At 42.9% G+C, this 72,089-nt stretch overlaps 1 pseudogene; it reads left to right on the top strand.

Annotated features, from left to right (window-relative positions):
• Positions 1-45,478: 45,478 nt before the first annotated feature.
• On the top strand, positions 45,479-69,300 carry LOC130882276 (B box and SPRY domain-containing protein-like; annotated as a pseudogene).
• Positions 69,301-72,089: the final 2,789 nt, after the last annotated feature.

Raw genomic sequence — 72,089 nt, 5'->3', positions numbered from 1 at the left:
GCAATCCCAACTCCTGGGAAGCTAGGGAGGGGAGATTAAGATGAGCTCAAAGCAATCCTGGGCTACACAGTCAATCCCAGGCCAGCCTGAGCTGTAGACTTTGTCTCAACAAACCCATAAATAAATAGATAACCTGAGTCGAAGCAGAGTCGTTAATGTTTTCACTAATTAGGTGAGGGCCCACTTCATTATGAGCCACAATCATTAGCAGGCTTTAACTGAAATCTCCAAAGTTTAATGAATTTATCTCTGCATCCACTGAAGTATAAGCTACTTTGCCGGGACACACCCTCTTCTGCTGTGTATTGTCTAGGTCTCACTGGAGAGTCACTCTCTAAGGACCTCCCTGAACAGTGAAGCTCTCCCTCTACTTGGTACTAGTTCCTCCTTGCTATTCCCTCTGTCCCTGGGCTGGTCTCCCACATACCTACTCAAGGTCATCTTCAGGCTTCATTTTCTCTACCACCACCAGGCTATGAGCCCCTCCCTTAAGCGCAGGGATTGTGCCTAACTTAGTAAGAGTATGTTAAGGCTCTTCTAAAGCCTCCTTGTGTCACTTTAAGAACACACAAAGTTCCTAAAGGGGAAAATTATGAGTCCTGGAAGTATCAGAGATGTGAAGTGGGCTGGGGAGTGGACACAATCATCTTTTCACTAAAGACTGAGCCTAGGTAAGGGTGACAACCATGCAATTCCCTGGAAGAAACCCAAAGCCCACAAAGAGAACCAACAAACTGGATTCAAAACTCAAAAACTGGATTAATGTCCTCACACAAATCTCCTAAAAGAGGGTGAAGTTGAGCGCCTAAAAAATCCACAAGCCTTTCACGGAGTAAGCAAACCTTGATCGCTCACCATACCCCAGGAAACAACTGCGTGGGTGCAGCAAACAGACCACACCAGCAGCTCATGACCTCAGCGGTCTGGGGTGGAGAGCTGTGCTGGCAGGCATAGTGGCCACGAGCAAAACATGGACATTACACACAGAAGTCCACGTGTGAAACACAAGCCTGATTTGGAAGATGATACAACCGATATAGGGCATCTCATTAATGACTTTATTGATTGGATGTTGATAGCATTCTTGATAGATTTAATTAACTAAAACATACTGTCAACTTTATGGGCCTGGGGTTGTAGTTCAGTGGAAGAGTTCTTGTCTGGTATACACAAAGCCAAGTTCAATCCTAAGCATTGTGTAGATTGGGCATGATGGAACACATTGGTAATCCCAGCAGTGGGAGGTGGGGACAGGAGGATCAGAAGCTCAAGGTCATCCTTAGCTACTAGTGAGTTTGAGGTCAGACTGGAATACATGAGAAAATAATAGATAGACAGACAGACAGACAGACAAATAGATAAGATTTTGCTTGTTTCTTTTTATCAATGTGGCTATAGGAATTTGACATATGTATGCATATATGTAATTATATATGTAACCTATGCTACATTTTTGTCACACAGCTTTCACTAATACTAAGCAGTCCTCACAGAAAGGCCACATAACTTCACAAAGCCTCGTTTGGTCAGCTCTAGACCCAGGTATCAGTTTCCAAAGACGACACCCCAAGCCACTGGCTGCAGGAGTCTATACACACTCAGAGCACTTAACCCATGGGCAGGCACCTGGGAGACATTTCAGACGTGTAGGCTACATCAACTTTACTTTCTCTACTCCTGTGCTTTTATTACTCTGTCATCAGGAGTCTTCCCCTGATCCTGGCTACTTTTAAAGAACACTGTGCTCGAGGGGTGTGTAATTTTGTATTCCTCTTGCTAAATCCCATGGCATCAGTTTTTATGATGTAAAGTTAAGCCCTAAAGAAATATTTTCATTCCGTTAGCATCAGTTAAGAGTTTACTTCCTTTACCACTGTAAATTAAGTGAGGATTTAACGTCCTCTCTCACCCTATTCACAATTAAACGAATCTCATAAAAGCCGGGCCATTCCTGGAATGCTCACAATTTACACCTTTAGGTGTCTCCACTTTCATAAGGACCATTTCCCCAGCAATTTATGGAGAGGAAGGCGATGCTTATTCCGGTCAGGTGTCACCCACCCACTTAAAGCTTTCTTCTCGCTCCTTGGTAATTGTTCCCCCACCCCCATCCCGTATCTCCTGAAACTCTGCTTTATCTGATTCACAGTGTGTTCTCTTCCTTGCCGTGTCAAACAGAAAACATTTTTGAATTATAATTGGAAGTCCTGACTGGATTCCCGTTTGATGGCAAATAATTTAATCCTGGCTAATAAGGCACTTGGAACCCCCAATTCCCCAGGTTTATTCTGCCTCTGGAATACGGCTAATTGTCTGAAGCCATGTGTAGCGATAATGGGTACATGGCTGCCTCTTTTGCCCTCGCGAGGGAAACTGCAGATTTCTAATGTGGTATTAGATGAGCCACGGTGGTTTGACAGTGTTCTACATTATACCACAGACCATGCTGGAAGCAGCTGACCTTCCGCTCTTACTTGGAGCTCAGTTCAAAAGGAAGGTAGCTACCAGAGACCTTGACTGTAGATTTCCCAGGAAACAGAAAAATAGCCTAAGTCACTTTGTATTTCTTTTATTGAAGAAAAATAGACAGGTACGTTATGCTGTAGACTTCCCAGGCTTGAGCTTATTCTTCTAAAGATTTAACAGAGAGAGTCACACAGTGGGGACCAGTGTCTGTGCTAATTAGCGGTCCCACTCTGGCTCAGGTGTGTAATCTATAAAAAGACAACAGAGAAAGTGGGACCAGAATGCTCTGGAATCTTTGTGGGAGTGCTTCTTTGACAAACACAGATCTCTGGACCAAGGGTTCACATCTGCTCTCCTGGGTATGGAACCTGACCTAGGACATGCTAGACACATCTGCTACCCCTGGGCACCTCCCCAGCTGCTGGTCCTTCTACCTACCCCGGTTTTTCTGAATGTTGACTTCCTGTCACCATTTTTGTTTTGGTTTTGGTTTTGAAAGATTCACCTCCCCTAAATGAAAAAAGAACACAGTCAACATAATTTTAATTCTTTTCCTGACTGTCTTAGTTAAGGTTTCTATTGCTATGAAGAGACACCATGACCAGGGCAACTCTTGTAAAGGAAAATAATTCATTGTGGTTGGCTTACAGTTCAGAGGCTTAATCCATTATTGTTGGGGCCCGTGAATGTGAATTCGTTCCACCTTGACCAAAGGTCGGAGAATTCAGGCCTATTCTTGTTCCTTCAAGGATATGATTGGAGGTTTGAACCAGGGTATGGCTGCCTACAGGATGCTTGGCCTAAGGTATGATCGCTGCATGTCCTGCCTAAAAAGCAGAATACTTAACTCAGGATATAGATTCTTGATGTTTTGGGTATTGAAGAAGTAAATGGTCTGCTTGTTCTTTGAATCATGGTAAAGCAGTCTTTTGCCTTCTTCCTCTCTTTTGAATTGGGGTATATAAAGCATATGAAAAATAAACACAGGAGGATTCAGTATTCACTGGGTTGCCCTCCCAACTCTACTCTGTATCTCTGTCCATTTTGGGGTCTCTGATTTTTCTGCCTAACATTTTTAATTCACACGCCCCTACTCTCGAACATACAAATCCATCAAGGTTAGACACCAACAGATGGCTCTCAATGTGGGGATCATGACACATTATCATCACGGAAGGAAGCATGACAACATGCAAGCAGACATGATGCTGGAGGAGCCGAGGGTTCTGTATCTGGATCTGCAGGCAGCAGGAGAAGAGAGGGACACTGGCCCTGACTTGAGTGCCTAAAACCTCAAAATGACACACTTCCTCCAACAAGTAGGCCACACCTACTCCAATAAGACCACGCCTCCTAATAATGCTACTCCTGGAGACCAAACATCCAAATCTATGAGTCTACGGGGGCCATTCTTTTTCAAATTACCACACCGACACACTTCATTGTTTTTATATTTATGTTATTTTCTTTTTCGCCTTGGTTCACTGGTTACATGAAAGAGTATATTTCAGGAATCATGTTCTTGTCAAAGCATTTATTTTATGTGTACGGGTACTCAGCCTGCATGAATGCCCATGCACAGGCCTTCGGAAGGCTCTGCCCTGGGCACCAACTACCCAATCCTACAACCTCACTCCTCTACACTAACTTTATGCCTCTTGCACTCAGTCAGGTTTGACCAAAAGTTTCATTTCTTATCAGACAGCACTGGAGTTCAAAGAGACCAATGGTCTGCATCTGACCCATTTCTGGTCTGTGGCAGTATCAAAAGATAGAGGCAAAGTCTCAATGAGACTTCATTCTCCCCACCATGAATGTCCTTAGCCCTATTTAGGAGGCTTTGAGTGTCACTGCATCTTTCCTGTGCATTTCAGCCCGGTTTCCATGACTTCCGCCCCGTATGAGGAAAGAGCAGGTAACTGATAGTTGATGAAAATGAGGAAGTTTAGAGGCCGTCAAAGGCCAACATTACTTTCATATAAACTCAGTCATGGAGGCTCTTGTGCTAAAATTCTGCTCAGTCCGATCCAAAGGAGGAGCAGAAGGAGAGAGAGCACAAGCAAGGAACTCAGGACCGCGAGGGGTGCACCCACACACTGAGGCAATGGGGATGTTCTATCGGGAACTCACCAAGGCCAGCTGGCCGGGGTCTGAAAAAGCATGGGACAAAACCGGTCTCGCTGAACATAACGGACAATGAGGACTACTGAGAACTGAAGAACAATGGCAATGAGTTCTTGATCCTATTGCACGTAATGGCTTTGTGGGAGCCCAGGTAGTTTGGATGCTCACCTTAATAGACCTGGATGGAGGTGGGTGGTCCTTGGACCTCCCACAGGGCAGGGAAACCTGCTTGCTCTTTGGGCTGAGGAGGGAGGAAGACTTGATTGGGGGAGGGGGAGGGAATGGGAGGTGGTGGTGGGGAAGAGGCAGAAATCTTTAATAATTAAATAAATTAATTAATAAAAAAATAAAAAAAATAAATTCTGCTCAGTCTTTGGCTAGTAACTCTCACATATGGAGCGATGAATATGTGCCTTCATTTCATATGTGTAAAGAACCAAAGTCTCCTATGGTTGCTCAATCAGTAGCAGAACCAGGAAAAACTTATCTGAAAACAGAGTCCATTGTGTGGCTACCGCCAGCAAGGAAGTGTTTCTCCGTAGAGACAAATGAAGAAGAATATATATTGAAAATAAGTTTCATGTTATTTGTCTGTTTTCCTAGCCTAATCTTGATCAAAGAAAGCATATTATTACCATTTTCTCAAAGTTTAAATATTTTTATCATAAATCCAGCTAACAATTTTCACTACCGCCCCCGTAAAAGAAAGGATCTGATGGTACGTCTCAATGAACATTTTAGGATTCTGTCCTAAATTCATTACCCTGATTCTTATTATCTTGTCAATAGAATGGAGTAATTACTCACCACCCTATCTTTATTTGTGCTGTTCTTTCTCTTTTCTCGCAAATAACTGGAAAACGTTAAGATTTTATTCAAAGACCCTGATCCGTACAGTGTAATCATATCACTCATCCTGTTCTAAATGAATGGTTTTCTAAGTAGGATGTAAATGAAGACTTCCTCCTTGGCTCCCTGACAGTCCTAGGAGATTCGATTTCTGGGGCCTCAGATGTCATCTCTTCTTCATAAAATGATCCCCCTTGAGAACAAATGCACTCAGGCCAATGTGCTGGGTCTCTCTGTCCCCTCCTCCCCATTCACACCCCTCTGGGCAACACGGGATGCTTCAAACTTGGCTGCTGAGAAAGCGTTTGACTAGCCACACAGCACCTCTAAGTCAGCCGCTTTCCAGTTCATTGCTTTATTCCAGTTGAGGAAAAACAGAGTCCATCCACTGGTTAGAAAAACAAACAAACAAAAGAGAGAAACAGAGAGTGACTCTTTGTCCCTGCGCTGATGAAGAACTGCTGGGTGGCCTGTGAGTGTCTGACTTCCAGTAACCACTGACTCGACTGGGGACAGGTGGTTTGCACATATACAAACAATAAGGACAAGAAGCTGGCACTGGGATTCCAGAGCAGGCATGAGACTTTGTGACCCAGTGTTTGTGGAGCGTGTATGAAACCCTGGCTTCAGTCCACAGCACTGTGAAGGAACGTGTGCAGTAGCACTACAAATAGGTAATAATATATATTCATCTGGAAGGCAAGGCAAAAATTTTCCAGCCAATCCTATTTTTAATACCTAATAAATTGGTCCAACCTGCAATAATAATCTATATAGATTTCTAATAAGGAAAATGTCTTAAGAAAACTGAGCTTCAGTGTAAGTTACAGTGATATTTAGACTCCTAAATATGCTAGGTATGCTTAAAGGGTATGCAATAAAATAATCTGAAAATGGGAATGTAGTAGTTTAATTTCAGAATTTTCATACTTATATGTGTTGTAAGTGATAATGCTCTAGACTGAAAGTCTGTGTCCTTGACTCTTAAAGATGAGCCTTTGGGAAGTAATTAGACTTACAAATTTTTCAAACTCTTAACCTGATGTCACTTGTTTAAACTACCCAGTCTATGTATGGTATTTTGTTATAGCAGCCCAAACTGACCAACATACACGTTATTGAAGTTATTTGAATCTATGGTTTAATGTTTGGAAGTTAGGGCTAAGGGCACAGCAGCGCCATCATTGAAGTTACCCACTGTGCAAAGATGAGTACCTGAGTGCAGATACTCAGCACCATGTAGTGTGGGATGCTGTGCCACACAGCTGGAACCCCAGTGCCAGGGTGTGGAGGACAGAGGTCAGGAGATCCCTGGAGCTCAGCAGTCAAGGTCAGTGGAGAACATTTGAGGAAGATACCAATTACCAATCTCTGGCCTCTACATAAACACACACATGTACATGTCCCCACAAACAGTACAAACACGACACACATGAAAATGTTTTCATAACTTTAAATATAAGAAGGAATACTTTTAATGTTTTTGAAATGCAAGAGGAAAATTCTTGAAGACATCTCTGAGCCAATTCCAATGCTTTTCTTCCTTTTCAGTATAATCCCTTGAGCCTATATTGAATGTCTTTAATAGAAATAGCCTGAAAGTTTAATGTCTTGATTAAATCTCATCCCCGTGCTGCATCTAGAATTACTTTATGATTCCTATGTCTTTATTTTAAATTTTTTATTCATTTTATATACTAACCACAGTTCCTCCTCCCACCCCTCCTTTTGTTCCCTCTCCCCCCAACCCACTCCCCTATCCACCCCTCTGAAAGGGTAAGACCTCCCATGAGAAGTCAACAACGCATTTCAGTAGAGGCAGGACCAAGCTCCTTTCCTATATCAAGGCAGAGCAAGACATCCCACTATAAGGCTCATGCACCAGGGATAAATACTAGTCCCACTGCCAGGGGCCCCTCAAACAGACCACGCTACACAACTGTCACCCACAGGAAAATGCAAATCAAAACGACTTTGAGATACCATCTTACACCTGTCAAAGTGGCTAAGATCAAAAACACTAAGGACAGCTTATATGGAAGAGGATGAGGAGTAAGGGGAACACTCCTTTGTCTTTTTCAGTCCTACTTTTAAATATCTCAGACTCACATTTTAAAGTGGTGATTCTAATTCCTCAGTGGCCCATATATCCTTTTCTATCTTAGATCTTAGCCAACATGGAGGTATATTATTATTTGCCATAGTAAGATAAAATTAACCAAAAACCTAGAGCCCCCAACTCACTCTGCTTCTCTCCCACATGGAGTGCTGAAACACACAATGAAAATGGCTGGAGTAGGGCTGGAGAGATGGCTCAGCGGTTAAGAGTATTGCCTGCTCTTCCAAAGGTCCTGAGTTCAATTCCCAGCAACCACATGGTGGCTCACAACCATCTGTAATGAGGTCTGGTGCCCTCTTCTGGCCTTCAGGCATACACGCAGAAAGATTATTATATACATAAAAATAAATAAATATTACAAAAAAAAGAAAGAAAGAAAAGAAAATTGCTGACTGAAGTAGCCAGAAACCCTCAGACCAGTTACATTCCTTTGTCAGTAAGGAGGAGGGGCAACTGAAAAGTAATATTCATTGCCCACCCCTGCCGGCTACATAGGCAATGGGAATTGAAGAAGTCTAGTCATGGTTTGGGACTGCTCACAATATTAAAACTTACAGACCAAAGATCAAGGTCAATATGCATCTATGCTGTCACAACAATATTGACAGTTTTTGAAGAATTAGCTTATAGTTGGTTAGAAAGGACTTGGGAAAATAGTATACATCAGGAGAGCTGTAACTCACTGAACTGCCCCCAGCCTTGAGAGTTGGTTGACTTTCATGTTCAACAGAATCTCCTGATATTCTGCCTGACAAACGCTGCTTCTTTGGGCTCACCCAGCTTACAGCATGGGCCTAAACCCTCATATCCAGTCCTGTTTCCAAGCCTTCTACTCTACACTCAAATATCAAATAGGAGAGCTGTTGAAAGTCAAGTTCCCCCTAAGATACTGAAAGAAGGCAAGGAAAGAAAGAAAGAGAATGGAAGAGGAGGAAAAGGGGGGAAAATCCCAACCTCAAAGAGCAGAGCATCTAACAGGGGAAGCAAGAGAATAGTAGAGAGAGAACGTGTTCAAAAACAGCATACTGTTCAAATGCTTAGTCATGACTTAGAAATCAGATACAATCTATAGACACAGCAGGGAATAACAATTAGCTAACCTCTTAATTAGGGTACTTCCTTAACCTTCTAGAATCAATTCTGATTTTTTTTTCCCTGTACAACCAAGAGTTCTTGCTGCTTGCTAAATACAGAAATGCCCCTGGACGGATGCAAATGAATTTCCACTAATATGTTTGCACTTTGCTGTCTCACACTCCACCGCAGGGACCCAGGCTCAGTCAAAGTCACGCTGAGGTTCCTGCAAACAAGGTAGAGGACAGAAGTGAAGCCAGCGTTTTCCTTTCAGATAAATGTATAATTAAAACCCTGATTCATGGATTTGCTAATTGAACTTCCTGCTGTGGACTTAGGACACACTCGGCAGGAAGAATGGGGAACTGTTCCAGAGAGCTCAAGTTGTCTTTTTTTTTCCTAAAATACTTCAATGCGCCTGTCTTTGAAGAGTGATTAAAAATAAAAGGATGTGACTGAGAGTTAGTTCCATGTGGTAAAGGGGGAAAATGGTTGCAGGAAAGAGATAGGTGCAGGGGCTGGAGAGATGGCTCAGCGGTTAAGAGCACTGACTGCTCTTCCAGAGGTCCTGAGTTCAATTCCCAGCAGCCACATGGTGGCTCACAACCATCTGTAATGAGATCTGGTGCCCTCTTCTGGCCTGCAGGCATACATGGAGACTGAACACTGTATATATAATAAATAAATAAATAAATCTTAAAAAAAAAAAAAGAAAGAAAGAGATAGGTGCAGCATGAGGCCTACATGGGGCTCTGTGCTCTTACTGGGTTTGCAAACTGTAGAGGATGTTCTTGGCTAGAGAGAAGGAATCCCAGGCTGCCTCTGGCAGGTCACCCCCATGTACCCTTCTCAGAGTTGCACAAATGCCCTGCGCATACCAGGTTCTGAACTTGAGCTCGCTGACTAGACACTGCTGGGCGACCTCATTCTGTAAACTCTGTCTTCATCATATAATAAAAGTACGATATGTATGGTGAAAGCTATGAATAAGTTGACCTATTTCCATACCTCTTTTCTTGGTTTTATGAAAATTCCACACAGCACTTTCCAGCCCATACACCCTGGAACCATTGTCCTATGTATGAGTGAGCAGCAGACTCGGCTCCACCTTGAAACTTAGTCAGCCTTGCTGCCTATCGTGGTCTTGATCTCCAGGGGATGGTGATTCGTGGACATGATACCTTACTGACTTCTCACTAGTGCTTAGATTCTCCACCTCTAAACAGGAAATCCTCTCCACTTCCAGACTTTGCACAACTGGCATCGTCTACATACCAAGTCCAACTTGGCCTTCTCCAAGTTGGTGAGATGTCAATAGAAGTCACAAAAACACATAAGGGTATGTCAAGTTACCTTCCCATCTTTGAGATCCTCCACATCACTGAGAGGAGGAGGGGGCAGTGACAGGTTAAAAGGTGGGGCCAAGTTTGAGATAGAGTCCTATGATGTACCTTGGGCTAGCCATGAACTCGCTCTGAAACCCAGACTAGTCTCAAACTCATTATCCTCGTGCCTCAGATTGCCAAGTGGTAGGATTCCAGGCATGTGCCACCATGCTTAGCTTCTACACAAGATTTCTAAACATTTGAACAAGAGCTTCTTAATACCCCAGAGAGCCATACTACACAACTAAAACACACTGAAGTCTACCATTGTAACCACATTTTAGAAGCAAATTCTGAAGATAAGTGGAGACACTCATAAGATACTCATCAGAGGGATGATTAGGGTTCAGGGGAAGAGGAATTCATGAACAAAGGAAACCTGGAGCTTCCTCTCCTGGAAGCAGTACAGGAAACAGAGAAAGAAAACAGGAAGTGATGTCAGTGTAGAGAGACTTGGGAATTCCAGAATGTCTGCATGTTGTCAGTGAGAATTGAGAAGGGGACTCATATAGGACATATTATTTCCACTAAGACCTTGGGGAATTAAGGATTCCCAGAGTAGGACCCCCTCTGAGAGTGATAATGACCACAAGGAAAGGAACCAGTAGGTCATCGAATGTTAGCACAACACTCCTAGGCAGAGCCCTTAAGGAGGAAAAAAAAAAAACCTTTCTTAGGTAAAAAAGTTATCTCTTCAAGGGTCAGCAGTCATAAGGGTTCCCTCTGAGTCTAATTTTTCACATTCTGATTAAACATTGCTCTGTCTGTTTTTGCCCTTAAGAAATCCTCACACAACTAAAATACCACTTAAAAGAAAATGGTATCCAGATTTGCTATTTACCTTTCTGATTTTTACCTATAATATAAGCACATTTATCTCTCCAGGGATTTGTAGTGTACACTGCATAAATCTCAGACTTTAATAATACAGCCCCATGGCAATTTAAATCTCAGCTATTTCTGAAACATCATATTGGTAAAGTAATCCTACTACATAGGGTTTTCCTTTTCACACATATGCCAAAATGAGATGTACCTGCTAAATTGTACCCCAGGCACGGAACAGCAGCCTGTTGTTATTAAGAAAGGTTGCAGAGATACCTGTTCTGCCAAGTGCTTGCATATTTAAATTTCTAAAAGCCTGAGATGACAGGCTATCTGTTGTGTGCCTGAAGATAAAAGCCTCTCCCTTCACTTTAACCAGACAATGAACAGCGTGGAGCAGTAGCAATGCTAATCCCCTTCTAGCCTGTCTGCGTTCATAATTGGGCTGCCATTGTATCCGAGAGGTAGGATTAGCTTCCTATAAGACATAAATAGTAATACGGCTAGAAATTCCTCCCCTAATTCTAGCATGCACACATACAGGAGTCACACATATATATATATAATCTCTTCCCTTGCCTAATGTGGAATCTTCACCCCTGCTAAAGCAGGTGGTGAAGAAGCCCTTATCTTTCGCAGGAAAAGCCCCTTTCATTATAGAAAGGTCTTCCAAGGCACTAGGTGCATGACTGCATCTGTGGCTTTATAATCATCGAGGTATCTCAACTGCCTCTTCATCCTTTTCCATTCATGTTAATAACTCAAGCACTGAACTCAAGAAGTATGACGAGGGGAAAGTGCTATAGTTGACTCATGACCTCCCAGGATTTAGTTCCTGGCATATAAATCATTATTGGGTTGTTGTGGTTTTTTTCATAAATGTTCTGTGTCGGCTAACTTTGTGTTAAGCTCCACAAAGTTGAGTGACTGGGATCAGAATTTTATTAGGATTCCTCCGTTGCAGTAGCTAGCTTGAACACTCACCCCTATGCACTGTGCACCTACAGAAAGGCAGACAACATGTTCAAGAAAAGCACATGTGTTTTCTTTCTTTCCCCTTTCAAGATGAGCAGCAGCTCCAGGTGGCATATAAATAGAGTCCACTAATTGAACTCCTTCGATCAGAAAATATTTACTAGGGATCCACCATGTGTTAAATGCTCTGCTCAATCGTAGAGAAAACAAAGATTATAGGGAAGGGTATTCTTTTAATCCGTCCCTCTCAACTGAGTGTGGTTCCACTCCTTTTCCTACAGACTTTCAGCAACATCTGGGGACATTTCTATCGTCACGGAGAAGGGAAAGAGTGCTCCTGGCACCAGGCAAGTAGAAGCCAGGGCTGCTGCTAAGCAACCTGTACAACAAGGACAGCTGCCCACAACAAAGATTTACCCAGCTCTAAAGTCGATACTGCTGAGGTGGAGAAATACTGCCTTAAGATAGAGATGTGATTAAGTGGCAAGCTGAAATACTAACTTATTTTTCTGTTCTCTGATTTTTTTTTTCCTCTCCTGTTCACTGCAATTAAGTAAGAACAATCCACTCTGTTCCTTGCCCCAGGGTAAACCAAGTGTAAAACAGAAAATCAGAAATATATGAGTCTTTGTGTATTTTTTTTGGAAGAGAATTTGAGATCAAAGATTGAATTTCTTGTAGAAACTTGAACTGGGAAGGGATTCCCCAAGGGAAAAAAATGTATTCCCAAATTAGGGACATTGGCAAGAGGAGCCTATATGTCTCTTACACAGAGGAACATGGCTTTTGCTTCCTGACCATATCCTTCCAGAAGAGAAAGTCTCTGTGGCAACTTCTAGATCATAGCAGCCTGAAGAGCATGGCCACAGAGATTCAAAGCCAGAAGGGGTGTGTCCAAAGAGATACTAGCCACCTGAGTACTCGCCACTGTCCCAGGGCCATCAGGGGCCTTGATAGCCATAGTACAGACTTGAGGCTGCCAGCCGCTTTCCATCGCTGTGACCAACACCTAAGTTATTTGGTTCACTGTTGCAAAGGTCTCAGTCCATGTCCAGCTGATTTCACGGCTGTTAGGTCAGTGTTGAGACAGAACAGACACAGAAGGACTTGACAGAAGAAAGCTATTGCCCTCGTGGCCATCAGTGGGCAAGGCAGGGGAGGACAAGTTAGACCCTTTCAGGACACCCTAGTGTCTTAGTTAGAGTTACCATTACAATAACAAAAATAAAACACCATTACCAAAAGTAAATAGAGGAGGAAAGGGTTTGTTTGACTTATATTTCCACATCATAGGGCATCACTGAAAGATGTCAGGGCAGGAATTCAAGCAGGGCAGGGACCTGGAAGCAGGATATGGTGCAGAGGCCCTGGAAGGGTGTAGTTTACTAGCTTGTTCCCCATAGCTTGTTCATTCTGCTTTCTCGTAGAACCCAGGACCATCAGCCCAGGGATGGCATCACCCAATGGATTATCGCTTCCCCCATCAATCACTAATTAAGGAAATGCTTAAAGTCAGATATTATAGAGGCATTTTCTCAATCAAGCATCCTTCGGATAACTATAGCCTGTGTCAAGTTGACATAAAACAAGCCAACACGCACAGTGACCTATTTTCTTCAGGTAGCTTTGGAGCCTGTTCTGGAACTAGCTCTTTTTTTTTTAAATGTTTATTTATTTATTATGTATACAACATTCTGCCTCCATGTATGCCTGCACACCAGAAGAGGGTGCCAGATCTCATTATAGATGGTTGTGAGCCACCATGTGGTTGCTGGGAATTGAACTCAGGTCCTCTGGAAGAACAGTCAATGCTCTTAACCACTGAGCCATCTCTCCAGCCCCTGGAACTAGCTCTTGTAGACCAGGCTGGCCTTGAACTCACAAAGATCTGCCTGCCTCTGCCTCCTGAGTGCTGGGATTAGAGGCGTGTGCCACCACTGCCTGGCTTAGAATCCTTCTTGAACACCTAAATCTACAAACTAAAGCAAGCTGGGCTGTCAATATGGCTCCTTAGGTAAAAGGTCTTTCCACAGAGGCCTAATGATCTGAGTTCAATCCCCAGAACCCAGGGTGGAAGGAGAGAAGCAACTACTAAAACTTGTGTTCTGACCCCCACAAGTACACTGTGACACTCAGATGCCTAAGCTCATATATACATCACACATATACACACTAGCAATAATAATGAAGGAAATAAAATTGAAAAAACCCTAAAGAAGGACTGTACTAATCAAACCTCAGAGGGGGTGACTTCCACAATTTCTGATGGGCTCACAACAAACGTCTACTTTGGACTCATGTCACGGGTCAACCAATGCAGCAATGTGTGTTTCCTTGCCTATGACCCAAGAAAAAGCAGCAGCCCCTGTTTGCAACAAGAGGTTCTTGTTACAAAAAGGAAAAAAAGAATGAGCCAACAGAAGCTCATAATTTCTTTAAGAACAGAGTGTATGTCACATTTGTTCACATTCTGTTGTCCAAAACAAGTCATACGATCAAGGTGAATCTCAATGTCTATGCTCTGTTACAGAGGTAATGCCCCGAAATCTAATGGATGTGAAGACAGGGAGATGGCTCAGCATGTGGAAGTCCTTGCAGACCTGACAACCAAGCCTGGAACACATGTAAAAAGTTAGATCCAGAAATACACACCTATAATCTCCCAGCGCTCCTGCAGAGAGAGACAGGAAGCGAACGGAGAAAACAACCATAAGTTATCAGGGTAGCTGGTCTTGAGTACTCAGTGCAGTGGCAGAAAGAAGAGAGACCATGCTTCCAAAAACAAGGTGAAAGGAGAGAGCTGACTTTCAAAAGTTGTCCTCTGCATGTCATTGCACACATGCATGGATGTTCATACACATACACCTGCATTCATACACACACACACACACACACACCACCACCACCACCACCACCACCGCCGCCGCCACCACATGCAAAGAGAAGAAGGTAATAGATGTTAAGAAAAGATCACTAACTCAACACTTCAAGGTCTCTTGCTTTATTAAAGTTCCTTTCCAGTTCCTGGGTTTCCCAGCTCCAGGCTACAAGAAACTAAGCTCACCTCAGTCACAGGCACATGACTCCAAGGCTAGAGAGAGATGCCAATCCTTCCTCTCCCTATTCTTCCAGACGAACACCCCTGATCTTCTGCAGGAAGCCATCATCTCTAAGAGAGATGCCAATCCTTCCTCTCCCTATTCTTCCAGACGAACACCCCTGATCTTCTGCGGGAAGCCATCATCTCTGATGTGATGAATGGAGTGGAAGCCATGATGTGACAGAAATGTGCTGGACAGAATGGAAGGTGCCGGGTGACAGTAAGAAAGACAGCCAAAGCGTTTCCATGGCCGTTTGGGTAAGGGAGCTCCTGAGGAGGAAGGCAGTGCAGACAACGAGGAAGCCACGTTTAAGAGGGATCTCCAGAGTGGACGGAAAAGTACAAGACTCTGAGTGTTTAGTGTGAAACCTCTTCTGCCTTCCCTTTGAAAACAGATTTTTAAAATAATTCGAGTGACTCAAATCCTGGCCCCTTTGCCTCCTATGGAGAAAAATGGCCCAGAACTTTGTTTTTTTAACAAATCAGAACTTTGGCCCTCTTAAAATCTTCTAATGCCACATAGATGTGAGTTATCAAGCTACTGAATTAGATATGTTAGATATATTTCAGGACAGTTCTAAGAGGTCCATTTGTGGTGCTGTGCGCCTGCGGTTGTGCACTGAGCAGAAAATGATTGTGAGTGCCTATTAAAATTTTTACATGAATTTGCCTTCTGTCTCAAAGGGAAAAATAAGACAAGACTTTTCTATAGTGAAATATATAAAAAATACACTCTCCATAGCCATGCAACCAAAATACAACACATTTCCAAAATCTTAAGTGGCTTTTGATACCATGAAGTCAAAGGTAAGAATGAGAATGGGTAGCATCCTAGTCTGGTTGCCCATTGGGTCACTTCTTCACACTGGGAGGCAGACAACAAGCCAGATTCAACTAGCTTGGAAGAGAGAAATGAGTGATCAAGTCTTCTCGGTGGGTATACTTGGAGATTGTTTACAGAAATCAAAATGTTGGTGAAGGAGCCTGCGCATCTGGACAGGGACAAACCCGTCCTGGGGATGCAAGCTCCTGGTGACGTGAAGGCTGGTTTTGTAGGTGCCATCCCTCTTTGGCACATCTCTCATTTGAGAATCGTTTATGAATCATAAAATGTCTTATCTCAGCGAAAGGACAAACTGTTCCATTTTTAAACTGCTCTTGTATTTAAATTAACCTTCATGCTGGCCATTTGCAGCCCGTTTGTACCCTTGCTGGAGCTAATTGTAGGTACTGTGCAAGGTCAGCCTTGCCTAGAGAGTTCAATTATGATCCGTACTCTGCTTCTTAAATCCCAGCCCTGTGCTATACAAAGACAGACAGAGACTTAAAGAGTAGCAACTGCAAAGCTTTCACCCCAAAGAACAATTCATTTGTCCCAACTAGGTGACCCAATTATCACAGTGAGGCCCCTGGAAGGAGAAACCAGGTGACAGGAGATGCAAGCAAATTGTCTAAGCGCTCTGACTCAGGAAATGGGAAGTACAATGAGAAGAAAGGGATCTTTTCACAGTAAAGATCCAAAAGACATCCCCAGTCACAGATGGGAACGTAACAGCAGGGAGACAGACAGTAATGGAGGGGAAACCCAGAGGCTTGAGTTGTCCTTAGCAATAACTATTGAATGCCAGCATTTTCCTGAGTCTTTGAGAAGAATTAAGTTATAAAGCAAACATGAGTCAGGTAAGCTCCTTTGGGATATGAGATGGGATGTGAAAACTTTTGAACCTCGGGCTTTGGGAGAAGTAATAAAAGTAGATATCGATTTGTTAAACCTATGTCGTGTGGTTCTACAAGACAAAGAGTAAGAGGTACAGTCAAACTCTTACAATACTACTTGATGGGCTCCTCTTAAAGGGATAAAATATTAGCTGCATTGACTTCATCTCTTAATTACTTTTTCAGGAATATTTGAGGTCCTCTGTGAGATTTGCATAAACATCCAATAGCTACTTGAAACCAATCAAAAAGCAGTAGAGTGCCACTAAATTTGAGGGAAATTAAACATTTATTCTCAATTCCTTCTGAGAGTAGACTCCCTACTTTAAAGACACCTTCTAAGTCTGTCTTTGATATATCCGCACCTGTCTCATCACAGACAACTCAAATCAGACATCCTCAGCAGAAAGCTCAGTCTCCCCAGCACCCCAATATCCTCTTGAAGCCACCACCCTCTCTGTTTCTCAGCTTGCATGAGCTTTCACGTCTGAAAAGTCCACAACCTTATGATTAGAATATTAAGAAATCATTGGAGATGCCAAGATTATCTAGCAACCATTTTTTTTTCTTAAGACAAGGTTTCACCATGTTGCCCAGGCTATCCCCAACCTTACATCTTCACCTTATGCATGCTGGGATTACAGGCATGCACTTCCATGCCAGACCAGCAGGCATTGGTTTTCTTCAGGAGAAAAGAAACAAAGAAGTGGAACTCAAGAGACACAGGACGTTCACAAAGCATCTTTGACTTTCAATGACACAGAGCGCCACCAGGTTATGTACCGCATTCTGGAAGATGATAATTAAGAAAGGAAGCCCTTCCAGGTCAAGGAGCTTGCCCGCTGGAGTTTGTGATGTTTTAGATCTGAAGTGTCCCCCAAATGCTCATGTGTTGAGGGCATGATTCCCAGTTGATGGCACCGTTGAGAGGTAATGGGATTTTTATGGTAGGGTCCAGGGGAGAGAAGTTAGTCAAGCCACCACTGACTGAAACTTCTGTACCCATGAACCAAAATAAGCATCCCCTCTTTTTAAGATAATTGTCTTGGGCATTTTATCACAGCAACTGAAAGCTGACTCACAAAAAGCCAAATCTACTCGACCCTTCCCCTTACAATGCTGAGACTCTGATTGGGTTCCACTGGTCTCCAAAGAAAACCAAATTGTTTGAATCATCTAAAATTATAACGTAGCTAACTCTCAAACTTGAATACTCATCTCAAGAGTTCTATAGGATCACTCTCATTCCACCTGTCAGGAAATTCATGTGGGGATTCATGCTCAATGGTTTAACAATAATGACGAGATTTTGTTTTCTTATTTTTCCAATGGCTTTGCAAATTTCAGCAAAACCAGCATCTCTCCAAAATCTTAGAAACACGGATTTTTAAAACAGAAGCATAGATTCAAGTTTACTCAAATCCAATCGTATCCCATTGAGACCCAAATGAAGATGGCATCCTCTCCCTTTTCCCAGCATTCAACCTAGAGCTGTGATCTGCAGGGCTGGGCGGCGGTTACAGAAAAGGTACCCATCCTCCCCTCCACTTTCACTGCAGAGTATCAGAGTTCTGGCTGGGTATACAGCAACCCCACATAAATAGCATACTTCCCTGCTGGTCATATGGGTGGTTTCTGACCAATAAGATAGAAGCAAAGTGTGCACCGGCAACTTCTTGTAGACTCCAGGGGAGTGTGCTCCCACGTGGTATCTTAAATGTGGCAGCCGCCTGAGCAGTGCATTCAATCCATCACTTCCCATTGAGACCCAAACGGGGATCTTGTCTCCACATCACCAGTGGAATAATTACAAGCAAGCCCCGGCATCGTCAGCCATTTTTAACATGGATTCTAGGTATCAAACACACAGGTCCTCAGGTTTATACGGAGAGAACTCACCAACTCAACTATCTCTCCAACCCAACCCCAAAGTCATCTTTAACACCATCTTTGGTGACAGAAAATTTCTCTTTTAAGAACAGTTTAGTTTCTTAAAAATGCCCCCAAATCATCTAAAGCTAAGTCTGATGAATGAAAGTAATGGTGTCGCTAGGCAACACTGTGTTCACGATGAGTTCCAGACGAGCTGTAACTCTAAAGCCGTTAGATATGTTTCCTTGCTTGATTTTTAAATGATTCTGAAGTCAGCTCCCAAAGTTTGTCCAGACATATTTCAGCAGCAGTAGCATTGTTCAATACAGCAGGGGTACAACTGAAGAACACCTCCAGGCAAGGTAAGATCTTTAGCAACTTCCTTCCAACATAGAATCCATTTAGTAAACACTTGTAATCAGCCAGGTGTGGTTGTACACAACTTCAGACCCAGCACTGGAGAGACAGAGGTGAGTTACCATGAGCTTGGGACCAGCCTGGTCTACATAGCAAGATGCAGGCCAGCCAAGGATACATACTGAGACATCTCTTGAAATAAATAAATAAATAAATCTAAGCTTTATTAAATAATTGTTTTTTATTTATATGTGTGTCCATGTGTATGAGTGCCACCTGTGTGCAGGTGCTCACGGAAGACAGGGGAAGGCCTTCTAGAGCTGGCATGACGGGTGATTGTGAGCCACCAGACATGGGTCCTGGGAACTAAACTCAGGTCTTCTGAAAGAGGAGAAAGTGCTCTTAATCTCGAAGGCATCTCTCCAGCCCTAATTAAATAATTCTTATTTACAGCATAATTTCATAGTTCCACTATATGAGGCGCAAAGATGAAATGGAGCTTCTTGCTACCCAGGTATGCCAACCAGCATCATTACTTGAGTGCCAGTCTTTTCTCTTTCTTCCTATGAATCCTCACAACTTCCCTAGACAGATGGGAGCAACTGTATTTCTCCTCTACTGGGCACAAAATGCTATCGACTCTCAGAACTTTGGACAGAACTGCACAGAACACCGTGTGACATCTGGGACCACTCAAGAAGCAGTCAGTTTGCCCCTTCACTGACCTCAGCAAACCCTTAGCTCCCATTAAATGTTCCAAGGTTCTAAGTGGAATGATGGAGCATAATTCTGAAAATTATGCATATCATAATGGCAGTCAATTAAAACCGCTCCGAGCAGAGGAAAGAGGCAAGCAAGCCAAAGCAGACAGGCGACTACAAGTGTCCCAGTGATGCTTAACAACCAGATCTGAAGAAATTTGCCAATATTTCTGCACATTCGCTGGTTTCCATGTCACTAATGCTCCTGCAACTTCTCTTCCAACCCAACTGATATCAACCTGTTCGCAAAGTTTCTGTATGACCAGACTCTAGAACACTTCTGTGTGACAACCACAGCCCTTTCCCAAGGTGCTATGACATGAAGGTTTGCCTTAAGGAAAAAGTAAAACTCTCCTAGGTGTTGATATACTATGCCTTTCACTTTTGTACTACTGTGTATTATTGTGTTCTTATTTCATATATTTCTGAACTCAAACTTTGCTTTAAGCTTCATTATCCTCAATGTAATGTGCTTCAAAGGATATAACCTCAATTTTCATAAAAATCTATTTCTTGCATAGGTTGATATGTGAGTCTATTAATGTTCACCCACTCAGCACTTCCTTTCTAACTTATCCTCTGTCTCGTAAATATGAAATGGAAGGAGAGCAGGAAGCATGCACGAGACCATTTTTCTATATTTAAATAATGAAAAACTTGGAAGTAATGTGAACAAAAAGTTGAAAGGAAATTCAATACACAGCAATCCAGAGTGTTGTGATAGATGGGTATCTCGCAAAGAGACTGCTTTGAGTAACTGCTAGAAGAACAGATTGTTCTTGAAATGGTTGTGTCTTCTTTTGTTATTTGAGATATGGTTTCCTGTAGCCCAAGCTGGCCTTACGTTTGAATGTAGCTGATGATGGCCTTGAACTCCTGATGCTCCCACCTCTGTCTCCTGAGTGCTCAGACTACAGGCCTGCGACACCATGGTCAGCAAAGAGATTTTTAAAGAAGAATGTTTAAACATGATTAGAGATAGTTTAATGTGCTCATCAGCACAATCCACATTTGTGGAATATGTGAGTACCAGAAATTAGACCTTCCATGGATGTCCTCTTCCATACAATCACATCAGAAGGGTGCACATAATCAGTCATTCTTCCGTTGTGCAAAATGTCCCTGAGCTGCCACCAGAGCCTCTCAGTCACATGGAGAAATCAAGTTCATGCATTCCTTCATAATCATTCCAAGTTAGAACTCTCCAACTTGATGACCTACCTTGTTCACCAAACTTGACTCCAAGTGACTTTAGACATTGTCAAAGACCAAATCTAACCTCAAATTCCCAGACTGAACATGGTAGTGCTTGCTTGTGATCCCAGCACAAAGAAGGCTGAGGTGAAGGATTGTGTGTCCTTGTGGTCAGTCTAACTACAGTCAGGACAAATGGGATTGGGGAGAAGAGGGAGAAAACTCAAAGATTATCTTGAGCAGCTGAAACATGGAACCCTCCATGGTGATTTGGAAGAACACAGCTCTATGTGTGTGCGTGTATTTGTGTGTGTGTGTGTGCTTCTGTCTCTGTGTGTGTTTCTGTCTATCTGTGTGTCTGTGTGTGTGTCTGTTTGTGTGTGTCTATCTGTATGTGTGTCTATCTGTGTGTCTGTCTGTGTCTGTCTGTGTATGTGTGTGTGTCTGTGTGTCTGTGTCTATCTGTGTGTGTAGATGTGATGTGTGTATGTGTGTGTGTGTCTGTCTGTGTGTCTATCTGTGTGTCTGTGTCTGTCTGTGTGTTTGTCTGTGTGTGTATGTGTGTGTGTCTATCTGTGTGTCTGTGTCTGTCTGTGTGTTTGTCTGTGTGTGTATGTGTGTGTGTCTATCTGTGTGTCTGTGTCTGTCTGTGTGTTTGTCTGTGTGTGTATGTGTGTGTGTCTATCTGTGTGTCTGTGTCTGTCTGTGTGTGGATGAATGTGTGTATGTGTATACACTCTGACAGATTTGTCCTGAAACTCTATTACATCACATTATGTAGTAGTCAAAAAGATACATGAGAGTTATTCAGGAGTTTAAAACCTTTCTCCAAAGTCAGGTGTAGTGTTACACACGTATAAACCCAGCACTTGGGAAGCCAAGCCAAGAGGATCCTGAATACAAGAGTGGCATGGACTATATAGTAAGACCTTGCTGGAAGGAAGGAAAGAAGAAAGGGAGGGAGGGAGGAAGAAAGGGCTCCAACATTTCCAGGACACATGACCGGCCGGTATAAGCAAGTCAGTTTCCTAATCTCCCAGTTGTGGTGTTTTGAGTTTAAATAATAGAAAATATATATAAAACATAGAATAGGTAGGTCTGTGCTTACAGTGTGACAATACAACTACTCAATAAATCCTGAAAAATAAAAGTAAAATGGTGGGCTAGGGAGGTGACACAATTGGTAAAGTCCTCGCTGTGCAGGCATGAGGACTTGAGTTCAGATCCCACTGTTCATGTAAAAACGAGACAAGATGGCACATTTGTAGAACCGCAGATCTGGGGACTGGGTAGAACAGGAGGTTCCTAGGGGCTTGATGGACAGCCTGCGTAGCCAAACAGAAAGTTCTGGGTTTGCTGAGAGACCCCCATATCAAATAATAATAATAATGATAATAATAATAATAATGATGAAAGTGATAGAGAAAGACACCTGAAATTGACCTTTGACCTCCACATACACATTCACTTGGCTGAGCATGCCCGTGCATGCACACACATGCTCACCCATGCATAATATACATACAAAATTAATAAATAAATAAATTGTATTTCTATCTTAATTATTAATCACACCTCACAATGTTTTGAATTCGATTTTTTTTTAGATGAAATGTTTTGTTCTTTTATCTCACAACCCAGAACTCTCCCAGAATTCCTACAGCTTTGCTTGGTGGCAAGGGTTAAACTGGCCACAATCAAGTCCAGGCTGGAAAGCAGAGATGTGCCAGTAATAATTATAATGTGCACGTAATCAAGCAGAAAGAAGTGACTTCTAGACAGAAAAATCATATTCTGGGGGAGAACTCCCCATTCGAATGCATGACTAACGGGAACGTAACCAGTCTCTTCTCAGCTGAAAAGATAGCAGTTGCATCCATTAAACAGAAGCTTCACCTAGAAAAAATAACCAGTCTCAGTGTTTAATTTAATCTCTGCATCCTCACTTAGCAAGCAGCGCAAGCAACAGTATCTTTGTTCTGCTCATGGTTCACTATGCATCCGATTGGCAACACCATGGCCCTGTGATGGGGACAGCCCTGGGAGAGTGAGTAGAGAGGGAACACAAGGAATAAAATACAGCCAGGTATACCCCAAGAACAAGCTTGCTAGGTCCGCCTTCCCAAGAGATGGGGACTGCACCTGCATCGTCCTCTGGGACCCTCCAGAACACCCCCAGACAGGAACCTGGAGAGACACGGCTCAAGCAATCATGGAGAGCGAGTCAGCTCTCCTCACACTGCTTTCCCCCTGATGTGCCCACTTCCATAGAGCAGACTTCTTAGTGGACTTTAACATTTGCCAAGAGTGCTAGACACAGCCCAGAACCTGTAAGGAGCATCCTCGGCATAAGCTTCTGGGAAATGATGAAGTGCGTACATTGCAAATATAAGGGTTATATAAATACTTAACAATTGAAGCATCTCTACTGCTCTGGCCACAGAAAGCCATTACCTCTGTCTTTATGACAGAAGGTTTAATGTCGCTGAATCCTGCTCAGCTGGAATATTCACTCGAACACTAAGGTCCAATTTTATAGTGGCAATTTTTTATCCCCAATCACAGTCACAACCCAATCCAGTCCTAGTATTCCGATACCACGTCTTCCATGAAATAGCTTTCCTTCTGCCTTACCTACTTTCCAGCTCACTGCCTTCTTAAATCCCCAGAGCCTGGCCCGGTGCTCAACTCATGGGATGCACTCAATAAATTATGAAAGGATGGATGAACACTTCAAAATTATAGTCCCTGTCTCCTCCAAGAGAAGCTCTAAACAAAAGAGATAATAATGACAGCCACCAGATGAGGCAGGCGTTTCAAGCACACCATCGCCAATACTAACCAAAACCTTACGAGGCAGATAAACTTAGTACCTACTCTCCATGCAGAGAGCTGAGGCTTACATTCAATGAATAACAACTTTACTCAACTCGAAATTATTAGTTACCAGGACTGAGATAGAAACACAGTCTGTCGGTCTCTGGCATCAGAATTCTTGACTAACTTTTGGAAAGAACAGGTGTAGTTCCCCTAAGGTACTTATTACTGTCGTGATGTAGGAAATTTGCTTAAAGAGACCCTCGCCTATCATGTAACACCCATCAAATTTTCTTTTTTTTTTTCTTTTCTTTTTCTTTTTTTTTTTGGTTTTTCGAGGCAGGTTTTCTCTGTAGCTTTGGTGCCTGTCCCGGAACTAGCTCTTGTAGACCAGGCTGGCCTCGAACTCAGAGATCCGCCTGCCTCTGCCTCCCGAGTGCTGGGATTAAAGGCGTGCACCACCACCGCCCGGCTACCCATCAATTTTTCAATGCTAGCTATGAATTCTGTCCAATCATAACATTGGCTTCCCATCCCTTCATTTGCAGAGGCGAGTGGTGGAGGTTCAACCCTTGACCTTCGTATCCATTTGGGATTCCCATCAACTCAAAGAGGAAAACCAAGTAAGAAAAACTGGGCTGTAGAGATGACTCGGGGGCAAAGTTCTTGCCTTGCAAGCATGAGAGCCTGCATTCAGTTCCCAGGGTCAGACTTGGTGCTGCACAATTGTAATCCCAGCACTAGGGAAGCAGATTCCTGGAGCTTGCTGGTCACTTAACCTAGACTACTTGGTAGACAGACTTCAGGCAGTGAGAGCTATTGTCTTGCAAAACAAGAAAGGCATCTTCTGGGGAATGACACCTGATTATCTTCTGGCCTCTAAACACGCGCACACACACACTCACACACACATGCACCTACCTCCAGTTCCCTTCATTCTCTTCCTTTAAATGCTCTATGGTCAAGCCCAACAACTGGAAACTGTGTGAAGAACACCTTACTGTATTCAAAATCACCCCCTTTCTTCTTGGTCCACATTCTCTCTCCATAGGACAGTCTTTAATCCGCATACAAATAGCCCCTGGAAGACTTGAGAGTTGACAGAGGAATCACATTTTATGAAGCTTGAGTTACATGAATTAGGAGGAAGGAGAGAAATGATCACATAAAATTGCCTTCTGGCCTTTACACGTGTATTATGGTGTGCGCATGCACGCGCACACACACATACACTAATAATCAATAAATCTTAACAAAATAAATGATGTATTGGAAAGTCTACACAGATTCAGGTATTGGCACATCTCACTCTGCCTAGGAGACTGTCAGGGTGGCTGTCAGGATTTGCGCCATTCTTTTCTGGTGCACATATTTTTCTGGTGTATGATAGACACCTTTGCACCATACTAAAAACTGTGTCTTTGTTGTTGTGACATCTTACTCCAGGGTAGACTCTGAAATCAGAGATGAGCCTCAGTCCTTAAGGAGTGGCCGTGTCACCCAATTACCTGCCCAGACAGAGTCAATAAATCCAGGGATAAACACAGCTCAGTTTCTCAAACTGAGGTCTCTGCTACATTAGGAAAGAAAGTGACTCATCAGAAACCAGCCTGAACTACTCGCCCCCTGACACTCACAGCCATGTCGAATTCTTACTCTTTGTTATTTTCCTCCCTTTCTCCATGTATCCCCTGCTCTTGTCACGGCCCCTTCCTAAACATCTGACAAAGTCACTAATGCCAGGCATGGACGTTAATGGCATCTTCAAATGTCCCCAGAGGCATTTTCTACCCATCCTCCTCCATCTCCTCATAAGCACACAGTGCTTTGAGGGGAAAACAGCACATTTTACACATCAATATTGTGCCTCGTTTTCAGATTCCTACCTTCCATCTCTTATTTTTTTTTTTTTTTTTTTTTTTTTTTTTTTGGTTTTTCGAGACAGGGTTTCTCTGTGGTTTTGGAGCCTGTCCTGGAACTAGCTCTTGTAGACCAGGCTGGTCTCGAACTCACAGAGATCCGCCTGCCTCTGCCTCCCGAGTACTGGGATTAAAGGCGTGCGCCACCACCGCCCGGCCTTCCATCTCTTATTGACCGAAGTTTAGGTGTCTCCGAGACTCTGCCTGGTTGTGTGCTGGATTCTACATTGTAAGCAGAAAGGCTACGGCGTGTCTGAAGATAGCCCAGCCCAGTAAGCAAACTGGGAAAACACGCTAATGCTGGAAGCCCTGCCTCACCGGAACCAGGCAGCATCACATGAACAAGATGGTTTCAAAACTCCAGACCAGAATTGAACTTGGTCAGGAAGTCAGTCTTGGAAAAGGAAAAGCTATAAAGGGCTGATTGGAACGCCCGTTGCTGGTTCTATTTATAAGCCTATCCGGGTGCTCGTAAAGGAAGGGCATTTTGATTAAGAACACTGTAGATCACTTTGAATACATTTCCCTGTGCTTTGCATTGCTCCTTCCTCCATTTTTCTATAATAATAGAAATGAAAGGGTAGAGACATCAGGTAGCAATGATGGATTTTCACGGCCATTTGGTTCAGGCAGCCACAAACCTTAATATTATTTTAGCGGTGTCAGTTGTTTGACCTAGAAGGATCAACCTGTTCAATACATGCAGTGGTAGTGCCGAGGAATTAGCGTTCTTAGCCTGGGACAATCAATAGATTGACAAACTAGCCTTTTTTTAAGTCCAAGGCCTATTTTAGGGGAATATTAAGCTTTCGGTATTCCTACAACAAAGGGACCCCAAGTCTGCACAAAAGATTTCACAGCCGAAAGCCCTCACCGAGGCCTTTTATGTCTTGAAAAGAGTTCTCATATACACAGAACCAACCAAAGGTGTGGGGGGGGAGCTAATAGGCACAGCCATTCACGTGAAATAACTGGACAGGTTTAAAAATACATAAACACAACCTTGAACATCTGAGCCGGGGAGAGGGACTCTGAATTATCCTGTGGCTGCTGCAACTTCAAACAATGCTCCTCCAGCTATTTTGAAAACATTATGTGAGAAGCAAAATCCGAAGTGAGTAAAAGATGAAAAGCTGTGATAATGGGTAAAAAGTGTCCCTCCGCCATTTCCCCAGTCTCACACCTAGCTGCCGTGACCCAACCATAGTCCCCCTGTGACCAGAGGTGGAAAACTACTTAAAGTTCCCAGGAAGTTTGCCTGGGACTGTGGAGAGCCTCCCGGCAAAGCATTCCTCTGTGCAGTTGGAAGGGAGGAAGAAGAAGAAAGCATCTGGGATTCAGATGCCCAAGTCTTCTCAGAGAGGTAGTCAGTCATTGCTTAAATGAATCCCCCATAGAAAGCTAACGCAGAACACAAGGATCTCCTGCCATTAAAGGCAACAGGGTTAGGGGTGAAGGGTGTCTTGCATTGGAAAAGGGACTGCTATCTCAAGGGAAAAAAAATATTCCTCCCCTGGACTCTGCATATTATCTGAGATTTGCCAGTTCCGGGGATATGTACCACTGGCCCCTCTCTCCCAGGTTTTTAAATATCCCCTATTGAAAAGAAGGAGCCCATGTGGTGAATTTTGATTAGAAACTCATATCATGGCTCTCCTAATATCAAGCTGGGGTTTTCAAAGGGTACTGTAATTCCTAGATGGAGAACTATAATATTTCAAACAAAGGATATGATAAATTATAAAGCAGGCAAGAAATTATTCGATTAAAAAAGACAGTGTGAGTTATTTCCCTCTGGAACATATTAATAGCCCCCAACTGATCCCTCTGGTGTCCAGGCAGGGGGAAATCGAGCTTTTCCAAGCAGTCCACAGCAACACCAATGCCAGAGAACAGAGCTGAGGAGGCCAGTCGGAGCCCAGGAGGAGCAGGCACAGCAGTAACGAGGAGCATTGATTACACTCCAAATCAATGCAAGATGCTGACAGGGCGCGGCGGTAGGAGAAGCCGTCAACCAAATTGCATCTCCTGAGTCCTGCCCGTCAGTAGGTGTTACTATTCATACATGCAAATCAACAAGAACCGAGCACAGAACAGAGATTAGAGCAAGAAAGGTGGCTGTGAGAAAAAGACTCCAGCTCTGCCTACAGATCAGAGTGGCGAGCATTATCATAAACATAAAAACTCTCAAATCCCCCATCCTTTCAAGTTCACAGGTGCTTCGCTTTAGAAAAAAAATAAAAAGGAAACCTCAGGTTCCTGCGCATTAAAACTGCCTAGACTCTGTTTTATTGTTGAACAGCTGTTCTTTCAAGTTCTGGATAAGCCTCCTAAATCTCTCTCTTGATTAGACTAATTATGCAATGGGGGAATCTACTTAAAATCTAAGACCAACCTTGCATTTAGCTCTGAGTTCTGTCCCCACACACATCATTATGCTGTTCTATGGGTCGCATCGCGGGCAAGCCTGGGAGGCATACGTGCAAGAGCAGGTGAATCTAAGAGTATAATGATACATGGGATTGTTACTCCATGTCCCGGTGACACACAGCAGAGGAAACCCCACAAGGAGATTCCTGCTGGCATGAGGTTTTCCACCATGGTGTCCACGCTTGCTTTTCCTCACTGCCTTTTGGAGATGTGAAAACTGACTTTTCAGTAGGTTTGTACACAATCAGGACCACTGCAAATGATTCATCAGCTCATGGAGACAATGTGGAGCTCTGTGGCCAATGTCAATAAAATTCTCCTCAGAGGGAAAATCCATAGTAGGGCAAGACATGAATGCCCCAGGAACCACTGGAAATGCCCATAGGAAAAGCAAGGCCAGTCAGGCGACTATAGGGCCAGTTATTCATTCTCTGCCATAGAGCTCAATCAGAGACACATCAACTAGCCAGAAGTCACTCCCATACAGCTAAGCCTGTTTTCACCTAAAATTAGAAAAGAAACCTAAGATAGATGAAGGATGACCGCCATCCTCCTATTTGAGGGGAAATCTCTTCTTTCCAATTCTATCAGTGGACTCTGCTTGCTGAAAAGTCTGCCGGCTGAGAGGGGTTTTGCAGTGGTAACCGCCCTTCAGTTGCGCATGCTTTCATACACGCTGATTCGTTTACTCTCAATCTTCCAGGAGAACTTCTCCCAACCAGAAGCCCACTGCCGTACTGAATAAAAAAAGAAAACCAAATAAACCTCTGGGGTCCTCAAGATGTAGAAGGAGAGAACTGATTCTTTTTTGTTTTGGTTTGGTTTTGGTTTTGGTTTTGGTTTGTTTCTTTGTTAATTTTTCCAGACAAGATTTCTCTTGGTAGTCCTGGCTGTCCTGGAACTCAATCTGTAGACCAGGTTGGCCTCAAACTTACAGAGATTCACCTGCCTCTGCCTCCCACATGCTGGGATTAAAGGCGTGTGCCACCAGTGCCACGCAAGAACTGGCTCTTAGAGATTGTCCTCTTATCTGCACGGTAGCACTGGTGTCCACATACTTACATGCACAAATAAACAAACATAACCATTGCTATCTGCTGCTCAGCCACAAAATACACTAGCGATTGTTGCCCAGGCTGCCAAATGTCCCAAACCTAAGGACTGCAGGACTCTCGTCTCGAGCTGAAAACGCTGTCCTAAGAAACTGAAAGAAAACTCTCACCGTCCCAAAGTTCAGAATTAGTCCTGGATCTAAACCAGGTTTGGCATTTCAGGAAATAGGGTAGAGTCTACCAGCCATCTGCCGCCCATCTTTCCTCATCTCATCTTCAATCACGTTTATATCCTAGCACCAGTAGTAAAGATTAGGTCATCTTCCATAGTGTAAAATTATACGTATTTATTTCCTTATTTTGTGTGTTTGTGGGAGAGCATCCCAGGCTACACCCTTCAGCTGGGTCTCAGCGATCCAACTCATCTTGTCGGGGTGTGGCAGCAAGTACCTTAATCCACAAAACCATCTTGCCTGCCCAAGCACAAACCTTTTTAAAAACAAAGTTTGAAATGAGCCAAGGAAAGTAAATTATTTAAATTGGGATTCTGGTAGTAAAGTGGGGAGCAAACAGACCAATATTCCACCCCAGACATCTATGCAAATGAAGCATCTAGTTGTATCTACCACTCAGCTCAAAATAAAATTCCCCACGGAAATAGCACCTCTGGTCTCGCTCAAATCCAACTTAGATGATATTTAGCTGGGGTTTGACACTTTAGACTTTGAAGTTGAAACTGGAGTCAATTAAGACTTTGGGGGCTGCTGGGACTGACTTAATGCCTGTCCATATACATGAGAGACCAGTTCTGGGACCTCCAGGGATAAGAAAAGTCTGCAACTACCTAAGACTTTTATATAAAATGACATCATAATATTTGCATATAATCGCATCATCCTATATACTTTAAGACATATCTAGGTTACTTATAATACCTAATGTAATCTATATAGTATGTAAATTGATGTTATATTGTGTTTTTCAGAAAATAATGATGAGAGACAAAGTCCGCAGTGTGTTCTGTACCTCTGCAGTGATGATAGGCCTAACTGAATTTTCAAACTGTAGTTGATTAACTCTGTGGGTATGGAGGCCGTGGATACAGAAGAATATATTCTACATGAGAGAAACATTTTCATGAGTGGGGGCTGGAATCCAAGAATGGTATTCCAGGGTCTGAACATTTATGTGTCCCCAAAATTCATATATTTAAGTCATAACCCCTAGTGTGATAGTAATAAAGCATGAGGTCTTTGGGGCAATCATGTCCAAAGGCCAATGCCCTTAACATTGGCATCAAGGCCCATACCAAAGATATTCTGTAAGGCTAACATCCCTTCCTTCACGGAAAAACACAACTAGAAATGTCTTACATGGTTGACAATATTTTAATTGGCTATTTCAAAACAGCTAATCTAAATAATGTGTAGGTGATAGGCAGATCACCCTGATTCGACCCTGTGTTTATATGTATTTAGGCTCTGGTTGTAGCCTATAGAGAGAGATAATTGCTGTGTCAGCCAAGTTTACAAATTCTTTGGAAGGAAATTTCTCTTCTAATCTGTTTCCATGAAAAGATCATTCCCTCAGCCTTCTATTGATTTGCTCTATGACCCTGGCATCAGTCTCAGAGCTACCTTCAGCCTCAAATGAGAGCAGTTGCTTTTAAAGTAAAGAACTTACTTCAAATTATTTCTTTCACACAATTAAAGTCCACTGTGGTTGTTTGTTTTCAAATTTGTCCACAAATTATCTGATAGGCTTGTCTCTGTTACAGCTCGATTTCTCTCCCTGGAGTATGTAACTATAGTTAGTGACTTGTGCGTAGCCAGTGAAGTCCCGAGTGAATGTGAATACTGTTGACATAACAAGGGTCCCAATGCCTCAGACCCAAGGGAATGGCAAAGCCTTCCCTTCCCTTGGCCAGTGCACAGATGTTGACAGTATGTGCAGACAGTATCCCCCAGAGCTCCCTTCTCCCTCCAATTTACAACCTAAGATTGTTCCCCTATACAGAGAACCCCCCCCCACCGAGACTAGCTAAACCAGCCTCCTTGCTCAGCTCTAAATAGCAAATCCACCTCCTTGATTCCGATGTGCCCAGTGTTGGAGCTGCTGCTGTTGGCCTCCTTCAGGGCATGAGGCCCACATAACCCCAGCTTGTCTATCCATGTGTTTGGGTGACAGTCCTTTCTTCATTCCATTGTCACCCTGGCCAAGGCAATCTCAAAGTCAGACAGGTTGAGGTAGTTAGTTTTTTCACAACTGTGACAGAATTTGGAGAGCACAACTCCAGCCGTAACAACAGGAGCATCAGGCAGCCAGTCACACTGTGTTCGCAATCAGGAAGCAGAGACAGATGCATGCTAGCATGCAGCTGGATTCCTCCTTTTTCTCTTATTCTGCAACCCTAGTTCCTGGGAGCCTACAGCCCACATTCAGGGTGGGTCTTCTCTTCCCAGTTAAATCTCTCTCACAGTGTGCCCAGCAGTAGCTCCCTTAGGTCATTCTGAACCCCACGAAGGTGACAGTGAAGATTAGCTGTCACAGTGCTGTCTTGTAAACAGATGCCCCGTGGCAGAGAGGATGGGACTTAACCTACAAATGCAGTCGGAACACACACCGCGGCTGCCATCTCTCTCTGGGGGAAGGAGCTGCCCATTTCTAAGGATACCCACCTGTTTAAAGACATGGTCTTTCAGCTGTGTGAATTTTCTGGACATGGGTGGGATGCCCTATGGGTAGATCTTCCTGCTCTATTTGGGCCTTCAGAAGATAGCTGTCCTGGTCAGTGGGACCTCAGGACAGTCCCTGAGATAATACCAAGCACTAAAGGCTCACCTCAATTCCCGGCCCGCAGAAACTCTTAAAGATAATAAAGGCTACTTTTAAGCCACGGGGCTTGGGGGTGGTTTGTTATACAGTGATAGATAGTTCACAAATTCACCATTAGGAGAAAAGAAAAGCATGTGTTTGACAGCTGTCCTGTGTAAGATGTGTGTGCATGCCCCACATATACAGATAGCGCCTTCTAATGTGTTTTTCTTTAATGGACCCACAGGACCGCTTGGAAAACAGAACTTTCATTCAGACTAACAACTAAGCTTGTTTAGGAAAACAGAATCCCCTGCCTCACTCTTTTCATCATTCTGCAAAAGCTTTGTCACCCCGTAACAAAGGGAGCCATTCCCACGGGTGTCTTTGCAATCCGACGCTGTGCCACATTCAGGCTTTTGTCCCGCTTGTTGCCTGCTAAGTGAGACTAAACCGGAAACGTAACAACGTTTTCAAACAGGCAAAGAACAAATTCTTGGGAGAAAGCTGTCACCTAATTTTACTGGCAGCACAAGACTAAGTTTTCTCTGACGGAATACACGGAAACGTTCCTGGCACTTGCTTATCCCAAATGCTGTGTCTCCCTGGCTCATGGTTAACAACACAGATCAACATCCGAGACCGCGTAGGAAGGGACTAAAAATTCCAATGACATGCCTGAGCCTGGAGGTGGCAGGGCCGTCCTACAACCAGTTAGAAAATCTCACCCTGGCTCTGAACTCTCAGACACTGAGCTGACAGCTGTGTAGTTTGCCTGACTGTTTCCCTCTGAAGCCAACCTGAGAGCGTCAGCCTGCCTCCCTGCTCTCCCGCACTTTTCTCTAAGGACTCCATAAGCCAGTGCCCTTCTTTCCTCTGCCAATGCATGTGGGACCCAACCAGAACCACTCTCCAGGTCATCAGTCCCTGCAGCCCAATTGGCAAAAGTAGAGGAGCTATGGTTCCAGCTTGAGTACCACACCTGAAAAGCGAATGGTAGGGGGAGGGGACAGCGGATCTCTGTGTCTGGAAAGCTGCCCACCTTTTTCTAGTTTGTTTTCTTTTTTTATCTTTAGTGTCAGAATGGGCAGCCATCAGAACTTGTCTATGATACCCACAAAACCCAGAAGGACACACCAGTCCAAAAAGCCTTCCTCAGTCCTTAGTGATGGTCTCTGGCTCTTGGCTTGGCTTCCCACAAAGGGTAGTGTGTAATCTCAAACAGCAAAGGTTTCACGAGAAGAATCCCTGCCCCTCTTTCCTCCCCTCTCCTTTAGAAACAACAAACAGAGGAGGAGAACACGATTCAGAGGATGTGGTGCCAGAGACATGAAGACCAGAGCAGGGTACCAGAGATGGGTGAGAGAGATAAGCTAGGAAAGCTGGAAACCTCTTTTTCTTTTCCTTTTCTTTTTCTTTTTTTATCCCCCCCCCCGTTTGCAATATCTGTCTAGATCTGTGGGAGACAATGATTGTACCCATTATAGTGACCTTCACTGAGATTGTATGTTCTGAAAAGAGCTGACTCTTGAGTTTCTTCTGGTCCTCAGCCCTTCAAAGAACAAGGAAAGAGAGTCTGTGTCCCCTTGACATGAAGGCTTGTTTTCTACTAAAAAAGAAAAAAACAAAAGGTGGAGGGGCTCAAGATTCCTCTGACCTCATTGTAAGAAAGCTATTTACTGGAGAATAATTATTTTCGGCTCCCTTGCTGAGGTTCCTCATGAGATTTCGCAGACTCCTGGGAAGAACTACATATGGCTCAAGAGGGTCCTTAACAGAATCAAAAAAGGGGGATTAAAAAAAAGTTGGCCTACTGCCCACAAAGAACATCTCTGCTGTTTTATTTGACTTAAAACACCCTGGAGAAGTTTGTCGCTGTGGGTTATATCATTCCCAAATTACAGCAGGATCATATAGAACGTTCTTAGAGTCGATGTTTGGACATTCAAAAATGGAGTAAGTATTCTACCTCTGGAATAAAATGAATCAGTGCTTGTAGAGGAGTAGGGTCATTAATGAATCAGTCAATAAAATGTCTCCCATGCATACATGATGACTAGAAATCAGTCCTCATCACCTAGGTAGAATCCAAGTGTGGAGGTGCTCTTCTGTAACCCCAGTGCTGGAGGTGAGGATGGCAACGGAAGGATCCCTGGAACTCATTGGCCAACCAACCTGGCCAAAATCGATGAGCTCTGGGTTCAGGGAGAGATCATATAATGAGACAGCTGACATCCTCTTTCACATGTATGCACATGTACATATACATACACCCCAATGCACATGTGTGCACACCCATATGAACACACACTTTAAAAAGGAAATGAACAGTATTAGAACAGAGGAAAGTTAGACTTACATGGTTGTGCTACTTCAATAATGTGGGTTTTTTCCTTGTACAGATAAGGTTGCATATGTAGGTAAACAGCACCAAGCATTGTATATAAATAGAGTAATTTCTTCTTCAAGCAGCCATAGGATTATCTAGGCTATATTTTTCCATACCCAGTAAGGCCGTGCTTGCTTCCCATTTATTCCTGGGACCCAAGAGATGTGCAACACTTAAAGCAGGAATTATTTATCCAGTGTATTTGGTGGGTTTGAATATTCATCTGTTCTTGAATAGCAGACTGATTGTGACATTGAAATCTTGCATATTTTTTTTTCAAGTAACTTAGCCAACTCGTGTACTCGAAGCAGAACCTGGGTGGCAGGAACTCATTGCTTCCAATCTTGCTTCCTGCTTCAGTCCAAGCCAATGCTGGATCCGGCCTCTCTCGGCCCAGATGTGTCAAACTCAGAACAAAACTCTCAGAGGGCCAGGGTATGTCTGAGCCCCTCGGTCAGGCTTTTCACCTCTCACACCAAATAGCATAAGCAGAGGGAAGCATTCATAAGACACCCGCAGTGTGCTCGCTCTGCTCTGTGCTAATATAGCTCAATCTGTGCTTTTGTATTATTGCCCTCACATGGAGCCATTTTAGACATGTTTTTTTCCAGTTACTCCACTCCCTCATCAAGTTTAAGAACAAGAGATTGCCTCTGTGTCTGCTTTTGCACTATGTGAACATCTGCACTTTGTCTATAAATCTAAAATCTCTTTCGCCTCCTAGTATCCAATTTGCCCATCCTTCAGAGCAATATCACCCTCGCTGAAAGTACTAGGTCATCCACACTGTGTATTTAACTTGAGTCAAGCAACAAAGTCATGATTTAAATGTCATTCTGAATCATACAGCCTGGGTTGAATTCAATTCCAAGCACTACTATTTCCCACAGGTTTGATCATGGACAAGTAATGCAACTTTGCCTCAGTTTCCTCGTCTATAAATGGGGACAATAATAGCAATGATGATCCTACAAAGATCACAATGACAATTTAATCAGCTAATACAAAGTGTTTAAAATAGTTCTTAATATATAGGAATCACTATACAATGGGTTGCTCTTTTATTAGCAACTCCGGAACAATAAACATTAAGTAAGCTAAGTATTGGAAAGTGCGTCTTAATAAAGAGGAAGCATACCTTAATAAAGAGAGAGGAAATGGCTGCTCCAAGTCCACCCCATTGGTAAAAGCAGAAATTGAGGCTAAAGGCCAGAGCTTTAAGATATCAAAATAAGAATTTTCTGTCTACGACACCTTCATTGTATCTTGATAATCACAGATGACACCTCTGTCCAAAGCAACTTTATGTGGAATGCCAGCCATGAACAAATGTTCTCATGCCTCTACGTCCAAAGAACGTGAACCTCATTCTTCAACTTCCACGAGCCAGTGTCTCCCTAGACAAGTAGGGCTCTGCCTAGGGAAGATCACTGAGTTCCTTCCTTTTGTCATGGGTCTTGTTTCAAAGTGCAAATCAAAACCCGATACCAGACCCAAGCGTGTGGGACTGTGATAGGCCTATCACCCTCGACCTGGTCCTCAGTTTCGTTTATTCTCAGAGCCAAGCCATCTTTAGAGGTGGCAGTCTCTGCAGGCATAATCCCAGGACCGTGTAAATCTGCATCTTCCCCACCCTTCCTCCCTAACAACATGAACTCAAGAGGAGCAAGCACACACCTTGTTCCACTGCTACAAAAAGGTAGCCCTGTCCCAGTGCCTTCATCTTTTGATGAGGACAAGCCAGACCATCTAAAGAGGAACAATATGCCCCCTTGCCAGCCTCCACCAGGAGCAGGGATGGGCAAGAAAAGAGACCTAGTCAGTTACTAACGTAATAGTATGCTTCCTAACTTGGAAACACTGAGCAAAACTAATGTCCTTAGAAAATGGCAATGATGATTGTATGCATGTTTGATGTGAGGCAAAACAGTGCTTATAGCCAACAAATGTCTTAGAGTGACAGCCAGTCATGTTTTATGTGAGCATTTTATAGCGGTGGAGTAATTCATTCATGGGTTTTAGACTTTGTAAATTTATTCTATTGTGAATATACTCCCTTTGTTTTAAATTAATTTTAAAACTATGATTTTAATGGATGTTTATGTCCTCTCATAAGGGCAAGCTATCATTATTTAGTAATTTCTCTCTTGACGAAGAGTTAAAATGCTTCCCATTTTCACATTATATAGAATGCTACCAGCCATCAGGCCATCTTATAAATCATTTCTGTGTGACTTTCTAATTTTTCATAAATAAACTCATAGAACCAGAAATGCATAACCATGCTGGGAAAGTGTTTTTTTCTTTTTTAATTTATGTGCATTGGTGTTTCATCTACATGACGGTTTCAGGTCCCCTGCAACTGGAGTGACAGACAGTTGTGGCTGCCATGTGGGTGCTAGGAATTGTACCTGGGTGCTCTGGAAGAACAGGCAGTGCTCTTAACCACTGAGCCATTGCTCCAGCCCTGGGAAAATGTTTTTTTCAAAGCTCTTAAACGTGTCATCAAATTTCAATGAAAAGATAATATCAGTACTTTGTCCCACCATAAATACCTAAAGAGGCATTCTGCCCTCTATCTGCCTCAGTTTCCTTGTGTGAAAAATGGGATAATGGTGTGTATCTAATAAGAACATTGTGAAAATCAATTGATTCGAATGTTTTAAATGCATCTATGTTTTTAGTACCTATAGCATTAATGATCAATTTTCAAATATTTGCTGATTTGCTGCATTTAAAGGTTGTTGATTTGTGAGTTGAGCCTGGTGGTGCACAGCTTTAATTCCAGCACTCAGGAAAGACACAGATATCTGTGAGATCAAGACAAACCTGATGTATGTAGCAAGCTCAGGGATAGCCAGGACTACATAGAGATATCTTGTGTCAAAAAATAATGACAAAAATATTGATTTGTTATATAAAAATTAACATATTGCTGCTTTAAATTATATATCTGTTTATTATTGGTTGATTACTTCCATGAGCATTTCTTCTTCTCTGAAGTCTCTCTTGAAATGTCCTTTACTCATAAATGGAGAACCCCTAAATATCTCCTGTAATATCCTTTTTGATTCATTAGGTTATAGATTTTTAAAACAGCTGCAAGCTTTTAAACATATCTCTGAGGTGCACAGATTCTAGCATATCCTAACCTTGCATGATTGAGCAGCTATCACTTTCCTATAAGGGGGACATAGGCATCGGTTTGATCTGTGTGATGCCTCACAGTCTTAGTCTTACCTGACTCCTCCTGCACACTCTAGACAAGCTCAAACTGGAGATGGGGAAGCTTTGTACCCAGGATCCCAGAGCATGGTTCTTCCCTCTGAGAATTCCTGGGACAGCTTTTTCAAAAGGTAGATTCTGGGATCCTCCTCAGACCTCCTAATTTAGGGTTACAACTACTGGGCCCTAGCGTCTGCCCATTTAACATACTCCTCTGATGTCCTAGTCACTGTTCTGTTGCTGTGAAGAGACACCATGGCCAAGGCAACTCTTCTAAAAGGAAACATTTAATTGGGGGATTGTTTATAGTTTTGGCAAGCAGGATACACTTCAGCATGGAGTCTCAGATGATCACTGGATGCAGTAGTTTGAATGAGAAGGGCTCCCATAAGCTCAAGTGTCTGAATGCTTGGTTCCCAGTTAGTGGAACTGGTTGAGAAGGATTAGGAGGTGTGGCCTTGTTGGGAAAAGGTCACCATCAAAGCAGGCTTGCAGTCTGTTTTACAAAGAATAACTTAACTAGAAGCAGACATCCTTACAAAAGTTGGGGCCATTAATTATCAACCTTGAAGCAATATGGTTTCTATCAGGCACAGATCTCCCAGCAATTCATTCACTCATCTACATGAATTTGCTGCCATTTCCTCTGACTACCTCTCCTTCTCTAGTTGTGACTTTAAAAAGTACCTTGCATTAACACACACAGCTATTAGAAACACCTGATTTTTGGCAAAGAAGATAAAAATATAAAATGGAAAAAAAGAAAGCATCTTCAATAAATGGTGCTGGCACAACTGAATGTTGACATGTAGAAGAATGCAAATAGATCCATATCTATTGCCATGCATAAATCTCAAGTCCAAATGGATCAAAGACCTCAACATAAAGCCAAGTACACTGAACCTCATAGAAGAGACAGTGGGAAGTACCCTCAAATGCGTTGGCACAGAAGACCACTTCCTAAATATAATCCCAGTAGCACAGACACTGAAAGCAACAATTAAGAAATGTGGTACATTTACACAATGGGATACTATTTGGAGGGAAAAAAAAAAAACAATGACATCTTTAAGTTTGCAGGCAAATGGACAGGACTAGAAAAACACCATCCTGAATGAGGTAACCCAGACCCAGAAAGATAAAAATAGAATGTACTCACTCATACGTAGATACCAGACATAAAGCAAAGGACAACCAGCCTACAGTCCACAACCCCAGGAAAGAACCCTCTTCCAGAAACAGATGGAAGCAGATGCAGAAACCCACTACTAACCACTGGACAGAGCTCCAGAAGAGAAAGATGAGCAATAATATGAAAAAGGGGTCAAGACCATGAGGGGGAAACCCACAGAATCAGCTATCCCGAACCAGTGGAAGATCACTGACTCTGGACTGACAACTGGGGAACCTGCAAAGGACAAAACTAGGCTCCTGAATACAGGTGACAATGAGTGGCTTGAGCAGTATATGGGGCCCCTGGCAGTAGGACCAGGATCTAACTCTAATGCTTGAACTGACTTTGTGGAGCACATTCTCTATGGAGAGATATCTTGCTCAGACTAGACACAGTGGGGAAGAGTGGGCTTAGTTGACTTCCCAGGCAAGGCCTTAACCCTCTCTGAGGAGTGGATGGGGCATGGGGTGGGGAAAAGGGAGGAGCAAGAGAAGGAGGAGGAGAAACTGAGATTTGCATGTAAAAAATAAATAAAGTTTTAAAATAAATAAATTATTGATGCTTTAAAAAAGCACACCTTGCATGTTAGAACTCAGAGCCTCTGGGTACTGCTACTGAGAACTAGCAGTTCATACCTAACTGCCCCCCCAGGCAGCCTTTCTCTACAAGGAACTCTCATACAAAGGGCCAAATCCTCCTCCGCACCCCACCTCCATGCTGCCTGGAAATCTGAGGCTGGCTGAATGCCAGGCAAGTAGCACAGCCCACATATTACCTGAGTCTACTTCCTGTCTCTCCCACCTTCAGAAACCTTGAGTTTTCTTGGCAAGACTGAACCCACTTCCATCAGACCCCCACACACTGTATTGCCTTATGTAGCATTAGCAAATCTCTTAATGGATGCATCAACTAAGGGCCTTTCTCCCAGACACCCCTTCATCTTCTCCCTCCCCTCAAAACCCAAAACTGCTGATCCTCAGTTTCATCTGCATGATGCCTGCTTCAAAAGATCACACTAAGGAGTAAAAGATATACTATACTAGAATATATAATATGTTAGAATATATATAATCTAACGCAGTCTCTAGCAATGGAAAAAATAGCAGTTATTACCTCTATCAGAGGAGAACCTACACAAATGAAAAGGAGAAGACATGGATCTCTGGAAACAGCTTATCATTACATACCAGTTCACAAACTAATTTCAATAGACGCCATCTTATTTGACCGTGGAAGAAAGTCCCAGAGATAGGAAAGCTGAGACACGGTGCCATTTTTTCTAGGTTCTTGCCCCTATCAGAGAGGAAACAAAGTAAGTAATCTGGAGAAGTTTGTTTTATAATGGAAGTACACACTCATGTGGGCTTTTCGAGGGAGCTGGTGACAAAGGATTATGGATTTTGCTCATAGGAGAAGACTGGGGCTGGGAAGATGATGGTTCAGCTGTGAAAAGCACTTTATGTTCTTCCAGAGGACCCAGGTTCTAGTCCCAACATTCACAAGGTGACTACATGGTCTCTAACTCCAGTTCCATGGGATGCAGCATGCAGTACACACACATATGTGCAGGAAAAACTCCCATACACATAAAATAAAATAAAAGTGAAAAAAATTTAAAGAGGAGAGGATTCTCCATAAATTAAGGTGGGGTAAAGGTGAGAAATCCCAGAAACATGTTGGGATTCTTTCCCTTAAATGTCTTTTAATCATTTGAGATTCTTCTGTTGAGAATTCTCTGTTTAGATCTGTACCCCATTTTTTATTGGATTACTTGTTTTTTAATGTCTAGTTTCTTGAGTTCTTTGTATATTTTGGAGATCAGTCTTCTGTCAATGTGGAGTTGGTGAAGATCTTTTCCCATTCTGTAGACTGCTGTTTTGAATTGTTGACCGTGTCCTTTGCTTTACAGAAACTTTTCAGATTCAGGAGGTCCCATTTATTAATTGTTTTTCTCAGTGTCTATGCTACTGGGGTTATATTTAGGAAGTTGTCTCCTGTGCCAATGCAGTAAAGGCTACTTCACACTTTCTCTTCTACAAAGTTCAGTGTGGTAGGCCTTATGTTTTGGTCTTTGATTCATTTGGACTTGAGTTTTGTGCATGGCGATAGATATGGATCTATTTGCATTCTTCTATATGTCGACATCCAGTTATGCCAGCAACATTTGCTTTCTCTTTTCCATTGCACAATTTTGACTCCTTTGTCAAGAATCACATGTTCATAGTGTGTGTATTGATATCTGGGTCTTTGATTTGATTCCATTGGTCCTCCTGTCTGTTTTTATGCCAATACCAACCTGTTTCCAGTACTGTAACTATAGTAGAATTTCAAGTAAGGTATGGTGATGCCTCTAGAAGTTCCTTTGTTGTATAGGATTGTTTGTTTTGGCTATCCTGGGATTTTGTTTTGTTTTGTTTTTCCATATGAAGTTGAATATTGTTCTTTTGAGGTCTGTGAAGAATTCTGCTGGAAATTTAATGGGAATTGCACTAAATCTGTAGATTGCTTTTAGTAAGATTGCCATTTTTATCATGTTAATCCTACCTATCTAAGAGCATGGGAGATCTTTCCATTTTATGGTGATTAAAAAGAAACCAGCATCACGGAGGTGAAACCTTCTGGGAAGTGTTTCCTAAGAGCACAGAGAAGCCGTGTTCCACAGGCAGCCAAGGTTGTAGCTTATGCTGGCAGGCAGATTTGGTAATGTATAAGAATCTCCCAGGTGGTACTGGTTATGAAGGCATAAAGGGGTCACGGAGAGCAGTTTAGCTTGGTACTACCTCATGGCAATTGAAGGCCCAGGACTGAAGGGATCATGCAAATAAGTTGAGGCTTGGCCCCATGAAGAGAGCCTATGAGAGGCTATTGGTGAAAGTGCAGCCGAGATGCAGCAAGAGACCCTAGCATATTGGAGATGCCAGCATCATGTGAAGACCACCAAGAACAGTAGCAGCAATGGAGTGGAACCAGCAGTGCCTGGAAGACAAGCTGTGTGTGCTTCAGAGGGCAGAGCCAGAGAAGTGACCAAGTGCTTTGGAGGAGCCAAGAAGATTGGGAATGGATCCCAGATATTGGATGGGTGGAATTTTGTTTTGCTTTGATTTGATTGTGACTGTGCCCTGGTTTTTCCCTCTTGAAATAAGAAAGTATTTTTATGGGAGTCCATAGTTGAGAGACTTGAATTTTAAAAGACTTTGGGTTTTTAAAGAGACTGACTATTTTTAAGGAACTGAAATTTTAATGTGTTTGAACTTGTAAAGGCTGTGGGACTTCCAATGTTATTTAAGATCGTGGTGACGAATAAGGAAGGAAGGGTTGTGGCTTAATAGTGATGTGTTTGTGTGCCAAGTTGACAAGGGGTTATTTGTACTTGGTAGTTTTGTGTGTCAACTTGACACATGATAAAGATTATCAGAGGAAGGAGCCTCAGTTGAGGAAATGCCTTTTTGAGATCCAGCTGTAAGGCATTTTCTCATTTAGTGATTGATGGGGGAGGGTCCAGCCCACGGAGGGAGGTGTCATTCCTGAGCTGTTGATCCTGGGTTCTATAAGAAGACGGGCTAAGCAAGCCAGGGGAAATAAGCCAGTAAGCAGCTCCCCTTCGTGGCCTCTGTATCAGTTCCTGCTTCTGGGATCCTGCCCTGTTTACGTTCCTGACCTGACTTCCTTCAGTGATGAGCAGCAATGCTGAAGTGTAAGCCTAATACACCCTTTCCTCCCCACCATGCCTTTTGGTCATGGTGTTTCATCACAACAATAGAAACCCTAAGTCAGGCACCTACCCCAAACACCTCAACTTACTTTCAAAGTTATCTACAGTGCAAAAGGAACCCTCAGACAACCAACAGCAGTTTCAAACCCTCCAGTCTACAAATGACACTTAGCTTACTTTTAATTACATTTCTTTACTTAGTGAGTGGAATGGGGGTGCACACAGAAGCGTCAAAAGACAGCTTGAGGGGGTCAGTCTTCTCCTTCCACCATGTGCACCCTAGGAATCAAACACAGGTTGGCAGGCTTGGCAGCAAGTACCGTTATCCCTGAGTCTTCTTGCTGCCCCTTTGTGATACTCAACACATCCTCTTGTAGGATGGTGAGATGGCTCAGCAGGTAAAACACTTGCCACACAAGCCTCAGGGCCTAAATTCAATCCACATAAAGGTTTAAGGAGACAACTGGCCCACAACGCTGTCCTCTGAACACCACACACATTCTGTGGCACACGAATGTGTATACACACCACACACACACACACACACACACACACACACTCTTTTTGATATCTCCCTTAGGAAGCTCACAGCCTGTCATTTACAGAGCTTCCAGTTCACTCCTGCTCTCCTTAGAGCTCCCAGGGTTTTTCTTGACTGCATTGAAAGTGTTTCCATAATATCCCCAGTAAGACTGAGATCTAAATTATTAGAATGAAAATCCTCTGTCCTGAGGCATAAGCTAATGAAAACAGATATTATTTTTATTCAGTTCCCTAAACTCCTGGTGTGGAAGGTGCTCTAGTCAGGACTATTTTCTCCTGAAGTTTCTCAACCATGAAAAAATGTTATCCAAAAAATCTTAACACTGAGATTATAAAAAAGTGTATCACTCTTTACAGATCCATATTTCATCTGAATACAGGCTGGTTCCGTGCTCCTAGATTTCTGTCAGGACCATTCATAGTTCAGCACTTCATAATTACATACAATTAACAGCTTGGAGGCTGAGTGCCTAGAAGCTCTGACAGCTACAAATCCGTTTTACAGGAGTGTATGGGTTTTTTTTTTTCCTCCATTGATTTTCTTTATTGTTATTTTGCCTGTTGCCTATTAACATGCCTCTGGGGACTCTTTCCACGATGTAATGTTAGCAAGTAAACACCGAGAGAGTGCCAGCCAGTCCTTCCAGACGACTTTCTTTCTTTTCAAGGCACAGAAAGAGGGAGATGAACTGACACGCTGTTATGCGGCAAAACAGAATTATGCAAAAAATGCAAAATTATGCAAAATATCTATGCAGAGCACATCCCTGAAGAATAGAAGGCGTCATTGATTAAGACTAGGAAAGAAAGGAGGAATATATCTGAATATTACTGCCTACTAAAAAGTCTTGTTCGTACAAGGGCGCCATAGGTATTTCAATGCAAAAGACAGGACTGTCTGTCCTGAGACCAAATGAAGGGACAAGGCACTGGGGGACACAAGAAATAGAAATTTGCAAGGAGTGTATGGATACACAGATCTGTCTGGCTCAAGACTCACTACAGGGTAATAATAAAGTCACAAAACCAACAACAACATGAACACAGCTAACAGTTACTGAATGTACCACGTCACAACATTGTTCTGAACACCTCTAGTTTGTTTTCTATTTCTGAGATTAAAAACACTGACCAAAGATTGCTTGGGGAGGAAAAGCTTTATTTGCCTTATACTTCCAAATAACATTGAGGGAAGTCATGGCAGAAATTCAAGCAGGAACCTGGAAACAGGAGCCGAAGCAGAGAACATGGAGGAATGTTGCTTGCTGGCTGGCTCTCCTTGGCTTGTTCAGCCTGCTTCCTTAACACAGTCTAGGACCATCTGCCCAAAGGTGGCACTCCCCACAGTAGGGTTGGTCTTCCCATATCAGTCATTAGCTAAGAAAATGCCCCACATACATGACCATTGTCTGGAGACAATTCCTACTTGTCATCCTTCTTCCAGGCAACTCCAGTCTACATCCACAAAAAAATTAACAAGCACAACCTTGCGTACACTTGCTCACTGAATTCTCAGGAGCAACATTGTCATCTCATTTCACAGTCCAAGATACTAAAGCTCAGAGAAGAGAAGTTCTTTGCCTGTGGTCAGACAGTGAATAAATGAGCAAGTAATAATCGTAATTTGAGCCTTGAAGGCTGTCTCTGAAGCTCCTGCCTTTCAGCTGCTAAAGAACGGGACGCAGGCTGGTGAGACAGGTCAGTGAGTGAAAACGTTTGCCTCACCAGCCGGATGACCTGAGTTCAACCCCTGCCACACAAAGACAGAAGGGGAGAACCAGAACCAAATCCACAAAGTTGTCCTCCGACTGCCACATGCACCAACACACATCATGCATGCACACAACAATAAATAAGAATAAAAAATAAAAAAAAAAAACAGGCCTCCACCATTGGGAAATTTTAGAACAAGATTCTAAATTTCTGGGCTCATCTGGTCTTTTAAGATAAATAAAAACAATGGGCATCTCTCCTTATGGAAACTTACCAAAACTGATTTCAAACTTGGTAAATAATGTCAAAGGCACAAGGAACTCCTTGAGGTACATCCTTGGATCCCTATTCTGGATGAAACAGGGAATAAAAATGACAATTGAGACTGATTCTAGAAACTCGCAGGTGCAATAAATGACAACCACCCTGCTTGGGGTGTGGTGTGACACAGGACGTGAACACCAGCTCACCTGCCAGCAAGAGGATCTGATAAAGTGCCCCTTTTTGTTCTCTGACTTACACTAAGATTGTGAACTTAATATTACATTTTGTTCATACGTTTCTAATTCGTACAATTAGTTCTCATTGAATGCTTCCCCTGGCTACCCAAGAGCAGTCAGTTATAGCGACCACTAGGGACAGATGGGAGACAGAAAGTTGGCTCTGTGCACGCAGCCTTATTGTGGGGTTCCCCCATTCCCCTGGGCTTCCTACAAAGTGCAAGCTGCATCGTTTCATTTTGTTCAGAAATCAGAGGAATAGGTACTCAGATAAGAGAACAATGCCAATGCTTTTGCTAAAAAGTGATAGTTATTTTGATAGTTTACCAGTATTTACAATGTAGTCATACCAGTGGAGTCAGCAGATTCTACCATGACGGAATCTGAGACGCCAAGTTCGGTGTGCCAAAATTCTGCCCCTTGCTCACAACCTGAAAATACCATGGGGGAAGAAGCAAACTGTATGAAGGAACTCATCTCGCCAGGTCTGGGAACAGTCTCAGAAGATGCCGAGATATGGTCAGGTACTGATGAAGGGTAAGTGAATAGAGAAAGAGAACTGTGTAAGAAACAGAAGGATCTCTATTTCAGGCCAAAGAATTCAAATGCCACCCTTTATGCCCTTGGTTCCCAAACTTCAGAGTGCGCATCACTCATTTCAGTACTTGCCAAAATTCCAGCTCACCAGGGCCTGCTCAGAAATGGCTAAGCCAGTTGACACATGCTTGCTAAACTGGTGACGTAAATGCAAGTGTGTGTACAAAGAGCATCCTTGGGCAGAGACATAATGGAAAGAGTGCCAGGCAAACTGACAGAGGAGCGTTCTGCCCGCTGCACAGAGGAGAGTGTGCATGTGGAAATCCGAGACCCATTTGACCACATCCATGAAGTTCCTGGGTGTCACAAGTCTACCCGAAGATACCCACGCATTGAGTAGGGATACAGAAGTCAGAAACAGCCCTCACCAGCCAAGCCAAGCACATGCAAGGCCTGCCCCTGGTCCACAGAAAGTCTCAGTCATGATGTGTGGCTCAGTAGAGGCCCAGTAGATAATGTTGGCAGACCCTCCTCTCTAAGGAGCAGAGATGACCTGACACCCTCACTGTAGCAATCCACACTTACCACGGACGTAATAATGAGCAGCAACCACACTTTTTTGTAGTTTTGCTATCACAGGTCACCATTTCCTCTGGGGACAGGCAGGGGAATGAAAAGCCCCCTCTAGGAGGCCTTAACCTCCCTGAGGAACTGTGGGGGGAAAGGGAGGAGTGGGAGGAGAGGAGGGAGGGGGAACTGGGATTGGTATGTAAATTATCAATTAATTAATTAATTTTTAAAAAAAAGAAAAGTCCCCTCTAATAGACTCCATCTTTGCTTTATACAGGGAGGTGGGGAGATCCTGTGGATATAAATCTTCCAGGGCATCTAACAGAGCCTCTGGCTGCTGCTGACTAACATGAGAGACTGCCTATACCTTAATACTTTGTGGCAGTGACCCAGCACTAGTGAGAGCCTAGACTGAACCCCTGGGAAGGCTTACATTTACTCTTGACTGAGCTATGAGCAGATCAGACTCATTCACATTAACCCTTTCAGAGAGGCCCTTGTGCACTTGAACTCTCGGAGGCTCCAGCAGATCTCTGAGCGAGCAAAGCATATTCTACTCCAAGGCTGGATGTCCATCGGAACACTTTGGGGCGTGCCTGAAGTCCTACTACCCAGAAGGCTGGGGCTACAGGACCACATGAGTCCCGAACTGGAGTTCTAAGCCAGCCTGGGCAACACAGCGAGATACCATCTTTTAGAAATGGGGGTGCGAAGTAAACCTTCCATCTTTGAAAAGGAGGCTTAAGTTCCCACCACTCCTGAGGGGAGCCCTCCCTTGGCTGATATCTCTTGCTCCAAGCTCATAACATTCTGAGCCTGACTGTCAAGGCAGTGCGTTGTCCCTTAATCAGCTGCCCTGACCAAACAGCCTATGTGCTTACTGGGAGTCAAGCGGTTTCTGCTGAAATGGATCGGACCTCCTACAAGATGGCTGAAAAGGGTAAATGCGGTCCAGCTGAGACTCTATTCGGCGTTCACTACACTATAACACTCTGTTATTGCACTTAGGTAAGGAAGGGAACACGGAGAGGGCAGGATTGAGCCATGATTAAATGCAAAATAATTGTTGAAAATATTTGTATTTGTCTAAACAACACTAACTTTTTAGGACTGTCATTTGAAGCAAATTGTTGGATATAAATTTTCTGGCAGCAATAATCAGGCATTTTTTATAAAATGGCTTATTTTGCAAGAAAATCACCAAATAATGGCAGAAAAACACCCGGTTCTAAATACAATGAAGCGTCAGGAGGCAGACTCTAGATTAAAACGGCTCTCACCCTGCGGGTACAGCCCCGAGTCCTGAAATGATGTCTTGTTGTGGAAGCGTTCGCGGGGAGCTGCTGCTGAGGTGTTAATGGGCCCCACGCGGGTCTTTAGAGTGGCTTCCTCGCGGGGCATGAGTAATATCTGGACTGAGGGGGTCCCAGGGGAAGTAAACAGGACTGAGCTCCCGGGAGAACAAAAGCGCTCTGCTTTGCGCCAGAGGAGATGTGCAGTACTGGGCTGTTCACCTCTTGAGGGAAGAGTCCTGCAAACAGCATCTGTGAAAGCCACAAGCAAGGCCTCCAACAAGAGCCCCTTCAGGGGCTCAGGGAACTCCCGAGACCCACAGCAGATTGTTCTCCTACAGCCACTGTGCCTCTGTGGCAAAACAAGAGGATGGCACTGGGTTTCTCAACATGCATTTTGCTGAATCTTTCCCTGCAACCTCATCTGCCTCAAAAAGCTCCCTCGGAAACGCCCTCTCTAGTTAACAGCTTGTGTCCACTCAAAGGCAAGGTACGGGGGGAGCATGACAGTGAAGTCAGTGGATGTGATTAATTGCTAGGGTGATGGGGGTGCCTCTAAAGCTGAAGTCACTGGAAATTTGTTCAATTGTATTATCGAATACAAATTATTTTTAAAGGACCCTTCTGATTTTCAGTAACACCTGAGTTCATATGTTCAGATATGAACTACAGATGTAAAAGCCCTTTTGATCCGTTTTATCCTCCACTTCCAGATCTGTCTTCAGTTCAGTTTAGCACGTGTGAACTGGGGGGTCTTCATGCGTCTATGTCTTTCTATTAGTGACCGAGAGCAAACGACTTCCTTCAGCAGCCCGGAAGTCATCTATGAGGCAGCCCCACCCTGTGTGCAGCCATAACCTCACCTCCTCCAGTTGAGCTCGGTCGACCCTCCTTCTCTCCCAGTCTCCTCTGTGGTGTCCCTGCTGTCCTTTATGCCAAATGGCACATCCTCCCTCTGCTCCACACAGTAGCAGCAATTCTCTCCCAATTTATTCCTCTGCTTTTTTCTAGGTTGCACTACAGAATTAAACCACGTTCAATCTTTGTTGGGATCTGTAAACTGCCAGGCTCTACCTGCTCCAGCATTTGCCCCATTTGGAAATAAATTGATCCCATTGGCTTCAAGTATATATTGTTTGTCTCGGAATTGGAATTTGTGGAAAGCATTTTTGACTTTAGTGTCACCGAATGCCTACTGTGCACCACGCAGGCTGTCGCCCAGATAACTGAGGACAGTGCCTGCTATCGAGCATCCATGAGTACGCAGACAAATGTTGACTGACTTAATCAGCTAGGCATACAACAGGCTCGTTTTTATCTTTTAGTCTTTATTGTTGGAAAAGGGGTTAATAAATACACACATCCACTCTACGTTTTCAACATACAGAATGCGATCTTTGCATTAAGTAGGGATGGAATCACTTGAAGCATTGGACCTGATGATCCCAGCCATGAGGAGGCAACAGCCCAGCACCAAGTAAGCCATGTCCCTGTAGAGGAAGGGTGAGCCTCAGGCTCTTGGTCACCATTTGATGTCACTACAGTTGAGGGGATGAAAGGGAAGCTCGCAGACCCGGCATGAAAGACGCATTTCATTCCTAATCAGCTCCTCCAGGTCCTAATGCTCACATAGTGGCCAGGAAACTACACAGATGAAGCAGGAAGGTGATGGTGTGATATCCCGGATAAGCCAGGTAGGGAAGTGCTTTCCTCTCTACCCTACATTTGTGCCTGACCACAGTGGGGGGTCCATACTCAAATACTGACATGTACCAAAGTCCTCTTTGGGGACAGTAATTCAAAAGAAGTGGCCATATGAGACAACTTCTGTATAGCGCCATCCCTCAGGACACCCTGGGAGGCCAGCTGGACAGCAGGCATTTAGCCCTGACATTGCCTCCCCATCGGATCAGCGTTATTCTGTGGATGGTAAAGAGCAAGGACTAAAACAAGTGGCTCTGAAATTTCTTTCTCAATGGTCTCATCTATAAAGTGGAATCATAACACCTGAATATGAAGCATTTAATGAGCCAAGCAATGCATCTCACACCCATAATGCCTGTGACTCTTGCCATCAGCTCCCCTCTCTTTCCCTGACAGAAGTCTCTCCTCTTTCTCCTCACCCATCTTCGGCTTCCAGTTTTCTCCTGTTTCTCTCCTTCCGTCCATTCCCACCCTTTCCTACAGCCAGGAAAGTATAAGGACCATTTCTGAAATCACACTTGAACCAAAAGAAGGTGATGACTCCCGCCTCTCGTGCTCCACATAGACCTCCTGCAGCTCCATCCCCTGTCCCATTTGCAGGGTCCCAATACCAATCCTGTCACTGTTGTCTCTGCTCTAGAAACGCCTTAACTTCTCAGAATGCAGAACGCTCTCCTAGACACGCACCTTAGGAGGTTCTAAAGAAACCTTCTCATCCAATGTCTGGTTGTCAATATTCATGGTCAAATTAAGTGGCTTTGAAATCACCCAGGAGACATGCCTATAGGTGTGTCTGAGAAGATATTTCCAGAGAGGTTGGACTGAGATAGGCAGACCCAGCCTGAATCTGGGCAGCACCATCCCATGCCTAGGGTCTCATATTGAATTTAAAAAGGAGCCCACTGTGCACCAACATCGTCTTTCTCTGTTCCCTGCCTGTAGACTCATGCAACCAGGCTCCTCATGTTCCCACTGCCCAGGCCTGCCCTGCCAGTATACATTGTATTTCTGCAACCTGTTAGATAAAAATAAACCTTTCCTCCTGTAAGTTTGCTTGTGTCAGCTATTTTGTTACGGCAACAAGAAGAATAATGAACACGTACTGTGCCCCAGGATAAGGAAGCATTCTATTTCCATCTTGAACAAGATCTACCCAGAAAGTAAATTTTATTTAGAAAATGATCAACTACATGTAGGTATATTGAAAAAAATAGATACTTGTCTTTGTTTATATAATTTTCTGCCTTCACAAAGACATTTGTGCTTTGTCTTTTCTTTTAAAGACATAAAGTACAATGCAGAACATTACTGTAGATTCAGTTTTACTGGAATTTGGCATGCCTTTGGACCTTGTTTCAGTTTCCACTTGTGGAATCTCTGGTTAATATTTCTGTCCCCCAGTATGTTTCTGCTGTAGTAATGGAAAAATGTTTTGCTCTCTGGGAGCCAAAGAACCACATAGAAAAGACCTAGTAACACTCCCTTCAGTAAATTAGCAAAGAAGGTAACTGTATCATCATTTATTTATTAAACAATGAAACTGCTTTCATAGCATAAGGGTTTCAACAAGTGCATAAAGGTTGACTGACCTTTCCTCACCCTGCTGTGGAAAGCAGAATAATTGTCCAAGGTTCTCTGCATCCTATTCCCCAGCACCAGTGTATATTTACCAACTATGGAGGGGGGAGTGTTTCTAGGGCTATGGGCCTTGGGATAAGGAGATTTTTCTTGACTTCTTGGTGAAGTCTCTCAGTCTAATCATTCAAGTCTTTAAAAGTGGGCACTCCTGGGGTTGGAGAGATGACTCAGAGATTAAGAGCACTGTCTGCTCTCCTTGAGGATCCAGGTGCAGTTCCCAGTACCCACATGGTGGCTCACAATCACCAATAGCTCCAGTTCCAAGGGATCCAACACTCTCTTCTGGCCTCTAGGAGCACCAGGCACACACACGGTACCCATGCAGACATGCAGAAAAAAATTCATACACATAAAATAACTAAATCTATTTTAAAGGCTTGAAGCAGGAGCTCTTTCCCAGCTGTGGGTATAGAGGTAAGCAGTGCCAGAGAAGGGCAAAGTAAAGACTGTGTGTGCCATTGCTGGCTTTGAAGGCTGAGGAAGGAAAAGAAACCACAGGATGCTGCAGCGTCTGGACGCTGGAAAGGGGTTAGAAACAGCTTTGTTCCCTGGAATCCTCAGGAAAGATGCAGTCCTGTCTGATCCTTGAACGTTCTCTACCTAGACCGGTGTACATCTGTGCACTGATGTCTTAGATTTGCAATGTCTCAGCCCACCAAGTTTGTGATAGTTTGTTACAGCAATAATAAGAAACAGCCCCACTGACTGAACTAACCTTAATTTGAGAGCCTACTTGAATGTGAAGCTGTTGGAGCAAGTTAGAGGGTGGCCATTAGGAGCAGATTGGGTTGTCACTGCAGCTTTTCTTGGGTGTGCGCTTCAGTTACTGGTGAAGGACCTTCTAGCAGTAGAAAATTCCAAATCGATATGCAAAAAGATTGGTGTTACGATATGACAATATACTGCTTTATGGATTACGCAAGTTATGAATTATTATGATCATTAAGAAATGTTGTTGGACATTACAGTACACACCAGTCATTACAGCACTAGGTGAAAACATCAGAAACAAGGATGCAAAACCAACCTGCGCTAAAAACCAACAAAAATAAAGGAAAGAAAGAAATAATACGCTACTGCTGAAGGATGGATACGGGAGCAGCGAAGTATATATCCTATCTAAGGGAGCCATCTTAGGGTTGGCAAGAGACTTGACTCTTGAGGGTTTCGCAGGTGTCCAGGAATATGTCCCCAGCTGGTACCTTGGGCAACTAAGGAGAGGGAACCTGAAATGACCCTATCCTATACTGATGAATATCTTGCATATCACCTTAGAACCTTCATCTGGCGATGGATCAAGGTAGAGACAGAGTCTCAATTTGGAGCAACGGTCTGAGCTCTTAAGGTCCAAATGAGGAGCAGAAGGAGGGAGAACATGAGCAAAAAATCAGGACCACGAGGGATGCACCCACCCACTGTGACAGTGGAACTGATTTATTGGGAGCCCACCAAGGCCAGCTGGTCTGGGACTGAATAAGCATGGGTTGATTCCGGACTCTCTGAGCATGGCGGTCAATGAAGACTGATGAGAAGCCAAGGACAATGGCACTAGGTTTCGATCCTAATACATGAACTGGCTTTGTGGGAGCTTAGCCTGTTTGGACGCTCACCTTTCTGGACGTAGATAGAAGGACCTTGGTCTTCCCGCAGGGCAGGGAATTTGGACTGCTCTTCAGTATCGAGAGGGAGGGGGAATGGAGTGGGGGGAGGAGAAGAGGAGTGGGGATAGGGGGAGGGAAGCGGGGGGAGGGGTCAATATTTGGGAGGAGGGGAGGGAAATGGGAAACGGGGAGCAGGTGGAAATTTTAATTAAAAAAGAATAAAAAAAAAAAAGAAAAGAAATATTACGCTACTGCTGAAACAATTCCCTGCAAAACCAATCATTGTTCCTTTGCTTGGAGAAACTATGCACATAAGTAAGAAGGTAGTAAATAAGCTGATATTGTCTCAATTATGATGCCAAAGGATTACACGAGATCTTGGTCGACCGCAGGAGACTTGTCTGACTTTAGTTGAGCCAGGTGTGTTGTTGAACACCTATAATCGCAGCACTTGGGAGGCTAAAATATGAGCGGATCACAGGTTAGAAGCCACCCTGAGCTACATAGTAGAACACCTGGTTGAGATGGCATTACAATGAAAATATGACGGATAGTCATGTGTGACTGGTTGATCACAGGGCTCTTCCTGTTTGGGATAGAAAGAGACAGGGGTCAAGGTGAGATGGGAAAGATTATAAAGCCAGGAAAACGAAGTCCAGCCTCACACAGCAGTCAGTTACTGTTAATTGGACAAAAGTGTCTGGAGGCTGAGTCAATTTATTTCTTTGAAATCATAAAATGTATGATTAATATAGGCTTGAAGCTTGTTCACTTAACACGTGTGTGACAGATCTTCCTTTCCAGAAGTTCTTAATCGAACTATTAGCACATGTTGTGAATCCCCAAAATGTACGCTTACACAGTAAAGGCAAAAGCTGCCACTGTTTGAGTTAGCATTAGGGAAGCTTCTACATAATTGACCCTAGAATATGAAATTTCTTGGTTGCATTTGTTCTTTTCAAAAATCAACTGAGCTCACAGAATTGCATGTAGCGGCCTCCCTTCGGGTTTCACGATGCAGATAAAAATGTTACCGATTTGAGGAGAATTCAATTTTTTTTCCTTCAGGGAACTGTGCAGTGGTCACATTTTATTTTTCATTTTTGGCAAATTGACAGATGACAGAGCCCAGGGTGACTGCAGTGAGAGATCCCCCCTAATTACCATTCCAAGTAAATTAATGCATAGCTAATCTTACTTAGCCATCTTTCATCTAGTATAGCCAAGCATTCTCATTAATCTGGGGCAAAACAGAAAGGCACCTTCTGGGAAGTTTTGTCTAAATATAATCAGAGCATGCACCAGAGGAATCAAGCCATATGCGCATCTGGAGACTTCGGAGCCAGTGTTATGTGACTGCACACTTATTCCATCTATCGAGGATAAAGCAGGAGCTTGGCAGCGCTTGTACTCTTTCAGTAAGCAGAATTTTTATTAAGACACAACATCAGGGCAAGTTTCTACTCAATCTGTCCACCTTCTACATAACCAAACTGAAAGAAAGTCCTATATAAGTCACTATTCCACGATTCAAACACTCAGGGGCCATTCCAAATTCCAAACTTTCTGTCTTACTGTTCTCAATGCCAATAAAATGCCCTCCCAAACAGTAGGTGGAAACGCCTAGCCCACAGCCTCACACACCTAAAGCAACACAAAGTCTGGCTATCAGTGCTGACATTTTCAGTGAAGAAAACAGCATCGTCATAGTCTATATCACCTCACCCTTCAGGCCATGGAATCCCTTCAAAATAGACCTGCAACTTAAAAATGAGTCATACAGCATTAGCTAAAACACCAAATTAGGTTAGCTAAAAATCAAGACCAAAAAAAAAAAACAATACAAATAGAAGTTTTCTCTACATGTCTGCTGGAAAACACTGCTCTCAAATCACACAAAACCTATTCTTGAATTGTTTTAATGCTTTAAGGAAAAGCATTGCATTGCTTTAATGTGATCCTCCAAAATACCTGTGTTGGCGACTTAACCCTCAAATTAACAGTATGGTGGTAAGGTCTCTGGGGAGGCCATGCCCTCATGAATGGGTTCTCTGATGATTCTCTAAAAGGGCTGTGGGATGCGTTTGCTCTTCTAAGGCATGAATCCAGAGCTTACCCCTCTTTTGTGCCTCTCTACCTTCCAACCTGTGTGGACACAAGAAGAAGGACTCAGCAGGGTCCAGAGAAGATTACTGCCCTGCCGAGGATCCAGTTTCCGTTACCAGCACCCATATGTAAATTTACAACGACCTGTAACTCCAGTTCTGAAGTATCTAACACCCTCTTCTGACCTCTGGAGGGTCTTGTGCACTCATGACACGCATACTATGCTCGAGCACATATACACATAAAATAAATAGAGCTTTTCTTAAAAGAAGAAGGAGGAAGAGGAGGAGAAATAGGTGGAGGCTCCAGGACCTTGGTCTTAGGCTTGTCAAGTTCCAGAAATGGATGAGAATAAGCTTTTCTACTTTGTTGCCCAATGTCTTCATCTATTTTTAATGCCATACCAAAATACCTAATACCAGATAATGTATAGAGAATAAACATTTATTTGGTTCATGGCTCTAGAGACTGAGATCTCCAAGATGGTGGTAATATCTGCTTGGCATCAGGTGAGGACCTGTTTGCTGCATCACAGAAGGTATAACATGGCTAGACAGGGCAAGCAAGCCAGTATGAGTCTGCCATCCTCATCATGCCCTTCCCATATGACGTCATCCAATCCTAACTATCCCATAGGCTCGGCCACCTTCACATACTATTAACGTATCATTATGTTTATGGTACATGAACTTTGGGGGGAACACGTTCAAACTATAACTTCCATTCTTGACTATTCCATTACAACAGCCAAAAGTGGACTTCCCAGTCATTTAACTTGCATATATGATTTCTCTCTATGCTATATTAAAGGTATCTATCTTCATACTTCTTCTGGGTTCTTTCTGTGGAGACATCTATACCCTATAGACAATGGGAATAAAGGAACAAAAAGAATAATAATAGCCCTAGTTCAATACCAGAGATTCTTGAGGCTGGGGGATGGAACTTCAAATATGACATAAAAATGATATGAGATTCTTTATCTGAGAGTTTAAGCACAGGAGTAATCTCAAGGCCCTCACTTGATTTTGATTCTAATAGTCCTTGGAATGTGTGCTTAACTCCCACAGCAAGATTCAAGAGTCTGGAAGCAGTATATTGGGGTGGATAAGTCTGGAATAATATACTAACTGAAAGACTGTCAGCTAAATCTCTCCATCCTCCACTTATTAACAATTATTTCATATCTGAAATCGAAATCTCACTTTCCTTATCAATAAAATTGAGATCACAATGGGATCTGTCTTGTAGCGCTGCTATGAGGGTAAATGCCCTGCTTGAGTCACCCTGTGTATAAATTAAAGCAGAATTCGTGTGAAGCATAGCTCATACTAAAAAGAGGAGCCACTCAATGGATGGCTCTAAAATGACTGAAGGACACTTATGGAAATGCTCAACATCCTCAGCCATCAGAGAAATGCAAATCAAACCAACTCTGAGATGCCATAGTACGCCTGTAAGAATGGCCAAGATCAAAAACACTGATGACAACTTATGCCTGAGAGGATGTGGGGTAAAGGGAACACTCCTCCATTGCTGGTGGGAGTGCAAACTGGTACAGCCCCTATGGAAGTCAGTATGGTGATTTCTCAGAAAAATAGAAAACAACCTACCTCATACCCAGCAATACAACTTTTGGGTATATACCCAAAAGTATGCTCAATTGTGCCACAAGGACATGTGCTCAACTATGCTCATAGCAGCATTGTTTGTCATAGCCAGAACCTGGAAACAACCTAACTACCACTTGACCAAAGAATGGATAAGAAAATGTGGTACATTTACACAATGGAGTACTACAGAGCAGAAAAAAATAACGACATCTTGAAATTTGCAGGCAAGTGGATGGAGCTAGAAAACATCATATTGAGTGAGGTAACCCAGACCCAGTAAGACAAATATCATATGTACTCACTCATACACGTCTTTTAGACATAAAGCAAAGAAAAACCAGCCTACAATAAACAATCTCAGAGAACCTAGACAACAATGAGGACCCTAAGAGAGACATACATGGATCTAACCAACATGGGAAATAGAAAAAAGACAAAATCTCCTGAGTAAACTAGGAGAGTGGGGATCATGTGAGAGGGTAGATGGAGAGGGGGAGGAAAGAGGGGAGTGCAGAAAAATACATAACTCAGTAAAAATTATTTAAAAAGAGGAGGCAGTGGAGCTGAAAGAAAAACCTCAGTATCATCACCAGATATGAAGGACCCTCAGAAGGATGCGAGGAAGAAGGAGGATGGAATGGGATGATCCAGGGAATGTCTGAAAGACCTGCAGGCATGCCTATTGAATGAGCCCAATCAAAATGTCAATCAGAACAAATACAGAAACAATAAACTCAATCAAGCCTTGCAAACATGTGGCTCACTTACCCTCCAACTCTAAGAGGTTAGCAAGGGAAGTAAAAGGCTGATACACTGAAACAATAAAGCATCTCCATTTAATGCTGCATGTCCCAGGAATCTTGAGTTTTGATTGACAGGCGGTGCTAAGATCTGAAGAGAATTCAACAGAATATCACTCTCAATGGATGAATGCAACTGGGCCATTCATATAGGCAGGTAACTGAAAATATTCAAGTCTCACTCACTACCTAGTCTTGCCCTACTGGAATTACAGCTACTAGGAGAGATGGGTGGGCACCAGCCTTCATCCACGCCACAGATGCTTGAGGCTCCCGTTTTCCTCATAAGACTCCTCTCTTAAGACTGAATTGATATAAAAATTATAACTATAAAAATTATAATCCAAATGATGGTCAAGATGGCATCAGTAGTTAGGTGCCATCCAGATGCATAAATCCTAATGAACAAAGTCAACTATTTCTGAATTAATGTAAAGATGATTCATCGCTCACAGTGAATGATAAATCCTACCAGCTGTCAAGTAATGCAGCCACTCTTCATCAAAAGATGGACCTGAAGACATTTAAACACAATGAATAGGCCCCTCCATAAGGTAGAGACGACTAGGTCATACTCTTCACATCATTACTTGAATAGGTCATATGAGTAGGCCATTTTAATTCTCTGGATCTTAAGGGTCTTACTTACAAGATGAAGTAATGGAGCAAGATCATTAGTAAGACTCTATGGCATTTCCCACTTACAAACCAGGATTGGAGAGCATAAAGCCACTATCTCCTGATAAACACTAAATTGGAGACCATAGAAAATATTAGACAAAGCTGATTCTATGCCTAGAAATGGTCCTGAGTTGACCAGGAGCCCCACCAAGACAGAAGATTTCCTCTAGCTTAGGGAAAGGATGGAACCCATCTGGAAAAGAATAAAGAACATGCATCTTTCTTCCCTGTCCAGTCCAAAACTGCCTGAAATAGTTTCTAAAATAAGAAGAAACTGCCAATAGCCACTCCAATTAAATCTATTAGCAAGACTGGTTGAAAAACTAAATTCTGCAGTATGTTTGAGCTGTAGAGTGTTGCAAGGTGACCTGAATAGTGTAGCTACATGGGTTTTTATTAGCTAGTAAAAGCTGTACCTTAAAACTCTTGGCAAGAGCCTTCGTTCGACATCACAGGATTCTTTCTCTTGGCTCAGACATATTATCAATGTCATTGAAAAACATGTTAGGCCCTTACTTTCTGTTCTTCTAGCGCTTTGTATATAACTTACTGCTACCTAGATGAGGAAGCAACTGGTTTTTGGGCGGTGCCAATGCTGGTGGTTGTGGTGTTTTACACACGCACACAGGAGAGAGAGAGAGAGAGAGAGAGAGAGAGAGAGAGAGAGAGAGAGATTAGCTAAAGAGTCAGGTTAGTCCAGGATCATCTCATTCATACATACTCCTTTTCCCCTTTACACCTTGGGATGTCTGAGTTCTTTGATGTGTGTGTCTATATAATCAATACGGAAGTGATTATGTAAAGTTGGAATATTTTCTAAATAGTCTTGTCTGTGTTGAGCTGAAATGCAGGGCAGTGTTTTGACTCATTGCTGGTATGGGAATTTTAAATGATAGAAAATCATAATTGTGTTCATTTTGCTTGACTTATTCAAAAAATGTGTGTGTGTGTGTGTGTGTGTGTGTAGTTCACCTGCTTTTAGAGAAGTAGAATCCTGAAGCAGAGTGCTTATTCTTTTTACAAGTCCCTCTTCCACCTTAATGGAATAATCTATAATACGATCTCACAAGATTGGCATTTCCATGGGGAAACACCTTGCGGGACAGTACAACAGGACAGCGCAGTCCAAAACTGAGTCCTCGGCTTTGGTTCATGTTTGAGAAATGAATATCTTTATCAGCTGTGCTTATCACATTGTTGTGTTTTTGTTTCTAATTTTAAAAGTTAATGGGTCAGTGCCATTAGCAGTAAAATCATGGAACTTTTCTTACTTTCTATGGATATACATATAGGTGTATATGCATATAACTTCTGTTTGGTATATATATATATATATATATATATATATATATATAAACACTATTATTTTCTATGAGGGATGAACTCAAACACATGCTAAGTAAAAGAAGTCACAGTTAAGAGACCACAGAGTTCATATAAAATATTGCCTGCGGCTGGAGGTGGAGGGTATAAATGGGTTTGAAGGTCCCTAAAGGTGCATAAGTGAAAAGCGTTAGGACAGATTTTGCTGATGGTTATAACATTTATAGTTATTAAAAATTACTGAATTTTATGTTGGAAGTAAGTGTGCTGCCTAGTTTTCATTAAAGTTGACGTCAGCTAGAGTCATTTTGGAAGAAGGAACCCCAATGGAGAAAATGCCCCCAACCAGATTGGCCTGTGCGCAAGCCTGTGATACATTTTCTTGATTGATGGTTGATGTAGGTGGGGCCTATCCTGGTCGGGTGCTATAAGAAAACAGGCTGAGCAAGTCATGCCACAGTCTTCTGGTTCCAGACTCTTTAATATGCTTCCCAGGGTTCCATGACCTTTCCAAGCCCCATCCAACCCCCTTATCACTCCTGGTCATCATGAGGTTCCCGACAAGAACACTCCTCCATTCCCAAGGCTGCAGGACCCACTCCTGACTTTCCCTTTTTCCTGCCTGTGTAAACACACCTCCATACAGAGTTCTGGCTTTCCATTCAATTCGAGCTTCGCCTCTTGTGCAACTCCTCTGAAATACTTAAGAGGCTCTTTGCCCTCTCCTTCCTGAGCACGCCAGACTCTCCCATCCAACCACTGATTGCTCTTCGCACGTTCCACTGTCGGCCTGTCAGCTTCTCTCCTGGATTGCCTGCTCTAGCCAAGCAAGTCGGTTTTGCTCAGTGTTGAATCTGAAGTGCCTTGAACAAGGCCTGGCAGAAAGTAGGTACTCAATCCATACTTACCGAACAAGTGTTTACTTTTACACATCAAAACTTGTAACTTTAGCCCAATCCAAATTTCAACTGGGTGTTCCCAAGTCCTCCACTTGTTGCAATGAGATCATCCATTGAGACAGAGAGAAATTGGTTTGATTTTCCATCCCACCCAGGCAATCGAATCTCTGCAGGTCATTGGAAGGCGTTCCATTTCTCCCGGGTGTCTCCACCGACCCTCTTGCAATTTACTCCCTGTGTCCGTTGGACCTCTGCTGTATTGAAGCTCCCTGCTGAATACCAGCCCAATTTCATCCTTACCCAAAAGTATCCCAGCCCGATGCCCTGTCTGTCAGGGAATGGTTACTTAGTGGAGCAGTTCAACAAGCTGTTTACATTAGGATGGAGCCAATCTTTGAAAAGTTCTCTGTATTTTCCCCAACCTGGGACTTGGTCAGCTTTTAGACAGCAGCAAGTAGGTCTCTAGACACATGCTACAGCCTGACTTCATCCCTACTTCGGAATTCCCAACGTCCTGTTGATTTTGTATACAGACTCAGCTGAACCATTTCATGGCCTGCCCTTTACTCATCTGTGGGTTTGTTGTTTGTTTGCTTTGCTGACCTGGATTGTTTATAGGTTCCCAGGGGACCCTTTTGGCCAACAACACAACTAGATGTAACCCAGTCCTGGTACTGGAAGCTTCAGCTGGTGACAAGAGAGGGCCCACTGGGGCTCTGTCCCCGTATAATTTGATGATTTCATGTACATTAGCTTATATATGTATATATTTTAAGAAGTTTTGATTGGGAGGTGGTGGCACACACCTTTAATCCCAGCACTCAGGTGGCAGAGGTAGGCAGATCTCTGTGAGTTTGAGGCCAGTCTGGTCTACAAGAGCTAGTTCCAGGACATCTAGGGCTGTTACACAGAGAAACTCTGTCCGGAAAACCAAAAGAAAAAAAAATTTTCTACCGTATTAGGTTTCCACACTATCCCTCAAATGGACCGAAGTTTTAGCTGCATCTCCCCATATTGTCTCTTTCATTCTCCTCTTCCCTCCCCATTTCCACTTGATCATCCCATTCCAGCCCCCACCCATCCATTCATAACTATTCTATTTCCCTTTCCTAGGGGATTCTGTGAACCCACTCCCTCCCACCCTCTACTCTATACCTAATCTCTGTGATTCTATGGCTTGTAGCTTAGTTATCATTGACATAACAGCTAATATATTCATCTAAGCCAGCACATACCACATTTGTCTTTCTGGGTCTGGGTTACCTCATTCAGGACGAATTCAGTTTCATTCTCCCATTTTCTTTTCTGCCAGGCTTAGTGTATCCGGTTTGATGTTGAATTCTTCGATCCATTTGAAGTTGAATTTTGTGTAGAGTGATAAATATATGTCTATTTGCATTCTTCTACATGCCCCCCTCCAGTTTGATCAAAACCAATTGTTGAAGATACTATCTTTCATCCAGTATATAGTTTCTGCTTCTTTATCAAAAATTATGTATCTGTAGGGTACAGATTTCTGTCTGGGTCTTTTCAATTCCACGGAACAACATGTCTGTTTTTGTGCCAGTACCATGGTGTTTGTATTACTATAGCTCTGTAGTATAATTTGAAATCAGTGATGGTGATGGCTCCAGCAGTTCTTTTTTATCCAGGATTGTTTTAATTAATTATCCTGGGGTTTACATTTACACATGAAGCTGAAAACTGTCCTTTCAAGGCCCGTGAAAAATTGTGTTGGAATTTAGATGGGGATTACATTGGATCTGTAGATTGCTTTTGGTAGGGTGGCCATTTTTACTATATTAATCCTGCTGATTCATGAGCATGGAAGAGATTTCCCTTTTCTGATATTTTCTTCAGTTTCTTTCTCCAAAGTCTTAAGGTTTTTATCATACAGGTCTTTCATTCTCTTGGTTAGAGACACCCCCACAATATTATTCTGAGGACACTGTGGAAGCTATTGTCTTTCACCCCATCTGTCATTGGTGTATAGGAAAGCTACTGAGTTTTGTGAGTTAATTTTGTATCCAGCTACTTTGCTGAAAGTGTTTGTCAGCTGTCGGGATTTCCTGGCAGAATTTTTAGGGCCTCTAATATATGCTATCATATCATCTGCAAATGAAGATACGCTTGACTTCTTCCTTTCCAACCTTGTTTCGTTCCTGATTTTAGCAAAATTGTTTTGAGTTCCTCTCCTTTTAAGTTCATGTTGGCTATGGGCTTACTGTAAACTGCCTTTATTATATTGAGGTATATCCCTTGTTTCCCTAATTTCTCCAGGACTTTTATCACAAAGGGTATTGGATTTTCTCAAAGATTGTTTCTGCATCTAATGATAATTCGTGGATTTTGTCTTTAAGTTTGTCTATGCAGTGGATTACATTTACCAATTTACATATGTTGAATCAGCCCTGAATAGCTGGAATAAAACCTTCTTGATCATGGTGGATGATCTTTTTGATATGTTCTTAATTTTGTTTGCAAGTATTTTGCAGAGAATGTATGCATCTGTTATAAGGGAAATTGGCCTGCAATTCTCTTTCTTTGCTGGATCTTTGTGTGGTTTGGGTATCAGGATAACTGTGACCTAAAAAAAATTAATTGGGCAATATTCCTTCTGTTTCTATTTTGTGGAATAATTTGAGGATTGTGGGTATTAACTCTTCTTTGAAAGTCTGGTAGAATTCCGTGCTAAAACCATCTGGCCCTGGGATGCGGCAGGGGGGTAGACTTTTAATGACTGATGGTTTCTATTTCAATAATGATTATAGGTCTGTTTAAATTACTTATCTGATCTTGGTTTAACTTTGGTAAGTGGTATATATCAAGCAAATCATCCATTTCTTTTAGGTTTTTTTCTAATTTGGTGAAGTACAGATTTTTAAAGTATGCCATGATTCTCTGGGTTTCCTCAGTGTCTGGGATAAAGTCAGTTGTTTACATTTCTAAGCATTGTGCCTAGAAAATGACTTGATAGAGCTAATTACACTCACTTTCCTACAGAGAGAGAGAGAGAGAGAGAGAGAGAGAGAGAGAGAGAGAGAGAGAGAGAGAGGGCCAGATTAAAACCAGAAACAAAGAAGCATAAGATAAACTAAGACGGCTTTCTGCGGTCTTCTACTCAGTACAAAAGCTTTACGATAACTTTTATTTTTAATGTCTTCCAGTCCCACTAGGGACAACACAGTTACTACAAATAAGAAGAGGTTCTAGATGTGACAGGGTGGCTACATGTGCATAACTAAAGCAGAATGTTGGGGAAAATCTGTATAATTTAGCAGACAAAAGTGCTATTGAGCAAAATAAGAACAAACGTGTATCGCAAATTCTCCTTTGCGAAAGTCAGCAGCAGTAAGAAAAGACTGGCAACTGAGCTGTAAGGACAAGTCCAGTGGAAAGGAACCAGGAACACTTCCCCGCTTTCTGATGTTTGGTGTCAGTGTCCTTCCCCATCTCTTTACTGCTCATCTGTAGTGCACAGAGGCTCATGGAGAAGGGCCGGGAAAGGCTCAAAGTTACAGCATTAAAGCGCACAGCTTCATCAGCCCAAGTACTTGAAGACTAGATGGGGCCGTACAGTGATTTATGTAGCTATCTTTATTTTTTTAACATAAATTTAGGACAGCTTTAATGAGCTCATCACTAGATGCAATCAAAGCAAGATTTAGGGAGTTTAATGACATGCCAATATAAAAACCCCATAACAAAACGTAAAGAGCAGGGCGAGCAAGAGGGTTCAGTGGGTAACGACACTTACTGTCGTGCCTGACGACCAGAGTTCCACTCCTGAAACTCACCAGGCTATCATTCCTTTTAATAATTAAATATGTGAACAAAATCAAGGCTAGGGAAATACCTTGGTTAGTAAAGTACCTGCTTCAAACGTGTGAAAACCTAAGAATCCAGGGAATAAATGTCAGAACTGGTGGCACACTGGAACTCACTAGTCTGCCAACCTAGCTAGCCTACTTGATAAGTTCTAAGTCACTGAAAAAAAAAACTGTCTCAAAAAAACAGGTGGATGAAGTCTAACAATATGGCAGCCTATCGAGACCTAAACAATGATAAAAATCAATAGTTATGCTTTATATTAGTGCATCATACTCAACCTCATCAGAGAAGCATCTTCTTGAAGCAAATGGTAATTAGCATAACACAACAGGGCAATGTGCAGAGAGTGAGAGACTTCGGAGCACTGGCCCTAAATAGGATGTCTTTACAAAGGTCCACCCCTCAAGACTCAGGATTCAATGCAGAAGAGGAGGCAGAAAGCTTGTAAGAGCCAGAGATGGAGGATGACTCCAAGGAAACAGCATCTTCCAGACACAAGCTACAGGCACTGTGGCTGTATACATCAGACCTGTACAAGTTCAAGCCAGACCAAATCTTAGCATAGAGAAGAAAAAGTAGACACAAAGTACCATCCCTAATCAAGAAGCTATTTGCAATTGATATCTGCTGGAAAGGGAAAATCTGTTTTCTCTGATAGAGTCTCCCTGGGTATATCAACCACACTCCAGAGCAGACCCTAGAAGAAATTGGTTGACACAAAACATTATATGTTGGGGCAGGGGCTTCTTGCTATATTTTGGTATTTCTTTGTCTTACTTGGTTTTGTTTGTTTTGATCTTTGGGTTTTTGTTTGATGTTATTTGGAGATGAGAGAGAAGGAACATGAATTTCATTGTCTGGGTGATGGAGGAATTACTTTCATTTAATAAAGAAACTGCCTTGGCCCATTTATAGGCCAGCCCTTAGGTGGGTGGAGTAAACAGACAGAATGCTGGGAGAAAGAAGCCGAGTCAGGGAGTCGCCATGATTCGCCCACTCCAGACAGACGCAGGTTAAGATCTTTCCTGGTAAGCCAGCTCATGGTACTACACAGAATATTAGAAATGGGTTAGATCAATATGTAAGAGCTAGCCAATAAGAGGCCGGAACTAATGGGCCAGGCAGTGTTTAAACGAATACAGTTTCCGTGTAATTATTTCGGGGTATAAGCAAGCCATGTGGGCGGCCAAGTGCTGGGGACGCAGCCCCGTTGTTTGTTTTGATCTTTGGGTTTTTGTTTGATGTTATTTGGAGATGAGAGAGAAGGAACATGAATTTCATTGTCTGGGGAAGGAGATGGGGAAGAACTGAGGAGCTGGGAGGTAGAAAAGAATATAATCAAAATATATGGTATATAAAACATTCTAATAAAAAAATTTACAAGTATCAGAAGGTAGAGCAAAAAGAAGACATTTTAGAGTGACTGAACTTCCAGCTGGACAACCCAGTCTCTAGGCCCTAGGTCCAGGCTCACCCCATGTCCCTCGCTCACCAATTGCAGTCACACTAGCCAGTCAGCAGACAAGGCTCCTGTGGGCAGGCTGCTCCACCACCACCCCCATTGGACTCTGTAATCTATAAGTACCACTCTGCCTCCCAAACCCATCCATTTCCCACAACCCCCCTGATATGCAGACACCACCTTTCATAAATACAGTTTTGCACAATATTGTATAGCTGTGTGTATCCACTCACAAAGTCTAGTTTGTTGGCCAAATTATTCTGCCTCTGCACTTTGCTTATTTTTTATCTGTTATATCTGTACAGTTCGTGAATGTGTTACAAGATGTCCCATTAAAAAAAATACATACTAATTCAGAAGAGAGAAATCTCACGGGGTCCCAGCCTTAACAAAGAACTCCAGGCTACTAATGACTGTTGAAAGAGGGAGAATTAGTCTTTCCCAGTGATGAGCCCCTTAATTGGTGATCCAGTAAAAAAGTGGCCAGTCCTGAAATCATATACACACAAGTCATAATAAATGGACTCTAGTCATATACACACAAGTCACAATAAATGGACTCTGCAAAGTATATTTATTTATTTATACATATATATGTATGTGTTTGTGTGTGTATGTGTGTTAACAATCAAAAAGGAGCCATCAATTTGAAAGGGAATAAGGGAAAATATGGGCAGGGTTGAAAGGAAGACAGGGAAGGGGGAAGTTATTTAATTTTATTTTTTTAATTTAGTAAGAAAAATAAATAAATACATGTAAAATAAAAAGTGCTGAGGATGTGACTCAGGAATAGAGTACTTGTCTAGCATACATAAGACCCTGGGTTCAAAAGCAAATGAATAAATAAATAAATAAATAAATAAGACCCTGGGTTCAATCCCTAGCAACACATACACATAGAGAAGGGGGGATCTATATTCAAAAAGCACAGACATTAAATTTAGAAATGAAAGATTAAAATTTAGTGCAGAAAATGACAATTATTCAGTGAATAGTATAAAAGAAATTATAAATTACACTGATTATCTTGACTGTTAATCTTGGCCTAAAAAAAGTAAATTTAATAGATATGTTTCTATCAATGTGCAAATAAAACAGGCAAGGCATAGTGGTCCCCATGTGTGACCCCAGCATTTCAGAGGATAAAGAAGGAGGACTGTGATTCAGAGATCAGGCATGAGCTGCAGAGTAACATAGTGATACTTCATTTATATTTTAATAAATAGTTTGCCTAAGATCAGAGAGTAAAACAGCCCCATTGGTCAGCCTTACACACCAGGCAGTGATGCACACACCTTTAATCCCAATAGCTACACTAGTCTGCCATGGTAACCAGGTGGTAGTGGTGCATGCCTTTAATCCCAGCCCTAGAAAGGAATATAAGACAGGAAGAGACAGCTCTCAGACAGTCTCATTTTGAGATTCCTGGAGGCAGGATCACCATTTCAGACTGAAGTAGAGGTAAGAGCCAGTGGCTGGCTGTTCTGCTTTTCTGGCCTTCGGGTTGAACCCCAATATCTGTCTCCAGGTTTTTATTAATCGTGCTACAGAGTAAATCCTGTCTTAAAACACACAGCCACATGCATGCATGCAGGCATATGCACACGAACAGAGAACTCCTTGCTGCTGTCACCATTCATGTTGTCAATTTTCTGGTGCATCTTTACGATAGCTGTCCTGTTTTAGCTTATACCGATGCAATAAAATACCAGAAATCTGGGTGGCTATCAAATAAATTAAGAAAAGGTCCAAATATGACCTGAATGGAAATTCACTTTTACCATACACAAGATGAAAACATGAGCCAGTATATTTCTTCATAATAAAATTCCTGTAAACTGCATTGCTGCTTATGCTTAGCTGTGAGTTTTATCTAATATGCATGACTTTTTAAAATGAGAAATAACTTGGAGACATAAGAATCTACCCCCATTTTATCGAGGGAAATGCTCAAAGCAACCATGAAAGATTGCCTGGTGGCCTTTTCAGTTCCATATATTTACCAAGAATATATTCACAGAACACCAGACACTGCACTAAGTTGGAGGAGAAGAGCCCCACTGTCAGGGAGTTCATTCCCAGCCCTGAAGCATCCTCCTTAGATGACTAAATTAAGCACTGATCTGTTTTAATTAGGCAATTCAGTGACATCCTTCTGAAATATCAGCTTAAGAAAAGGGGTAAGAGAAAGGTTACCAACCAACTAAAAATAGACAGAGCCTTCTGCAGCTCACCCAGAAAATGGAATGCAAAGTCAGAGGTTTTATCCCCTCTTATCAAAAACTTCATTGATTTCAGCTGCCCAAAAGCTGCCTGGTTTCTGCCCATATTCTCCGGAGAATTCTTTGTTGCTGAGTTTCATTTTTTTTTAACATCAGAGCATATTCACCTGTTCTAATTCTTTACTGCTGTGCATCATGCCAGAGGGCAAAAAATCAATTCTCTATCTTACCCAGCTGTGAACTTTACAAGCTACAGCAGTGACTAGTCTGACAACACATGCCTATTGGTGCAAGCATGGTAATAGTGACACAAATGTTATGGGAGTAACCAACCACTTTCTGGTTGAGGCCATGGCCCACTCAGTGAAATGGAACTGATCTAGCATTGTTAAAATGGCCAAGAATCTGTGGGTTAGATGGGTCATTCACCACCCCCAGAGAAAAACTCAAAACTCAATACTATTATTCTGATAAATGAATATAGTATTGAAATAGCTCCTAATGATTTATTGCTGTATCTGATGTTGGAAGTCACAAAATAACCCCCACCCTAGTTCATAATTATGAATAATAGTTATTTGTTTAGGGGAGACTTACAGATCACTCTCCTAGAATACAGTCCTCTGCATGAACAGGGAACAGGAACAGAGTCTAACAGCAGGAAGTGAGAATGGGAAGCAAGAGAGCGAGCACATGCTTTGCAGCTGCATTTATAGCATGTAAGACCACACCCAAGTGGACTGGTATCTTAAAGGCTATTGACTGAAGGAGCTGAAAGAGCTCCCACAAGTGGCTGGGAACAAACAAGTGGCTTCCCCACAACAGATTGGTGCACCAACATGGTGGACTAAATCCATATTTTTCAAGCCTGAGAGGGCTTGAAAAATAATTCTAGACACAAAAATACAAAGTTTAACACAGCTTCTTGCTGTTTGCTGGCCACGTGCTGCAGTTCCTTTAAAAGAGGTTTTCCTGATTCAGCTATGACCATTTTCAAATGCTGGCTTTCTGGGCCTTGCTGCCAGCGTGACCTCTGGCTCTTTCAGGAGACGGAGCATTTGGATGGGGTTTGTGAGCAGACTGTTGCAGCTTGGATGGGGTTTGTAAGCAGACTCTTGCAGCTTGCTTAATGGCGACATGGACTGGCTGTATGTCTGAGAATAGGCAGAGGTTGGTGAAGAGGAGCAGGCTCACCAGAGTATCCTGACTCAGCGAGCACATTGGACTGAGGCACTGAAAAAGCTGGACACCCTCCGTACCAGCCTGGTGGGCATGCTCACTTATCTGGATGACCTCCAGCTGACTCAGAAGGAGCATGAGATTGTTGAAAAGGCTGAGGAAGCAGAGGGCATTTTGGATCCCCAGGAGAAGGACAAATTAAGCTTTAACGAGAAGAGTGCTTGACTCAACTCTGGGCAACATCAGTTCTCAGGTCTCTCTCAGGCATGGAGGAGGTGCATATCAATGAAAGGACTGTCAGCCCCTTATTGCGTTTGTCTGAAGATCGAAGGATCCTGACCGTCAGTGCTAAGAAGTAGAAGGCCTGCTCAGATGACCCAGAGTGCTTTGACCCCTGGCTTAATGCCTTGGCTGCCACCACCTTCCAGGCTGGACTCCATGTCTGGATAGTGAATGTTCAGCACAGTTGCGCTTATAAAGTGGGTGTAGCCTCAGCCCAGCTGGTTCGAAAGGATTCTGGCAGTGACTGCCGCCTGAGCCACAGTGCCTTCTCCTGGGTCTTCTCCAGCTATGCTCAAGAGTTCCGTTTCTCACACAATGGGCAACACGAGCCTCTGGCATTGCTTCGGTGCCCAGCACAACTGGGCATGCTGCCGGACCTCCAAGCAGGAGAGTTGGTCTTCTGTGAGCCTGCCTCAGGGATGGTGCTTCACATCCACCGCACGTCTTTCCCTTGATCGCTGCTCCCAGTCTTAAAACAATAAGATGCCTACTGTGTTCAAGACACTGTTCTAAGTATGTTTTCTGACTAACAGCTTGTTGGATCCTCATAGGAGATTAAGTAGATAAATGGCTTTTGTGATTTACCTCACAGAAAGGAAAAACTGAGGCTGAGAGAGGCTAAGTACTGTTGGATATGCTGGAGTCAAAGTCCGTGCTCTGAACTATAAGACATGCTGCCTTCTCTTGAAGATCAGGGGCTCTATTCAGAGTTGTGGTATTCTGTACGGTCTCTCTGTATAAATCGCTAGGAAGACATGAGCATGGTCCCTCATAGATGAAGGTGTGTGGTGCGTACAAGCTGCAGTGTACGGCTGATAGAGTCTGAGCTGGGACAGAAAGTCAAACTGGTTTGCATCCAACTCTGCATCCCTAAATCACGTGTTCCTCTGTTAATTGACTGTTACGAGCCTGTATTTTCACAACAGTCAAACAGGAACCAGAGAGCTATGTCGCGGAATTACTGTGGAGACTTAAAGTACATAGCAATGTGCGTCTCACATAGTAAGTGTCCAGTAAGCCACGGCCTGAATCTTTTTGTACAGTATGAAGATGTCTCTGTTTTACCTCATCTGCCTAAGGTCCTTCTGATTGGTTTAAGAAAAAGCTAAATGCCCAGTAGCAAGGCAGGAGAGGACAGGCGGAATTTCCATGGAGAGAGAGGAACTCAGAGGAAGAATCGGAGAGGTGAGAGATTCACCAGTCAGATGTGGAGGAAGTCAGATGTACACTATGAAGGAGAGGTAATGAGGCATGTGGCAGAACATAGATTAACATAAATGGGCTAATTTAAGTTATAAGAGCTAGTGTGGGGAACAAGCCTAAACTAAGGCCAAGCTTTCATAATTAATAATAGTCTTTGGTGTCATTATTCAGGAGCAGGGGGTCCAAAGAAAGTCCAATTCTAATAACCTTCATTTGAAATTTTAATTGTTGTACGTGGTGGTGGTTGTGGTGCTGGCAGTGGCAGCAATGGTAGTGGAGGTGGTGGAGGTGGTGGTGGTGGTGGTGGTGGTGGTGGTGGTGGTGGTGGTGGTGGTGGTGGTGGCGGCGGTGGTGGTATTTCTGGGAAAGATTAAGTATTGAACCTAAAACGATTCTAATGTACTTAATGTACAAAGAATAATTCAAACTGGAAATTGTAATGATTCAATTCCATGTTTTCTGGGCATGACATAAATAAATTAGCTGGCTATAAACTCAAGGAGTATGTTTTAACTACACAGAAACAGTAAGTAGGCGTGTTTTAAAATAACTTACTTGGCCTTTTAAATGAAATCATTCTCTTATCACTGGGAAAACATCACTCTCTTACTTATTTATGGAAAACGCATGTGGAGTGGAACAAAGAATGGCTGGCTATACGGTAGCAGTCGAATGTACTCCCAGGGTGTGACTGGATTTTTTTTTTTTTTTTTTTGGCTATTTTGTTCTGTTTTGTCTGATTTTTTTGAAATAGGGTCTGTTATACCCAGCTTGCCTCAAACTCACGATGCAGCAGAGGGTGACACTGAACTTCTGGCCCTCCTGCCAGCGTCTGGAGGACAGGCCACTGTGTCTGGTTTATGTGATGCTGGGCCCAGAGGCTAGGGCTTTGCACACCTGAGGGAGGATTCTACCAGCCAGAATCTGTTCCCAGCCACCTAGAGTGTAATTCTACCATTTGGAGTTTTCCTCTCTCCTAATCTGATGGGACTAAGTCTCTCTGAGTCCTCAACTAAGTGTGAACCTGTAATTTGCTTTGCCCAAGAAATGGCATGCATCCCTGCTGGGCAGGAGCATGAACCTCTGTCTAACTCCTTCTACCCTTCCTGGGGATCATGGAGGTGCACACCAAATTGAAATCTCATCAGCCCCAAGTTCTGAGGGACGGTGACAAACAGAGCTTCCCCGTTGAGTCTCACTGATCGTGTAGCATGCACAAAAACTAAATGTTCGTCGCATCAGCCAATGATAAGGACTGTTTGTTGCCATAGCTTCAGACCTAGTCTATCCTAACAGAGTGATGTGGAATGTTGTAAAGAAGGTGACGGAATGTCACATACTGACTCAAACCTTCCAGAAGGAGCACCCAGCATCTCAAGTGCTGAGCAGAAACCACAGACAGGATTGATTTTGCATTGTGGTCTGTTCATCTATAAGCAGCTTCCTCTGAGCCTTGCTATTCATCCTAACGTTGGGAGCTTTCTGTTTCCTTTATGATAAATAATAGTAAAGCCTATTTTATAAACCTTGCTTGGTTTTGACAGGCTTAAAAAAACTGTTGTGCACCTTTAATTGTGTTTAAAGCTCTAAGACTGTCTGCAGTAGCTAATATGGGCCTAGACTGTGTGGATAGACTAAGAGCCTTTATCTCTTTGCTGCTCCAAGAAGAATAGCTCTGATGGCACCCCACTGCTAGCCTACTTACCACAGCATCAGAAGAGTTAAAATTCTAACGCGCACAGGTGCCTACTGAAGAGATAAGTAGATATCAGGACTTGAAAAGCTCTAATGATCACAAAATAGGTCCTGGCCTGAAGATTCAAAGCAACCTTTCATAAAAAAAAAAGCGCACCAGAGTGCAGTAACGACAGGATAAGCTGTAGCTATTCTTGCCCCCTCAAAAAAGAAGCATCTCCTATTTCCTACCCAAGTCCCATGTTTGCTGGCTCAGTCCTACATCAGCAGGAACTCCATGAGATAAACCATAATTGACCTGCTGTAAATTGCTGCAGAGTTCAGCATGAAAATCAAAAACTCTCAT

The sequence above is a fragment of the Chionomys nivalis genome, chromosome 10 (genome assembly GCF_950005125.1).
Source record: "Chionomys nivalis chromosome 10, mChiNiv1.1, whole genome shotgun sequence".
NCBI classification, from domain to species: domain Eukaryota; kingdom Metazoa; phylum Chordata; class Mammalia; order Rodentia; family Cricetidae; genus Chionomys; species Chionomys nivalis.
This window is presented reverse-complemented; position numbering and strand designations above follow the sequence as displayed.